Consider the following 66288-nt stretch of genomic DNA (forward strand, 5'->3'; position numbering starts at 1 on the left):
AGTCGCCGCTGCCGATGAGGACGAACGTGCCGTTGCTCGGGATGCCAGACATGGTGACAAACAGCATGGCAGGGCCGGGCTGGAAGAGGTTGGCATTGGGAGGGAGCTGAGAAACATGCAAGGAGATGGACCCGTTGCTGTTCACAGTGTACGTGTTGTTCAACTGCATGGAGCGCTGACCCATGTTCATAGCGTGCGTGGTCCAGCCCGTGCGGATGACCCACACAGTCGTGTTCGCGGCGGCATCGTTCGCAGAGCCGGAGTACGACGAAGGGGGGATCAAGACATCGAAGTAAGCGCCACCGTAGCTGAGCGTACTCGGTACGTTCTGAGGAGTGGGGCGAGTGGACGCAGAGAAGTATGGCGGGTAGAAGAGCTCGGCCTTGTACGTTGTGGGATAGACGGTGCTCATATTGACATCAAGGTTGGGGTTAGAGCCCGCGATGAGCACTGAGGCGTCGGGCAGCAATATAGCCGAGGAGTGATACAAACGCGCGATGTTCGAGGTGTCCAAACCTTCCGTTGACCAGTAGGAACCGGAGGAAGCAGTTGGGTCGTATATAGCAGGTTGACCGACAGGGTCTGCAGCAAGGGACTCTCCGAACGTCATTTGGGAAAGGGTGGTCGCGTAGAGAGTCTGCTTCGAGAATCCGGCAGTGCCCATAGCGCCGCCGTTCACGACGAGCATCTTACCATCGGGCAGGTGGATGAACTGACCCATGGTCCGGCCTTCGGCATATCGTCGGTTTCCACATACTTTGGAGTGGAACCGTCCGTCGGCTCAGGTGTAATGTAATGACACTTCGCCGATGCGCCGTACGTCCAGGTGTTGTAGAACGGCACGAGTAGTTGCCCCAGTAGTAGTCGGGCATGTCCGAGCCACCGCAGAAGAGCACGCTCGGCGTGTAGTCGTTCGCAGGTGTCAGCGGCATCATTCGCCGTAGCGCCCGAAGCGGGATACACGCGGACAATACCGTCCGGCATGGGAGGCAAGTCCGTCTCCACGTTGTTCTCAGGATCCCAGAGCACTGACCATCCACATTTAGCACCAAAATCCTGTCAGCACTCGCACAGCACTCACTCGTCGACAGATTCGCCTGTACGAACATCTTCCCAGACGGCATCAGATACGTGTGCGCGTACGAGTTGAGGCCCGACGTCTTGACCATGAAGTTCATCAATGTCGCATCGCCCTTGCTCGGATAGAACTCGTACGTCGGCTCCGCCGCACCGCCCTCCGTCGCCGGGTCAACATTCGGATAGTTCCTGTTGATGTAGCCACCCTCGACGAACCCACCAATGAGGGCGATAGACCCGTCCCCGAGCGGCTCAGCTGCGGAGTACCACCGCTGCTTCTGCATGTGTAGCTGCGTCGCGTTGTCAAACCATTGGCACTCAGCGCCCGACAGGTCGTCCCACTTGCACGGATTCAGGATGCGAATCGACTTCGACCCAGAGTAGTCTTGGTACGTCGTGTCATACGTCGCCGAGTAGCCGCCTGGCGCGAGCACGTCGCCCATATTGCCTCCGGGGCCCGCGGCGCCATTGCCGCCAAACGTAGCGTACGACCCGTTCGGTAGATGCATGCCGGACGCACAAAACGTGTTCGTAACGACGTCCATCGTCTGCGAGGTGCGGCCCGCAATGTTGTACGCAGAACCCCACGCAGCGTGTCCGTTAATCTGAGCAGCGTTGCCCTCAGCCTTGTCGAGGACGTAGACGACTTCGTCGTTGCCCAAGAACATCTGATGCGCCGCCATCAATGCACGTTCCCCAAGTCGCAAGCAGAAGAGTCCCTCACCATCATCGCGCTGACGAGCGTATCCCCTCCATCCTCGAACGAACCGGGTGTGTGTGTCTGAGCGAAGGCGGCCGGTGCGGCCGCCGCGAGAGCCAGCAGCGAGAGCTGGCGAGCGAGCATCTTGAAAAGATTCCAATCGTCCGCGTCACCGTTGAGCTGGCGAATAAAGCAGTATTTGGGCTAATAATGGACTAGAGAAGGGGAAGGGCGTCCGGATAGCGAGGAGAAAGGAGTGTGGAGGACGCGAGGGGGGGCTTCAGCCTCGGGGAGGTGGTTGAGAAGGGGAAGTGGCTGCGTGACTTATTGATTTGCCGCCTGTCGCCTGCCAAAAAAGTACCGCCCATGCGGTGTCTCCCGGTCGCGCAGTTTCCTGATCGGGCGTTGTTCTTGGACCTCCTGTTCCGCCGTGGCGGTGAGGCCTCGCCGACGCCTCAGCCTTCCGAGAGCTGCCTCGACATCTCTCGACTGCCTTTTCGACGCATCGCGCCCGTCGCTTCCGCATAGCGAATATCTGAGACGACCCTCTTCTTCTGGCTCATTCGGTTCTGCCTCTCGCCGGCGCCCGGCGCCGGCAGTCTTTGCCAGTGTCACCTGTGAAGATCATATCAAACCACCCAAGCTATTCTTGGACAATCAACACTCCGCTGCCAGGCACAAAGAGACCGACACGGGCTTTGTGGCGACTGACCAGCGGTTGCACGTACCTGGTGCGTACATACGTGTATGTTCAGCGTATGTATAACTCCCTCGACGGCCTTGTGCGAGTTCTGATACGCGTCGCCTTTATCCAGTCTGTAGCGCATGAAAAGACACTCACCGCAGATCTAGACGAGCAAAATCCAGACATGGAATCTTCATTAACTGGTGCCGATCGGCATGCCAGAAGCTTGCTGTCCTAGGTTGAAGTTCTATTCGTGAGTCGCGTTCTGCATGACGACTCAGCGTGTAATGCACGCGCCAGTTTTATTTTTGGTCTTCTGCCAGCTCGTGAGCCTTGCGAAGGTCGCACGTCGATGGGAGAACTGCAATTTAGGGGGAACTATATCGGGCGCCCTTCGGCTTTGCGCATGCCGCTTGACACTCGTTGATCTCGATTGTTCCGCCTGTCGGAACCATGGCCTTACTTGAAACAAACTTGAAAGGTATATGGGATGCACCTCCGGTGGACGATCATGAATTTCTGACCATGTGCACCCGCACCGTCCGCCTTGTGAGTCGTTGCAGTTTTGCAATCTCCTCGGGGTTGCTCCATAAATTTCGTGATTAGGTTCGACGCCTATCCGCCAGCTGGCCCTGGCCTTGCGCGTGCTAGTCCTTTGCCAGCACATATCGCGAGTACGCTCTTGATGGTTCGCCAGTGTTAGGCTGAGTTGTTGATTTCGTTGATGTCCACTTCTGAGGTTGATGAGAGTTGAATTCCATAGTAGTGTCGAAGTATTCCAGATGTTTTCCTAATGACATCATGCTATACACCCCCAACTGCAGACGTGCGCACAGGCGGAATGTGGCGGCCTTAGTATCGCTGGGGCGTCCCGTAAGGAGGAATGTCGAGGGCGAGCTAGACCGAGTCTCTTGGCCGAGATCTGACGGCGGGTGCGGATCGTTCGACCTCAGCCGCCCACCGTAGTCTAGTTCGCCCTCGACACTGCCGGTTATAATCCGATTTCGATGGGAACAGCAAGACTCCACCTGAGTGCGCCGTTTGAAGGCGAGGCCTATCATCTTGGAACTGACTGCCATGTGGCAGTACTGCCAAGTGGGCGGAGGCGCAGATCCAACCAGTGGTGACTGCTCAAAGCCCTCTGCACGAGCAGCAAGTGTGCGCAATGCGCTCCTCGTTGTCATACTTGTGGCAAGACAGCTTGTAGCCGGAGGTAAGTCCTGCATCAAGTAGGAGTGACAGCGGGAGGCTTACGCTCGCCTATGGTTCCTCACGGTCTTGTCCAGGATGGGTAGGACTGCACACTCCAGAAGCGTCGGACATACCGAACACGGAACGTAAACGATGACGAGAGGGGTAGTCTGAACCCAGGATACTCAGCTGGATATTGTGGACAGCAGCGCCGACGTATGCGAGCATGCTGTGCGCAAGCTCGGCCGTCGCGGCGTTGGGGTGCAGGCCGGCGAGGGAGATGAGCTAGAGGGCGCGGGACGAGCTAGAGGGCTGACCCATCCGTGATGACGTCCTCCTGTGCGCAATGAATGTACGAATGCGCAAGAGGCAGGGGAAGCGACGCGCTGCATAACGGGCGCATATAGTCACTGTCAGCTACCGTTGTCAATAGAAGAGACGGCGCGGGGCCTGGAGCTACATGGTGGTTGTAGGAGAAGATGTACGACAGTGGGTACCTCGACGAGAGTCTTATATATGCGCGCAGACTGTCGGAGATTGAAGTCAAGCCATAACGTGAGGATGAAGTTGTAGCGAGCTTGAGGGCGGGCGCATGCACAGAACGCGATCTGAGATCGATCGAGTGGCCACCGACGCGTCGGGCGCGCGTCGCGTAGCCTTATTTGGAAGTGCTAAGTCGACCACTACGTCACCTGTAACCAAGATGACCGCATCATTGCCGCATCATCTACTTGAGCAGTACATATTAATAGAACGCAGGTTGCGCCTCGATTCATTCATTATACGATCAAATGCTACTACGATGGGCTGTACAGCTAGTAAGTACTGCTACTGAGCACAAGTCTAAGATCCAAGCAACACCCGACCAGGATCGCCGCCTGTTTGAAGTCTTTGTCACGCAATCGACACACTGAAAGGTCGCGCTTGCCCAAGCTTGAGCGCTTGAGCCTGGCATATACCACCTACTTACATAGATTTCATCGCAAACACGTTATCAGTACTTTGTTGACAGCATGTGTGTGCCGAGTTCTTGAGTGTGGCCGTAAACATGTAAATTGCCATCTACCTCTAGGAAATAACATCCACATATCAAGCGGGTATATGTACACAGGCTCCATTAGAAGGTCACGATTGGACGTTCGACAGTGGTTTTCGGCGACGGGTATGGGTATAAGAGCTGATTGTGCCACCAGCAGCTCTGATGTTAGTCGACGCGGCCGCTGCATCGACATGGCCAGCTGCCGCCTCCGATTGCAGCCTTCGCCGCTTTTGTAGTCGCGTGTTTTTCGCGGGAGGCGATGGGCTGACCGGCTCGGGGTCTGCAGGGGCGGGACGCTTCAAGGAGGAACGCCGAGTTGTGCGGGTTGTGCGATCTTGAGCATCGCCTCTTTGTCCCAATCGTAGTGGTGATGGGCGGGATCGTCTGGTCAAGCTGCATATCAGCAATTAGAATCCGAAGATACATGAAGGTGCTGAGAACCGACGTGGAGGATAGCCATACTATCGGTACTCAACACCTCTGTGTGACACTCACTTTGATTGTGTAGGCCTTTTCTCGGGTTGAGGAGACAGACGCGGACTCTGAACTATCGGCCGATCTGCGTCTACCGCGACCTCAGGGATAGCATCCACCCCGGATCGAGACACCTGTTGAGGAGACAAGACTAATGGTCGAGCATCGTTTTGACCCCTTAGAACAATACGTGAATGATTATCAGCCATGACCGTAGGTACACTATGGCCTTCCACTCACCCTATCGGCGAGGCCACCTTGTCAGTCTCCTGTGTCGCAGAACTCGAGCTGCTGGCCCCTTCAGACGCTGCAGGGGCTGGCGACCTTTGTCGTTCTCTTTTAGGGCCACATTGGGAGCCCAAGTTCGGAAACACGTCTTGCCTACGCATGGGAGTGGTCAACATACGCGTCTCTGGAACCCATCGGCCATAGACGTACCATCTGCCTTGAGCCAACCGATTCGCGTGGCCATACCGCCGGGATTGCACAGTGGGATCGAGACTGAAATAAGGGCGCGTCAGAACATCGCGTGGTTCGGCGGAGGGCGGTCAACGTACGTGTAAAAGGTCGTGGCCGAGAAGGCCCCGGACAAAGTTGCGTGTGGCCGGCGGCTGGACGCTGGAGACAAACGGGAGCCGTTGGTAGTCGGCAAGTTGAGGGGTGACTCGGCGAGGGTGGCGAACATGTCGATGTCTTGTTGTGTAAGGTGAAGGCTCGTCGAAAGGAGTAAGGAGGCGCGTGAGTGATAGGGAGAGAGCAAGAGCGTTATGAGGGGCCTGAGGGGCGGCGCAGCCACTTATGAAAGAGTCGAACCGGGACCAAACAAACCAACCTGCTAGTTCCGGCCGGAGTGGCGACAAACAAACCGCCACGGACGGCTTGAAAACAATGACTTGCCAAATGAACCCGGACGTGCTCTTACGGCTCAGGGGTTGATTACCTTTGACCCCCGCAAACGCCACCGCACGAAACGTCTACCACCCGGCTTTACATGAACATCTCGCAAATGAACCGCAGGCGGCGAGGGTACTCACCTCCTCGTCATCCTACTTCTTGGGCCACCCCACAGACGCCAGGCTTTCGGGCGCGCAGACAATTCCGAGATGAACTCCAGTCATGAGCCAGTAAATCGTCCCAGACACACAGGCTACGAAAGTCAGTCTCATTTCGCCACGTACTGTACAAGTCCGTCTTGCACTGTCTCATATTCACAGGTCATCATAACCGGGCATTCCCGACTTTCTCTTCTCAACACCACGGCTCGGTACGCCGAGCCTCACGAGCACCTCCGCCCACGCACAGCACATCCCCGCGACGCCTTCATACAGGCTGTACGGCTCGTCGGGCACATACATCTCGCCCTTCCGTTCCAGCGCGCCGTACTCCGTGGCCAGGTGCGCGAGGTGCACCGCACGCACGAGCCAATACGTGCCCTCCCCCGAGTCGAGCGCGTCAGAGACGGCGAGTGCGCGTAGACGCTGCCACCGACCCCGTGGCAGAGTCCGACGCCCTTGCGGAGTAGGCCGTGAGTGTAGACGAGCTCGCCCCCGCGCTGCAAGGCTGCGATGATCCGATCGCGGAGGGACGATGAGATGGTGAGTGAGGATGACTGCGCGGTTCGATTGAGGAACATGGTGCCGCCGGCGACGTGATACAAGTGCCTTCCAGCTTTTGAAGGCCAATTCCCAAGCGGCTCCTGGATCGCCAGCAGCCATTCGATCATTTCGACGATGTCCGACCAGTGCGGTTGAATGATGCTTGACGGCGTTAGGACGAGCATATGCAGAATCCCAGCTATGGCAAGTCGAGTCAGTGTCAATACTCCTGACTTGATCACCATAACTAACCGACACCGTGCGCGCCTCCAAGGTAGCGGGAGCTGTGCCATCTCCACATGAGGGGAGGCACCTTGTCGCGCTCGTCTCTGAGACTTGCAAGCTCCTCTTTGTATTCGCGAGCACCAATTTTGCCTCGCTTCATGATGTCCTCAACGAGCGCTTGTACGTTGGCATTGGCGCAGAGCGATGCAACAGCACGAATGGCGGGATCCTCGGTCTGGCTGATCGACACACCGCCGTCGCGAAGAGACGCGAGTTCCGTCCGAAGGAAATGCAAGGAGTATAGCAGCCCTGCGCGGCCATACAGGACTTCGCAACCGTCATCGTCCATCTCTTCATTGGCCGACACTTGGAGGGCAGTTTCGAGTAGTTGAACGCAGGGCGTCCACAACTCGTCAATCTTCTGCAGATCGCTCCCGCCGACGCTGGCCCTGCGCAGACCAGAGCTAACCCAGAGCTTCTCCTTCAGTATGAGGGTTGCTGATCCGACGCTGGTTTCGAGAAACGAAGCGCGGGAGCCTGAATGTGGGACCGTCAACTGCTGGGACGTAAGGGGAGCGATGGTCGATTTCGCCGGGTCCGATGGCACGGATCCTGCCACGCTCTTGTCCATGCCAGACCGTCTGTTAGGCGGCCTCCGGGATTTCTATCCTTATAAGTACATGCCTGCAGAACCGATGTATACACCAGTTCGGGTAGCCGAATGCCTGTGAACACGCCTCACGTAGGAGACCAGTGCTGAGTGCATCTTGGATGCAGAGACCGCAGGTCGGAAGGCGGCTTGTTGGTGTGAGCAATATATCGAGAAGTGAACATCTCTAGCTGCCACTGTGGGCTACCAGCAACAGTCGATGGCTGCTTAAGCTCAGTGGTGGTGTCACTGGTAAGAGTAAGAATGAGTCAACGTACCCGGTTGGGATGAAACTGAGCTCACGCTGACGTCAGGCGGGGCCTTTGCCCCGAGTTTCCGCAGTTTCCGCCTGGATTGTTCCTCGAGCCCTACAGCTTGCATGCATGTTAGTGAGTCCGCATCGGCCTTGGGTTGCATACGGTGTTGATCGAAGTCTGAATTCAGCTTCGGTGTACAAAACTTCAAGTGAAGGTCAGCTTGTCCAAGATTTTTCTGGAGTCTGCCGCATATTTTGTGCGTCTTCAATTCGGTGATAGGGGAGCTCGCACATGGTGAAGTCTGTACAAGGATGCACTGCAACGTTTATGAGCTCAAAGCCGTAATATGGTACGGTCTGTACTTACGCTTAGTCTCCCGTAGGCAGACCCTAAACACGACCTTGTTGAGTGGGGAGGGCGGTCGTATATGGACTTACGCTGGGCCGAGCGAGAACGAGAACGGGAACCCGAGATTCAAGGGCACGTGTTTGATGCCATTGCCATATTCGGAGACAACACCACTTAACTTCGAAAGCTCACCTCCGCCCACTATAGCCACCCCAGAGTGCTCCTGCGTGGCACGTCTTACTTAGCTCTATGAGTTTGCGATTTCAAGCCCAGGCAACCACTTATTGCCAGGTACTGCGGGTCAGTATTGGCCGCACAGCGGTGTACTATGATCAGAATTTGGAAAGGTGCTGTAGAGCGCCTATTGCGGAATGCACAAACTCATGTTCAGTTCAATTTGCTTCTGATGACAAGACGCGTCTAGATGACAGATATTGCTACATTCCGTTGCTGACTTAGACAAAAAGAACTCAACGTTGCGGCTTCTGAGTCGCTTGGAGATGTCGAACAAAGTTCTCTCAGGCAATGAAAAGAACTTTATTACTAAGTACGAACGCCGTGATATTGATTGGTAAGTAGTACTTAACTTGAAGAACGTCAGGTACTGAATCTTACTCAGACTCGTCCCTGGCTAGCCATGCGGGGCGCAGGTACATATCTAAAGGAACGGCCTGTTCGCAGACATAGATGTCGACATAAGGTGTGCGGCGGTCGGCGATGCGATGATTACTCAGCCCGGCCATCCTCCGTCGGGACATGAGATTCTGGGCGAAGCAGCCGGTGTACGCGCGGAGATACCATTCTGGCCGGGACACATAAATATGAAGTGTCGCTGCTACTCATCGATCATCATCGAGGAATTCACGCCATGTCTACATCAGCCATACCCAAACTCTTCCAGCCTACGGTAGTCGGCAAACACGCTTTGTCGCATCGTATTGTACTCGCGCCGCTGACGCGCTTTCGCGCGAACAAGGAACACGTACCGAGCGAGCATGCCCTAGAGTATTACGCTCAACGTGGGACTGTGCCGGGGACACTCCTCATCACAGAAGGCACGTTCATCTCTGCCTCTGCGGGTGGATTCAACAATGTACCTGGCATCTGGAACGACGAGCAAGTCGATGCATGGAAACTGGTAGGTTCAGCTGGTGTACATACGTCATCTGAGTGACTCTGCTCACTCGCATGAATGTCAGATTACAAGCGCCGTACACGAGAAGGGTTCCCGGATTTTCTGCCAGCTTTGGGCGTTAGGTCGTGGCGCAAACCCTGAAGTCCTGGATGCAGAAGGCTTGCCTTACGTCAGTGCATCCGATATCAAATTGACCAGCAGCAATAGAACACCGCGGGCGTTGACCATCGAGGGTAAGTCAATGACTGGCTACTTATTTCTGTCTGTCTGACTGAGGCCTTTTACATAGAAATCAAGGAATACATCGGGGCGTATACAAGTGCTGCAGTCAACGCCATTCGCGCTGGCTTCGACGGTGTCGAGCTTCATGGTGCCAATGGCTATCTCATCGACCAGTTTCTGCAAGACACCAGTAACAAGCGGACAGATGAGTACGGGGGCTCCATCGAGAACCGTTCACGCTTTCCGCTGGAAGTTATTGAGAGCGTCGCGAAGGCCATTGGGGCGGACAAGACCGCCATCCGCCTGAGCCCTTGGGGCTTCATTCAAGGTGAGCTCCAGTCATGCATCACTTCGAACTAGACTTGCCAACGAATTTTCCGCCGCCAGATATGCGTATGGACGATCCGATACCCACCTTTGCGTATTTTGTGTCTGAGCTTGCTCAGAAGTACTCCGACCTCGCCTACATCCATGTGGTCGAGCCACGAGTAAACGGAGTGACAACGCGCGAAGTCCAGCCTGGAGAGGTGCGTTCAATTGAGAAGATGTAGCTGCATTTCCTCTGACCGGCACATGACGTACAGACAAATGACTTCCTCCGGTCAATCTGGACGCCCCGCCCATTCATCAGCGCAGGTGGTCATACAAGAGACAGTGCCTTTGATTTCGCAGAGCGCAATGACGACCTCGTCGCCTTCGGTAGATTGTACATCTCGAACGTGAGCCTTTCATATACGTCTTACGAGTGAGGAACGCTGACAGAACGCTCGGCGTGCAGCCCGACTTACCAATTCGCATCGCAAGGAATCTGCCGCTTAACAAGGGTAATCGCGACACGTATTATGCACCGGGCCCCGTTGGCTATATTGACTACCCTTTCGCGGAGGATGCCTTTGCCAAGCTGTAATCGGATGTATGCACCCGGTGTCCAATAGATGTGATAATCAGCCTGAGTCATTGCACCTCGGCCTGAGATGCGCATATGCCCAGTTGTACCCGGAATCATATCATGGGAGACGGATTCATAACAGATGCTTTCCAGGTTTCATGGTCTTAGTAGAACGAGGGCTGGGGGATGCAGTCGCTCTTCCGTTGTCAAGGTGCCGAATGGTCTGGTGCGTTCAATGTCTACTCGTGTGTTCAGTGTATCAATGTTAAGCGTCCCGCCATAACAGCACTCAAAGCAACGAAGATGCGCAGGCTGCTATCCAAAGGTGTTCCGTACTTGTGCATAGTGACTAGATGCAAAATTGACCCTTCCTGCAGGTGCGTAGTCACGGACGCACAGGCCGACCAGACTGCACTCAGAACGGCTGGTATATTGTATGAATGCACGGGTGCTATACTACCTGTAGTGCTCCCCGGTATCACTGACAAACTTCCATCTCTTTATGGCTCGCGAACCCGAGCCTTGGCACCGTTCAGGTTAGAGCCCCATATGGCATTTCGAACTGTGCTATTCTCACCGGTTACTTCCACTGGGTTGTCATCCATTGGCACATGTCTGAGGCCTAATCCTTCTGACTGACCGGCTACTTTACAGCGATCGACATAACCGTTTTCGAATTCATTTCATGCGACTTTCGGTTCCGTTTCGCGGTTCTGGTGCTTGTGTAGGCCTACGAATGCGGAATGGGATCTCAGGACGGTGAGATCTGCCACGTAATACATGAGATTGCTTATGGACGTATGCAGTCTTTTAGAATGTCCTAGATGTACGGAAGGGCTCCAGATAGACCCCCAAATACCCGTATTTTCCACGTTTTCTCCGCAGATACTGCACCCTGTGAACGGACCATGAGGTTTGCCTCGTACTGTCCAAACGCGTCGCTCCCACTGGTCGAGGGTTCTCTCCGGAGGCAGTAACTCTGAACGCCGCAGGGCTACCGCACACTGGTTGCTACGCTTCGATCTGAGCGGTTTGGAAGCGACTGTTGTGAGTAGAGCGCTCATATCCTTGCAGTACACTCTGATTGGAGATCATGATAGTCTTGCTCCATGGGTCGCACAGGAGACCTACTTGGGAAACGTCTCCCAAACTGCACCTTGAACACGTCATCTAGGCTATATGGTCGAGTGTGCGGATTCTCACATGCATCAGCCGCCCATTCAGATTTCGGTCTGTCGGAGTATCGCCCTACTTGCGACGTCTGCGCTGCTGAGGTGTTCCGGAAACGATGGCGGTGTGCTCATCTGCGCCCCGGTGCTTCTCGTGTGACCGCGTACGGACGTCCTATATGAGGGTGCTCTCGTCTGCGCAGCATCCACTATGTGCGAGTTGCTCTGGCACCTACCCCTTCCTGACGGCCCGCCATGGCAGCAGGCATACCAATGTTGTCCGTCATCCTGGTGACGATCTGCATCGAGAGTCTCTTGTATGGCATCTTCTTCGTACTCTCTGTCATCTCGCTGTACATCTTGGCACGTCGGCGGGAGGACATGGTTAACGCCGCACTTCATGTCAGAGGTAAACGACGCGCAGCTTACATGACGCCGATGTCAGTGGCCGCGGTATTCCTCTTCATCACCAACACAGCCGTAGGTAGCTCTCCTTTCATCTGTTGGAGAACCTGGTATGAATGATGCATGGTTTTCTTAGCACTGGATTGTGGCCGTCTATAGGCTCTTCGCGGGATTTATGCTCCACGAAGATGGAACGCAAGCAATAGTCTACTACACCAACCCATCTCAGCCGACTGAGGTGACACAGAATACATTGCTCATGTTCTCACTAATCATCGGTGATGCAATGATCGTGAGCATGCGACATCTTCCTCTATGACCAAACCTATTACTGATCCAACATCGAACGTCAGATATATCGGCTTTGGCTCGTTTGGGCATACTACTTCCCCGTCACTGTCTTTCCGATCTCCACACTTATTGGGTTAGTAGGTGCGCTCGTCAGTTTTGACTCTCGTGCTATCCGTATTGATGTTCCATGCCAGTCTGCGCCGTCGGGTCAATTTATCGGTCTGCTATGTCGAAGCCTGGTGAGAATATCTTCGCGACGGCGACTGGTCGCTGGATCACAGCGAACTGTGTCTTCACATTATGGTATGTTTGCGCTTTATGTATCGAAACCAATTTCATGTAACAAGGTTTTGTTCAGTACGAATGTGTACAGCACAGGTGAAGTTCCTTGCCATTTCCTCCAGCTGAATTCTCGCGAATTGAAGACACCTCTCTTCAGCTACAATTGCTTGGCGTATCTTGGACGCCAATAGCCGAGTGAGGAAATTCGGTGGCTCCAGTCTCATGGTGCGTAGGGCGTCGGCCATATGCACCACCATGTTCACACTCAAACTGGCATGTCACAGGGCGTCGTTGGAATACTGATAGAGAGTGCCGCTCTCTATACGTGCGTACTTCATGCACACCTCTCATACAGAACATTGATCAACCGCCGGCCGTAGCGTCTGGACAATCCTCTTCTTCATAACCTATCGTGTTCGGTCCAATCTGCAGTACTTCGCCAGCGAGACGTACTGCGTGATAGCCGGCATTACGTTCATGCTCATTCACGTCCGGGTGGGTTTGGGATGGGAACAGCGAGCGCAGAGTAGCCACGACGGATCCGTGGACTTGGTCGCCACGCGAGATAGCAGACAGAACTCTTACGGACCACCAAGCAGGGTCGCGGTGAACATCACACGTATAGTTCAGCGCGACAACGAGTACGAATCCAATGCCTCAATTAAATTCGCACCGAACAGCAGTGATATCGAACTGTCTGGTCATCCTTAGTTATTCACCATTTAATATTCATATACCCTGTCGTGATTTAATAGTGGGGTTTGCTACTTACTGCGAGTCTGCGACCTCAAGACCTTATGCATCATGCCGCCCTACACACGGCCGCCCTTGGGACGTGGTTGGGATCTGCATAAGTAACAGTGAATACAGGAGATTACATACTGCTCAGGCTCCCTCCAAGATGTCACATCGGATCGATTATGAGCTACTGACGGAGTAGTTGCAGCTAGATAGCTGAGACAGTCTATTCGTGCATGTATCGAGAAGGGGACGAGAGACAAGAGATTTAGTCCGTTAAGTACACGACTTGTAAACGCACTACTCGAGACAATATGCCGAGGGTGCACTAAAATGTGCTAGATAATAAGCAATTGATGCGGAGACAAACACTGTACTGCAGACAACAAACTGGCGAGAGCGAGCACCGTGGTCTGCGATGCGAACGCGGACACACGACCGAGACGAGCAAAAGAGCGGACGGTACGACATCAACGTACACAAAACGAGCGGGGACGATAAGCCACGATGTCAGGCAAGTGTCCGTGTCCAACGCGGTATCATGGCCGGTGGTATATCGAACAGCGAAAAGCGTCGCGAGAGCACAGGCGGAGGCATGAGGGGACGTGAGCGTGTATACAGACCATCAGTACGAGAACACCATCAGCCACGGGTTCAGCACGACCTGCAGAAACGCAATGAGCATCGCACGCAAGCTGGCAGGGCAACAGCGACTCACCGGGTACAGCAAGTGGCATCCGATCTGGATCGACAACGGGAAGATGACGGCCCATGCTGACCCGTCGATGCGCCATTGCACGGGCACTAATGACGTCGACAGGATGATCAGGGCCGCCGTGAGCAGAATGCAAATCAGCCACGGCACCCAGAACCTCTTGAGGATCTTCGGGATCTCCTCGAAGAAGTTCGACCGCTCGACCTCCTTCTTCGTCGCACCCCACGAGATGTTGTATGAGAACAGGTGGGCGAGAATCGCCTGGCTGACGGGGATCGACAGACCACCGAAGAAGAAGAAGCTGCGCAATACGTCAGTCCTCAGCCGCGACACAACCATCCGCGATGGACTCACAAGTATGGAATCCACATAACGTTGATGAGGAAGGACTTGATCAGCGGCTCCTCGCCGAGACGGTACTGGAGCAGGGTGTAGCCGACGTTCCCGGAGCCGATGAACACGACCGTCGTCGCCAGCCAAATCTCGAACGAGTGCATGTAGTAGCCGTCGACGGGAAGCTCGAAGCCGAGGAGGATGTAGTTGATGACACCGATCGTGATCGAACACGCGATACCGTAGTACGAGAACATGTACGACATCATCGAGAACTTGTAGTGCAAAGGCGCGGACGACCAGAGGAACGAGTGGATCTCCCTCGCGATCGGGCCCTTGCGCCACCACTGAGCGATCGGGTTGAACAGCAGTTCGTTACAGCCGTACGCGTACTTCTGCCACCGGTTCAGCTCGTCGTCGCACGTCAGAGACACACCCTCCTTGAAGCCGCCGAGTGAGTACGTCGCCCACCGGATGATGAACCCGCGCTTCTGGAGCCGCATCGCCATGTCGAAGTCCTCCGACACGTTGCTCTCGGACCAGATCTTCTCCTGGCCGTCCGCGCGGTCGATGAACGCGGCGTCCTGGACGGCCCTCCAGCGGAGGAACGCGTTGTGCCCGACGAACGGCGCGACCTCGCCGTTCGCGCACGCGTACGAGATACATTTGTTGATACGCCGGGTGAAGTACGCGATGCCGTTCTCGAAGTAGTGATGCGCGACCTGCATGACGTCCGACTCGTGCTGGATGACGCCGACATCGGGGCACTCCGCCATCTCGCGCGCCGCGTCCCGGAAGCAGTCCTCCGGCACGATGGTGTCCGAGTCGACGATCAGGATGATCTCGCCCACACGGCACGCACGTCCGTTGGCGGCCCAGGGGCGGAACTTGCGGCCGCTCGACTCGTACACCTCGTCGATGGCCAATTGCAGCGCGCGCTCCTCGAGCTCCCAGTCTTCCGAGTTCACCTTCTCGTCGTCCTCGCCGCCGAAGCCGACGACGCTGGCGTTGCCGCCGTCCCGGTGCTGGTACTGCATGCCGTAGCGCTGCTCCGCGTCAGGTCCGAGTGAGTCGCTCTTCCGGGGGCCGCGCTCCTTCTCCTCCGCGAGCAGCTTCTCGAGGTGCGTCTCGGCGATCAGCGAGAGCCTCAAACCGTAGTTCATGTTCGAGGCCTTCTTGAACCGACCCGCACGCTGGAACCCGTCCGGCGCATCATCGTGCTTCGGCCGCGCGACCCAGCCAATGCCGTGGTTGGCGTAGAACGCTATGCGTGTGTCACGCTCCTCGACCGAGAGCAACTGTCACGCACGCATCAGCGACCCGCACAGCAAGCGTACGTCGGAACTCACCCTGAGACCATCGTCGTTGACGAATATCGTGGACGTACCACCTTGCCGGGCATACGTCTGCATCGCCTTTTTGATTGACTCGATAGATGGCGCCCTGACATCTCCGGTCAACACTCGCACAGCTCATAAGCCCAAATGGGAACTCACAAGACGGTTTCCAGAGACTCCTTGTACACCGGCATCTGAATCGTGATGTGCGGCAGGTCGTTATCCACGATCTTGTTCGGCCGGGGCTTGATGGCGGAATAGTACTTTGAGTTTTCGTGGTACTGCGCGATGGGACCGATGGCCATGGACACGTTCTGGATGATCTGGAGGGCGAAGAAGAGCGAGACGCAGTACAGGAATGGCATCGTCGCCACGAGTGCAAACCGAACGAAGTTGTTGTCGAGCCGCCACTCGGCGAGCAGCGTCTTGAAACCGTTGCCGATGAAGTCTGTGCACGCGCCATTAGCCTCCCAAACAAATCCACAAAGCGTCCACTCACAGACAGAGAGACCCGCTGCAAGCCCATTGTAAATAGGCGCATACAACAACGCGGGTCGCTTCTGGGGGAGCGCGTTGTCCAACTCGCTCATGTCGGGGCCCTCGATGATGATCGTCTTCTTCTTGCCGTACCATGTCCGTATGGTCTTCGTCTTGACAACAGTCTCCTCGACGCCAGCCCCTTTCTCGATGTCGTCCTTGCCCATGAGCAGGCTCATGCGGCCCATGCCGCGAGGGGTGCCGGGGACGCCCGGTGTGCCCGGTGCTGGTGGCAGTTGACTGCTTGATCGACCTGAACGGTAGAGTGAGTTACCAGATCCGGAACCTATATCAAAGAAACGATATCAGCACCGGCACCGAACCAACCCAGCCACGAAGATACGCAAGAAGGGCCCACGAAGGAGAACGGGCCCTCCAAAGTACAGTAGCACTTCATCAAAGGAAAGAAAGCAACTACTACCTACCAAATGTCCTGAAGAGAGATGCACGAGACACCATCCTACGGGAACTAACTAGCTCTCACGTGGTAAAGGGGGTTTTCACTCACCACTGATGCTCGCAGGGTGACTGCTTGAGCTCGCGCCGTGGCTGCCCACTGCGTTTGGTCTTGATCGCCAGAGCAGCTTGATAAGGCGTTCCTCGAAATCGTGGCATGTCGGGATAATGTCGTCGATCGAGTCTGACCAAACGACAAGGACACGCTCGTCACGCTGAGGACAAAACACTGGTAAGCCTCCGTCCCAGATATGCGGTCCAAGCAAACAGAAGCGAATCAGGCAGACAGTCACGAAGGAGATGAGTATCGAAGATTCGAGTCCGAATCAAACGGAATTGGGCGACGAACGCATAGTAAGATGGAAATGAAAACGGCTGGTCCATCCTTGACCTGAGCCGGGAACTGGTCGCTATAAACAAGCTCTCCACACCGCACTAGCATGCAGCCTGGTCTGAGGAAATGCCGCGTTCGGCATTTCATCCGGGCCATCATCTCGATAGAGGACTTGGCTCCTTCATCTCATCCTCCTGGAAGCTCCCACAAAAGCGCCCTATCTGAACACCCGACGACAGAAGGTGCACATACACGCTATGCACCGGAGAATGCGGTGGACAGTTAGAGTCCCTCCACCAGGCAGCATAGCACAGCTTAACCAAGCTTGCACGTCCGGAGGATAGAAGTCCGCAGGGCGGCTCCGGCCGTTTTGGGTATACACCCCGGCCCCCATGATCGACGATCGTAGCAGCGATCACATCCGCGTCGCGGTCACCACCAAAACGCCCCACGACAGTGAGCGACGCGTCGTCCTCGGTCAAGCCATAGACAGAGTGTTGGCCCATAAGCTCCACTTACTCGTCATCACAGCTAACTCTGTATCGTCGGGCCCCACGCCTTTCAAACGCACTTGTACAGCTTTGATATGGACCTTGGCTACGTAGCCCAGGTTGAGCGGCAGTGTCGGGATCATTGTATAACAACGTCCGACGACCTCCGCTCGTATACGCACAAATTTTGTGCAGGGCCCAACAACGTGGATTTAGCTGCAAGAGACGGAATGACAGGCACCCATCTGTGCACCTGACAACTAGCGACACCATCCGCATGTAGAAGAGCCTGTGGCAAGGCAAGTACAGCGGATGCGGCTGTTTCCATGTACCCATCGAACTCTATTTGACGGGGAGCGTCGTTTTCCATCCTACACTGATGCAGCACGAATAAAACGCGCATATATGCATGCAAGAAGCACGAGGAGAAAGAAGAGGGAAAAAAGAAAGAAGAGGAAACGGAGAAAGAGGATACGGAGAGCTAGGCCTGATGAGACTCACCACGAAGGCCGCGTTCTGCTCCTTGTCCGCCGTGGGGAGGTCCATCATCGTCTCAATGATTTGAATACGCGTATTTGCGTCGACGTAGATTGACCTGTCATCGGGGCCACTATAGGACAAAGATACGGTTAGTGCGACTGCTCAACACCACGAGGGCGCTCATGCTGCGGCGGGTTGGCGCGTAGGCATCGGCACGATAAGTCTTGCAAGCATGCACCCGCTGCACACCGACCTCGCCACGCAAGCACGGAAGGCGCGAATGAGCTGCTCACACTTCTGCCAAAGCTGCGTGCACGGATGCGCTGCGGACCTTGATGGCGACGGCCGGGTTCAGCGCAGAGACCGCTGCCTCGAACGGCTCGAGAGCGAGGTTCTCATAAGGGAAGACACGGAATTCGGGGCCATTGTCGACACGGAGCGCGACACCGGCGGAGAGGTTGTCCTCGTTGGGGCGGAACCACGCGTCGCCCTGAGTTTGCTTGAAGATGTGGTGGAGGAAGGCGTCGTAGCGGTCGTAATCCATCGCGGCGGGCTGCGAAGCGATGGTACAGGCTAACGACGAGGTCGGATAAAGAGGGCGGGTCGCCGGGCGCGAGGGCGGGGAGAGGGGAGACGACGGCGGAGGAGAAGAGCAAGCGAATGAAAGGAAAGAAAGGCAGGTGTTCGCACGTCCGGCGAACGGTCGGTGGGGCTCTCCCGCATGTCACCCTTCCCTTATTTCCAGGCGCCAATCTCGGACCCTTCAGGCGCCCCCATTGGTCTTTCCTATTTTTGGGCCGGAGACGCCGCCCGCCGGCCACCAGGCCGCCCTTATCGTCCGCTAGCCGGCCTATGCCGGGTCGAGGCGCCGTGCCACAGCCCCGCGCCCGCCCTCCGTCCGAGCCGCCCCGCCTGCAGACGTCGGCGAGGCGGACGGCGAGCGACGGGCGGACGGCAACCGCCGGCCGCATGAGCAGACGAGCAGGGCTTAACCATCGAAAGTTGTTGCCTTGGAAGATTCGCAGCATTGCGCAGCCTCTCTATCTCGCCTCCCGTAATTTATTTCTCACATCACCTCGTCGCTCGGATACGATGCGAAATCCGTCACGTACTGGCAGCCACATTCAGGTACGGGTCCGCCGTGCGACTGTCGCCGACGTAGCTCGGCCTCCATGTGCGGGATGCATTGCCTGTGTTGGTCTATCGCAGGTTGTATACTGCCTCAGGTCGTGTGAGGTGCTACTTCGCGATCCTCAAAGGCTACCTCCACTCTATCTGCACGCCAAGCAGGCTCTGTATGTAACCGTACCCACGCCCGCACGATAGACAACTTACAGGAAACGCTCTAGCTGTGCTAAGCTCTATCTTAATATGCCCGCTTCGAACTTCGAAGCTGGTCCGAAGCGCACGTCGACAACGTCAATGTCCTTCCACCGGTTCGCAACCATGTACAGTACATTCCAGAGTGCGAACTCGCCTTGGCTCTTGCATTCTTTCCAACCCGAACAGGGTCCCATTCCAAGATACGTACAGCCACTGGCCGGCTCAGAAGGAAATCTTCGCAAAGACGCGCCACACCTTGTCACGGTGTGAATTGACCTTGTTCGCCTCAGCGCTTCAATTCCTCCATCGAGCGACACCTCTCGGGCCCCCGTAAGCACTCCTCCATCCTCCAATCCTCGTGTCCCGGAAACCACACACGACCCTGCATCCCCATTCCAGCCACCGCCCACGAGCGCACCACGCCCGGCAGAAACCAGCCCCTGCGCCTTCGTCACGTTGGACGTCATCTCCTCCCGGGCTCGGACGTTTTTCGCAGCAGGCACTCGCGCCCGTTCAGGCAATGCAGGCGCCCGAGACCCCGGCGACCGCCCGCACTGCCCGGTGGCGAGCAACGGTACGGGACCGAGGAAGCACCGCAGCGGCGTTGGGATCACGGACGGACACACGCCTCGGCGGCCTGGCCGAAGTGATGGTGATCACCGATCAGCTTGATCTCCGCAAGATGAGATCGCATGGATGGCGTCTGGACTTGCACTCAGCGGGCTGCGCCTCGCCGCTCTGGACCAGACACGGCGCGAGATGCGGTGTGCACGACATTCGAACTACGGGGATCCGTCGAGGATGTTCTGGTCTGGAAACGACTGTTTGGATCTTCTGGTGGAGGAACTTTTGCGTTTCGCAGCGGCGAGCTTGAGCTTGAGGAACCGCAATTCATCTTGCAATTGTTCCACTCATTCTCCTCCGGGCCGCTTACGTCAGGCGCGCCGTAATGAAAGATCAGTAACGCAATGCATTACATACTGGTCCGCTGGCGAATGCTGTATGTGAGTAACGGCTGTCGATCAACCTCCCTAGAATGTAGTCTATTGCGTTCGACATACGTACGAAGGTGGAAATGAATGGCCCGACAGGGGCTGACAGAACACCGCGACCCTCCAGAATGGAATGCGCACAGAGTTCGTGAAGAGCGGAAATTAACATAGCTCCCCAAAGGGCAGCTTCCCATTTACAGTCGCACGAGCGACCTGGACCCGCACGGATATCGCACCCGCCTTCAAGTTTAATGAACGGTCGAAAGCCAAGCCGTGGTATGTGCACGGCGGAACAGCCACGCGGACGCGCAACGCCTACGTGCGTACCCTGGCACCTGCCGTGTGCACAGCCTCGAACAGAGGACCTCGGCTAGTAGTTAGCCTTTCAAGTGTGCTGCCGCGTGCCGTGCAAACATACCTTTGCAGTACGGGAATCGTGACTCGAGTCGGACAGTGCGCGATCACCTTCAAAATTCACAGTTCATGCAGAACGTTCATGATCGACAACTGGCGACATATACACGGCGCACGCCAGCCTGCTCGTGAACATACCTTTTACGCCCTCACTGCTCTGGAGCATACATGTCTGTCCCTCCTTCACGCGAGCGGCCCCGAGGCCTACCGGCAGGATTCCGACTGCCTGAGCATCCTGAGGCCACGACTAGCTGTTAGTTCGTTCACCGATCGAGGGCACTGGCAGAAGCCGATCGACGACTCACCTTTCACACTTGCAGATCCTCGTGAACCAGCTCGATGTCAACCCTATCTTGTGCTCCTGCTGGGAACCACCAAGACTTGGTGTCGAGCCGGTTAGTACTCCCGGGACTGGCGAAGTGAGCTGGAAGACGTCATAGCGTGGAAGTCGGGGGATGCGCCCGCGGCCGGTGCGCGAAGATGACTGGCTTGAGCAATGTATGTGTGTAGGTGTAGAGGTGAGAACGTTAGGCCCGGTTCGTTTGACACCGCGTGCCTGCGCTGGTGCAGTCCAGAATGGCATGGTACGGTTCGCTATCCCCTGGCTACCTTGTCTGCTGTTGCGGATTTGTTTGACACCGGGGGAGTATGTTGCCGTCGCGGTAGGTCCCTGTGCTCGTCGCAGATGCGGCCATTCGCGACATGAGAACGGCATTGATTGGGCTCTCAGGCTCGGCCTCCTCTTTGATAGTTGATATGTTTGATCTGGACCACCGCTACATGATAAGCAATTCAACAATTAAATCGACCGTTGCTCGATCCACAGTGTGACTTGCTGTGCGTGAAGGAGTTCAGATCCTTCATATGCCGCCGTATATGACTCTCGAATCTGGCTGTTCTGCACTGCAGAAACCGCGAACCTAGGTCGATGGAACATGGCAGTCTTAAGCTTGAATTAGTTGTCCTTCCGCAGAAACCCTCCTCCCCCCAGTGATGCGCCACGGTGTTCCTCGATCGATCGACGGCGCTCCACCTCCACCCTCCCCAGGTCCCCAGGCCTGGCCCGCCTCCGACCCCGGCCCCGGCACAACCTGTGCCGTTGACTGCTCCTAAATATTATTGGCGACCGCCTTATTGGTGGGGCAGAGTGACCAAGTGCGCAACTGGTGCGCCAGCATGGGAGCGGCGCGGGTACCATGGCAGCCAGGCCCAGCCCGGCGTGTTGCTGCCCGCAAATCCGCTTTTGGGTCGCCAGACTCTTGTTATTGATTGCAATCACGAGGCTGGGTGAGAATCGGAGAATCTGTCTCTGTTTGGCGCCACATCTGTGAAGACGCGACGGACCGGCGACGAACGCGTTTACTTGATAGTGAAGTGGCGAACTCAACGTTCAACCAGCGTAGTGTATGATGGACAAGTCCACGACACTAGCACAATACTATCGCGGATGAGGACGGTATGGCTGGGGAGGCGCGGCGATAAGTCGCCTTGCCAGAGACGAGTTGTTAGCGCGCGCCTCTATTGATGGAGATAACAAGATGGTACATGCCGATCAGTGACTAAAGAAGATATATCAAATGTCTGCGGTCTGACACCGTGCCGCAAATATTCTCATTTTTGCACCGTATCGCGAGGGACAGGTACTGTCGTCTTGGTGTCGCCGGATGTGTGTGGCGAGACCGACACTGTACTGATGGAAGTATGCAACAGCGTCGACGTCATCGCAGAGGTCATTGCACCCGCGACGCGCTCCCGAAAACACGCTAAATCGGGATCGGGCGCATAGCGACGCCCACGCGAGAAAGGCTATTTACGTAGGGACCCCGGAAGTCCCTCGCGTACCTCGGTGTCCGATTCATAATTGACGTCACTCCCAAATTGGACGCAGCGGGCTGATACGGGCGCGTCTGGCCCAGATTGGACAGCTGCACAAGCAACGCGTGCGAATCGCATGCAGCAGGCGAAACCGCACGAGCAAGCACGTCGCCGTGGCCGACGACTACGACGGCGAGCGGGGAATGGAGACTAAGGGCAGCAAGGCGGAGGCGAGGGCGAGAGCATAATTTGAACTCGGGCAACGTGGTGTCGGGCAGGAGCCCTTTTCGCCAGTGGCGACAGCGTGCGGAGCAGCCTGCAAGAAAGGTCCGGGGGCTGTAAGATAGGCCGGAACCGCACATATCGAGGAAGCGATGATTAGGGTCCGTGTGACTGCAGTCTTATAAGTTACATTCGTCGAGTGCTGAGCGCGACGCAGAGCCTGCAAAGTAGTGGCAAAGCACACCGACGAAGTGGCAGAATGACCAGTCGATGGGGAATACGCTATGGACACCGGTTGGATGCCGCAAAAGGAAGATGTTTAATCGAGCTGATCGGGCTCGACTGGATGGCGTGGGATACTCAGTCGAAGTTCAGAATCGGTCTCTTCCGGTGGTTGCGCTCGATCTCCACCTGAGTGTATTCTTTGTCGAGACTGAGGGCATTCATACTGATTCTCAGCAGGTGTTAGAGTCAATGAGACGTGTGAAGTACAGTGAAGACCTCCAGCTTGCTTGAACTGGGCTTGAAACTGCGATTTCTGTTGTGAGTGACACGCCACTTGGGCCGAGGAGCCGGCGGTACAGCGGGACCCCAGATAGCGGGCGTGCGAGTCGATGGAGCGGGAGAATTGATGGAGGCCTGGGCAGCAGCGCCTCGCTCAAGTCGACATCCTCGCTCGTCGCTTTTCGCGTCCATATCCTCCGCAAAGGCCTGTGAGTCGTCCCGCTCCCGCCCTGCGTCCGCAGACTTAGACCACCCAACTTGCACTCACACTCTTTCTTTCTCCCAGCCACCATGTCCGCCTACCGCAGACGGGACAATGCGGCCTCCGGCTACTCGAGCGCGGACGCCTATCGCGCCGTCCCCAGCACCTCTCCGTCCCTCCAACATGCACGCGCCGTGAACAGCAATGGCGCCGCATCGTCCTCGGAAGAAGACCACCTCACGTCCCAGGCCACATCGCCAGCACCAGTCGCGAATGTGTTCGTGCGCACCCGCGCAGGCTCTCGCTCTCGCCCGCGCCGCGATTCCCAAGAACAGGGCGGCGAGCCGCTTAGCCCCCCACGCCCCGGGTTCCTCGCCGGCGACCGACGGTCGTGGTCCGCATCAAGCGGGGCTAGCGAAGCCGAAGGCAACAGCGACTCTGATGTCCCCGCGGCAGGCCTGGCCGGGGTAGGCGCCGGGGCTTCGCAGTCCGCGCGCCCACCGGCTGGTACAAATGCAGGACGTGTTCCCGTCCGCGGTCACGATCGTGTCCGCAGCAATAGCAACAGTCAACAAGCTGGTCGCTCTCCCGCCGTCGCCCCCCAGACCCGTGCCCGCAACCACCGCCGACGCTCAAGCATGGCCAACGAGTACGCCTATGCCGGGTCTGCAGGCGAGGAGGAGCCCCAGTCGCCATCGTCGCAGGGCCACTCGTCGTTCGGTATCAGCAACCCCTTTGGCACACCGAACGACACCCCGCGCAACTCCTTCTACGGCGCACAAGGTGCACCAGCCGTGCCCGAGAAGATCAACCGCTCGCCCCCTTCGGCGTTCCCCTCCTTCCCCTTCCAAAGCCATGCAGGCAACCCCGACCCCGGCACCGTCATTCCCGGCATTGGGCGGCGTGAGTCGCTAGACTCTCTCGCTGCCCTCGCGCAGAACGGCCAGATCCTACACACTCCTGCCAATCTCAACAACCACCCACTTTCCCCGCCCGGAAGCGGCACCGCCTACCCCACTGGCGCTGCCCCGGGCGGCTACGGCCTCGTTGAGGAGAGTGAGGACCTCGGTCGTCCCTTCGCTCCTTTCATGGGCGACGTCCCCGAGCGCGCGCAGACGCCATCCAGTGCCGGCAGTCAGCTCTATCGCAACTCTGCCGCCGCGGCCGTATCAGGCAAGGGCGAATACGGTCAGTAGCCGCTGTTCCCCCTACTGCTACTCGCAGTCGACCCAAAAGTAAGCTGACTCTTTGTATTATTCATCTGAAATAGGCAGCGACAACGGCCATGGGCTTCCACGGACCGGCAGCGGGCAGCAGATCAGCATGCGCGCGCCGTTCCTCAGCCCTGCAAGCCGTCCGACGAGCAGCCTATGGGCACCTCCGAGCTTCCCGTATGCGTACCCGCCTGGTAGTGGGAGCAGCACGGCTTTGGGCGGCTACGCGGGCAGTGGTATTTTGGGCCAGTACTCCAGCTACGCCGACATCCAAGCGCAGCTCCGCAAGAGCAAGCCAATAATGCCATCGTCGAAGTGAGCGACACTCACCTTTGTCCATCGCCCATACTCATTCTCCTCAGGATCTCGCAGAAGCTGACGAAGGAGGACAAACCGTGGTTGTTGCAGAAGGACAGCAGGTCGCGCGCGAGCTACTGGCTGACCCTCGCCGGTGTCTTCGCGGGCATTGCGGGCGCGGCGGTCCTGTGCTACTTCACCTGGGTCGACACGTACTTCCTCGCGGATAGCCAGGTGTGCTCGTACTTCTACGACGACTTCAGTGGTGGCCTGGATACGACGAACAATTGGAACACGGATAACGAGCTGGGTGGTTTCGGGTGAGTAGTCGCTTTTTGGACGCATATAGTCGAGTGCGGTTCCGCATCGAGGGCATAGAGCCTGGTGTGGGCCTTTGTTGGGACGCATATAGTCGGGTGGGGTTGTCGGAGCGCATACAGTCCAGTGTGTGGGTGGCGGGAGCAGGATGCGTTCGCGACGAGCCGCTGCAGTGGGCGTACGATTGCTTTTTTAGGCAGCCGCTGGTATGCGACAAATTTGGGTTGCTATCGGACGAAACCGGTGTACATCCAGGTCATGGTCCGGATGGAATCCACATCAGGCCTCTCTGCCTGGTTTGAATCTTGTCACTAGACGGGGTTTGTGAGCGTGCACTCGGGTGGGCACAGGAATGTCCATACTTTGCTCACCAGCCTTTGGGGCGTTGAATCTTCCTCATTTCGCGGATGGCATACTGGTCATAAGATCTGCCTTGCGTTGAACTCGTCCGCATCATGCTGACGATATTATTTCTGGCAGCAATGGCGAGTTCCAAATCACGACTGACGACTCTACGAACTTGCACGTCACGAATGGCCAACTATACATCACCCCGACGCTCACCAGCGACAATCTCGACGGTGGCTATCCGGCGATCTTCGACGGCGGTTCATTCGATTTGGGTGACAGTTGCTCGACAGATAACACGGTCCGTACACTTTTTACCACTCTCGCGTGTGCCAGTACGTTGACATACTCTCTTCGCAGACTGCGTGTTCGATCAAGTCGTCCAACGACACCGGTACCGTCATCAACCCCGTCACCTCGGCTCGTATCAACACGAAGGGCCACTACCAGCTCAAGTATGGCAAGGTCGAGGTCGTGGCCAAACTTCCTCAGGGTGACTGGCTTTGGCCTGCCATCTGGATGCTGCCCAACAGCACCGACGTGTACGGACAGTGGCCGATGTCTGGCGAGATCGATGTACGTAGACATGCTGGGGACTTGTCCCACGACCAGTACTGACTTCCAAACGTCGTAGATCATGGAGGCTCGTGGCAATGCAGCGTCCTATGCCGGCCAGGGAGTGAACTACGTGCGCTCGTCGCTGAACTACGGCCCGCTGGCAGCGTTGTACACCACGCTGTACGGATGGTGGAGCGAGAAGCAGTCTACGTTCGCCGACGACTTCCACACGTACACACTCGAGTGGACGGAGGACTTCATGCGGCTCTACGTCGACACGCGCCTCGACGCCATGCTCACGGTCAAGCTCCAGGGCAAGAGCGGCAAGAGCTTCTTCAACCGCGGTGGTTACCCCAGCACCACGCAGAACGGCTCTAGTGAGGCCGTCGTCTCTAACATATGGGAGCAGGCAGGCGGAGGCCCGAATGCGCCGTTCGACCAGGAGTTCTACCTGCTTATTGACTTGGCCGCTGGAGGTACGAGCGGGTGGTTCCCTGACAACGTCGGTGGCAAGCCGTGGTATGATGGCTCGGACTCGGCTATGCGCGAGTTCGCGGAGGCGCAGGCGACATGGTCGGGCACTTGGCCGTCGAGCACCGACGACCGGTCCTTCAGGATGTGAGTGTTACGTGCGCTTGCCTATGATAATCGATGCTGACGTTGTGTCCTAGCAAATCGGTCAAGATGTCGAAGCTGTGCTGATTGTGTTTACGGGCCCTCTCGAATCCTCTCCGCTTGCTCTACCATTGCTCTCGAACATCACCATGCTTCCGCTCCCAGCATCCAACATCTGTCTCATTGTTCGCCAACTTGTGTGTATACCCTGCGGGGGCCTACTGCTATACATCGCCACGGACATCGACGATCGCGAGGCGAAACGAAATTCGGACTTTTTCCTTGCCGTTGCTACTCTACCGCTCGTACCTACTTACACGTCTGCATACGCGGCCAGACACGGACTCTCCTCTCCTCTCTTCTCTCCTTGCGCACCTAGACTGTCATACTAGTGTAGCAGCCAGCGCGCTCGTCGTGTGACGATGCCGCTGGCTTCAGTAAACTCCCCGCATCCTCGCTCGTGTCTCGTAACCTCCTCCTCGTATGTCTGTTGTCTATTACATATCTCCTGTTGTCCATGCCGTTGGGGTATGTACGACGTTTTGGGTTCCTTGTGCTCGGGGCAGGGCCTGTCCATTCGTTATTTATCACGATCGTCAATTCATGCGGTGCATACAAGACCGATTTCTTGTTCGCTTCGCTTGCGAACCGTTCTTGCTACAGTTGTTATTCGAGTGGTATTGTTGGTAAATAGAGTCTGTTGTTGTTTATGGTGTCGTATTAGGTGCCATTGGCGTCACTTGCGACCTCTTGCGACGCTTTGCGCTGGAGTAGTGGTGGATGTCCGATTGTGTTCGTGTAACGATCAATCTCGCTTCGAGCCTTGAGGTACGCCGGTGCGTAGGCCTAGGCCTGGACAGTTAGCGTAGCGCCTCGAGTATTCAACTCAGTGAAGCTTTGAAGCTTGCCAGTGGAGCGTTGCAGCACACATACGACTACCATCGTACGTGACAGCCGAGATGCGACGTAGTCCTTAGCTACCAGAAAACTAGTTCATATACAACGAATTGCCTACGGGCGAAGGCTCAAAATCTGCCCATCGCCCATGTACTATAGCTATTGTACAGTACCGAGCCTGAGCCAGTCACTGAGGCACTCATATTGCCAAGCTGGTGGGAGACAATCGGCAAATTTTTGAGCCTGACCCGCAGCCAGGCAGTGGGGATAGTCCCCTTCCGGCCTTTGAGTCCAGGTATAGACGCATCTCCGAGATGTGCCCAGTCCCCTCGAGCGCGCACAATTTACTAGAAAGCGCTCAGATGTGTGGAAGACGGACGCATTTCAACGAAAGTGGACGCCGTTCTGATGTGCTCGTCCCACCCATATGCTCGCCTAGCGTCAGGAACCGGGGTAAGCGAGGCCCATACCGTATGGGCGGTTACACACTCGGGGCGGTGGATAATCGTGATGAGTAACGCTGGGAATTTCGGTGAGGGTGCATAACATAAGTTACTTATGACGAGATGTCTAGGGCGGTTTGGACATATTCAGAGTACTAACTTAGTGTCCGTGGGCGTTCGGTTCACGTTCATCCTCGACGGACTGATTTGCGAATGCAAGTGGAGCACATCTGACTTTAGACGAGTCATGGAGCGTGAACTTACATGAGTTACACATGACGCAGGGTCTGTATGTAGTCAGTCTTATTGCTGCCAGCGGAGCCCCGAACAGGAGCGGGTGAGCGGGATACCTTGGCTACGACATCGGTGTGTATGTCATCATAGAGCGAACCATCCATCTCGAGGATGCGAAGATGCAGCATAGGTTCCACAGTCCATACCTTGTTACTATGGCATGTATGGCACGAACGAAGCTGTGGACTCGGTGTTTCGTTTCCCAGGGACCCTCCAGCCAGTGTCGTCACGGTGTGAAGATTTGAACGTATGATGAAGCACTGGTTTTGCATGACGGGACGTGGTAATCCTCATACCAAGACATCCACGTGAGGGGTCTTTGTCGAACCTAGGTCGAGATGTCAATTGATCTGAACGCGACTAGTACCCGGACCTACTGAACGTAGATGCAGGACATCTGCAACCATGTTGGCACTCGCACTGATGCACTAACTCTTTGCTCTTTGCTACAGCTTGATATAGTAGTCTTGCGCGTACTACGTGCCCGCCTACCGAACCTGTTTGACTGGCGGTCAAGCTTTCAAGTTGTCGGTCGGTGGTGATCATGGGGGCGACAACATATGTACCTGCTATGTAGTAGCGATTGCGCCCGTTGAAAAGTCGCTCCCAACGGTGATCATCGTCGTCGGCAATACTGGCAATCTAATACAATGAGCTTCTGAGTAATGCCGTCTTCCCCAAGACGTGCCGTAAACACCGCTACTACCGATGAACGCACTGGTACTTTCTGGAAGGCTGGTGTAGGCCGCGATGTGCTCGGCCTACTACGCCGGGTATCCAGGGTACGTACCTGAGAAATGAACGTGGGGTAACATAATCTTGTCCGCATACGTATATCCTCGTACTCGCATTTATTGCACCCTTGGAGCGGAACCGAACCTAGAAGGCATGTCGTGGGACAGAGAAGTATCACCCTCGGATGATCTACGTTCCGCAGACGATGACTTGGCAGTGAATACAACAATTCTTCTGAGGGTGTTCGAAACCGGTCAACCATAGGTAGCAACATTACTACTGCCGTACCTTGGAAGATGAGGTTACAACAGTGTGAGTAGATCTGGAAGCTAGCGGACCTGGTGCGTTCGGAAGGCGGCTGTTAGGTAGGCGCCCCAAAGCTGTATCCAGGTATGGTTTTAAATGAGAAGAACCGCGATTTTGGATATCTACTTACCTATGGAGAGCAATCTATTACCACCGTCCTGCCAAAATGCAGGATGAGCGACTCCGTATCGTGCGTAGTCTGCATACACTCAAGTACTGTGGCGACCGACAGCAATTTAGTCACAAGCGCCGTGCTTTCAGGTCTGATGTCCTTCGCTGCATGAAAAAAAATGTAGACGTATATGCCGAGCACAGCTTACCAACCTGACCTGGAGGATGCTGATATCAGAACGACCTTGCTGGTAAGGGAGGAGAGTCCACGCAAGGAGTAAGACGAAGGAAAGTCCTCTGACGATCACAGAGGTAGGAGAGGAGAACCTGAGCCTCGCGGAGTTGTTGCTAGCGTCATTGAGCCTCCTGCGATCGGACAAGGACATCGCACCGTGGCTTCTCATCCAACGACGTGAGCCGCTAAGTGTACGCAGAGTCCGCCTTTATGTAACTGAGTACATCGAGCATAATCCGACCCACTTCCTCATGGACAATGACGCCATGTGCAGGCCGTCATCCTGCCGCAGATGGCCCCGGCTCCGTCGAGACGCAGGAGCGGGCATTACTCATGGTCCTAGCCCCCACACTTGCTGAATTCCAATGTCTGCTTAAGTGGGAAAATATGGTCAGAGTGGCGTCGATGCGAGGACTTGCTGGCTCGTCACGCACCGGTTACAAAGGCCTGTTGCCAAATTGCAGACCACCTCCCCACTGGCACGACGCTTGTGTAGCGCTTCGGCGTCGACCACCCTGCGACTCACTTGCATTTCCGGAGACAGAAGCACTGTGCTAGTCCTTCGTAAACCGCAGGAATACCAGTGTGACTCAAGCTAGCCTATGTACTTGACCACCGGACTCAGTGAGGAGTGGAGTCCGAAGCGGAGACCGTGGATGCGGAGGCTGGAGCGCAACTTCGAGGGTAAAGGTTTGCCGCGGTTCGAGGGATGAGTTCGTCGGTTCTCAACAGCTTGAACGAACTGGCTCACCTGTTCACAAATATTTGACTGGATACCTCTTGATTTGTCGCCACGAAACTGTTGTCAAACCATAGCTACAGTCTCTAAAAAGCTGGGCTGCATGAAAGGCGGCTCGTGGCCGTGAATCAGAGGGTTGTGGTACCGACAACTTGAAGGGAGTGGGGATCATATGTTGCGAGAGGGCACGGGCCATGTGGCGGACAGGCCAACCTACTACTACGTGGTCAACGAGACTGCTCCCACGACCGGACCCGAAGTGATGGCACAGAAGGCAATCAGTCTATTCCTAGCAATTATCCATCAGGCAAGCGTGACGGAACCGAGAGAAGGTCCACACAAGGGAAGTTCGGCAACTTGAATAACGACGACGCCTTCAAGTTATAAACGTGACTTTGCTGACGGCAAAAAAGACTTCTGCAATGGTTTCGAGAGTGCGTCGATGACTGTCTTCGTGCCACGTACGGCTCATTCTCTATCGAGACCTGTTTTCGGCCTTGCACTGCCTAGTATTCTGTAGGTGCACGTCTGTCCCAGTAGCGCGACGCACGAATCTGAGCAAATGATACTTACATTTTCAAAAATTCTGCCTATCTCAATCTCAAGCAGCGCTGCCTGGCTCTGACGTCAAATTGCTGCTATGCTCACCACGTTTATTGAGGATTATAGTCATGACGAGCCTGGCCAAGCTCTATCCGAGTCGGCGCTCTGCCGTGTGGCGGATGCCCGCGGCGCCGGTCACGATGACCCTTTATCTCTGCTTCCTTCGACTCGCTATGCGGCGAGACTCGGACGCACTTACAAAAATCCTTTCCTCGCGCCGTAATGAATCTCTGTATGAAAAATATCAGGGCCAAAGCCGCGACTCCCGCAAAAGTATGCCGAGCGTAAAACATACCAGAGTATGCTCTGACGGTGGTTAGTGGGGGGCCTGCGTCCTGGCATCTCCATCGAACATGACTTTGACCTCCCGTGTCTTGCCTTGAATTGTGGTCAACTCAATACCCCGCCCACATGCAGGGCGATGCCTAGGTTCGATGCGACCTTCGGAGCTCAGCAGGTAGATCATCACCTCAGGGACGTCCGTCACGAAGCTGTCATATACCCGGTCAGCGATTTGCCGACGGGCGGTTCAGTCTTCCGGACGTCGGCCGCGGCCACCGGGGCCATTCATTCCCTTGTGCGATGGTTGTGAGAGTGGCATCATACGTGACAGCAGGGTCTTCTATCAGGGATCGTATACAACTGATATCAGGACGTAGACGTACGAACGGAGGCCTGAGGGAAGCAAGTTCGAGCGACTTTCTTCTGGCGCTCGGAACCTAGCGCCTTGGGTACAGGCGGTGCAGAAAGAAGTCAGGCTACTTAGGAAATCCCGACGAGTGATTCTTAACACTCGCCTACGTTCTTCAGTGCTGATACACCCTCGGAGGCAAGGCTGCGGACTGCCCAATCATGGGCTTTCTTTTTTCCCAACAGTGACATTCGGGGAAGTCGTGAGGCCTAGTCTGGGCGCGATCATGATGACAGAATGAACAATCAAGCAGGTGTGACGTAACTGCAGAACAAGCCGTACATCGCGAAACGAGCTGAGTAGAAAAGGGAGGGTCTGCGGTGATACACGATTTTTTATGGTTACAATTGCTCACGGAAGGCAGTTGAATGCCATCGATACAAGTGAACGACTGAGACGAAAGCACGATAGCAGATGAAGGGAGGGGATGGTCGTCTAGCCAAGCCGTAAACCAAGGATGTCGTCATGGGCTCGCAGGATCCTAAGCGTTTATGAGACACAGACTCATCCGAAAGGAATTGAACATACTGTGTCCCCGTCCGCAGGCAACTGGCGTGAGGGGTGGTTGGAATCGGTGGCCATGTAAGCGAAAATTGGCGACAGACCCACTCTGCGGAACCCGGCCTGAAAATAGTCATGGTCAATACGAACCCAAGAATGAAATAGGAAAGACACAATTGGAGTGGCGGAAAACCTACCTTACGGGCGAATCTAAGGTTACGTCTCAGATACAGCGTTTCAACAGGCGTCCCCTTGTACTCCGGCTCAAGGCGAGGAGCGGTAGGCCGCGTTAGCACTACCTTCACGCCCTATAGAAATCCGGGACTGAGAAAGGGCCGTCACGCAGCTGTGTGATCGGACGGATTGACTCACCTCGTCACGGAGCACTTGTAGGAGCGCCTGAAGTGCCCATTGACCAATTCCGTGTCGGCGAAAATCCTCGTGTACCATGAGAAAGTCGCCGCGTGGGTCCTTGTCGACGCAGGAAAGTACTGCGACCTTCGTAGCCTTGGCACTCAGCTCTGGTCCGAAGATCTTTGTGCCGGCGTCTCGGCCGGTCATCCACCTGTCGCGCAAGCGGCCATCGTTTTCGTACAGGAGAGCAAATATTTCTTCTAATTCCTAGCACCCAAGGAAGTGTCAATACCTGTCGATTTCACCGCTCGATGAAGCAGTGCCTTTACCTGGCCGCCATACTCGGACATTTGAAGATCCTCATGGAAATCTTCGAGATAATTTCCATTCACGACTCGGTAGGTGAGTTGGGCGACCTGTCGGCCGTCTGCCGTCTCTATTTTAGCCTTATAGTACTGGGCAAGTAGCGTGAGTTTCGGATCGATACAGTCAAATGGAGGTGGCGGTACTCTGAGCCATGGTTCGAATTGATTGCGCAGCTCACGCTGAACCTGGAAACCGACGCGATAGGTGACACCCTTCAGCCTGCCAAGCCCATTGAAGTTTAGCTGAGGATCAGACGATATCTCGCGTTCGGGGACCCCCTTAGCATCGGGAAAGGAAGTGAGTCCTGCCTGTTCTTGCATTATCTGTGAAGTGTCAGTGAGATCAGTAGCGGATATGCAGGGAGACAACGCACATGTAAGTTTAGAACGCTGAGGGAGGATACAGCACGGCGGGCTCTTCAGGACCAAGTCTGACGATGCATGCTGCTTTAAATACAAGTGTCCGAAAAGAAGCACCAGGATTTGTTGGTGCGTGTTGTATGATTCTGTGTAGCCATGCTGCAAAATTGCCCGCAGCGCATACTAACCCGACCGCTAGGATTGTGCGGTGCCGCGGGAACAAACACCCGTATCTCCACGTCGTACATCCAATCAGACCCATCGACGAGCGGCTGTGATTGACGGATCTCCCCTGCCAGTTGTGCATCCCCTGTATACTTCCGCTTGCTGCCATACTCAGGAAAGGCTCGTCTGGTGCACGAGTCGCTTAGCTCGATGCTCGGACCAAGTCGGCTACCACGCCGATTCCGTCTGCATGTCCGAGGGAACCGGCTCTCTATGTTTCAATTCTCCCGCGAAGCTGTTGATAATTAAGCAGGACTGTCTGTACGTACGCTGAGACCGGCACGGTCCGACTCTTGCATCTGGACCAACTTGTCTACCTAGTCACTTAGCTCAACGACCATACCCTGCATGAGAGGACACGGGTGACTTACATCAGGCCGAATGGGCCTCAGGCTCATGGGAGCCATATGAGGAACCGGCGGTGGGAGACACCGCGGCAGCGGCGACGTGACCGTGTGTTCTTATTTGATTACGTAAGAGCGGTTCGAGAGCGCCACAAAGCGCTCACACCCGCATCCTCGCCTTCCTTCTTGCCTCGTGCAGTCGCGTGAGGTCCATTCTGCCAACGCACCGGAAGCACCGTAAGTGCGCTCGGTACAGCCATTCGCGATAAGAACCGCATCTGGCGCCCCCAGCTTGGCCTCTCATTTGTAACATTGAAGCCTACGGGCCCGGCCCCGGAGCGAAGCAAGAACATGTGAGTCCCATGTGAGGTTGTGCAGTGTGACGATGGAAATCAGTTGACGTCTTTTCGTCCAGCATTGCATGTGGCAAAACGGCCATTGTGAAATTTTGTCGATATACATAGCCCGAAGCCAACTGTAAACTTTGTTCTCGTCCAGTCCGTCGCGGCATCATCTACGGCATTGCTCGAAAGTAGCGTCTCATTGCCATATCTGATCGCCGCAAACCTACGGGGCCTGTGCTTCAATCCGCAACGGCGCGGGTGACATAGTCATGTGAGACTTTGTGTTGACACACAGTATGCCGTTGGGAACTCACTGCCCGGTCGCCGTGGGCCGTGGAAGCCGCAGGATACAGCTAAGTAGCATGCAGTACGCACCCTTGCAAGCGGTGCTTGCCCCCACTCTGCTACAGTCTGGGCTGCAAGGTGCTTCTTACCATGTTTCGTGTAAGGCGCGGCACGTTTCTAACTGCGGCGCTTTTCACGCTTCTGGCCGAAGCAGCCCCTCCAGCCTTTCCCTCATCTGGTAACGGTTTGTGGTACACCGCTCCTGGTGACGTGGACGCCTGGTCATCGGAATGGCTCCCCATCGGCAATGGGTACATCGCGGGCGAGTGGCTCAAGGGCTTTGGAGTCGTGTTAGGTCTAGAACTGAGTCATCCGTCTAGCTACGCTCCCTGGAGGCACCATTCAGGAAACTATGCTCGTGAACATCGAATCCCTGTGGTCTGGTGGTCCTATGCAAGATCCGGTATGTCCGTGCTACTACTCGTGATAATATATGAATCCCGGAAAGCTCGATCGCGTTCGGACTTTTGTTTTTGTGATAGTCGTGTCGCGGACTTGACATCCCACTCCGGTCGAGCTATCTGGGCGTTGTGGATCAATTGATCGGGAGTCCGTGCAACTAACCGGTTATATAGACATACAATGGAGGGAACAAATTACCCTCTCAGCAGGCCGCGATGGCTGAAGACATGCAGACGTACCGCCAAGCTATATTTGGTAGCTCTACCGGAACCATCCAGAGTAGGTGTTGTAGACGTCCATGTATTGCCTCCTGACCTGGGCAATGATTAGACATTGATAATTTGATGACGGATGCTGGCGCTTACGGTATGTCGAGTACTACCTTCAAGATGATTATGCAGTCGAACGTGTTCATGCAGGTTCCTATGCCGCCGCTGGCGCACTTTTGACGACCATGAACTCAACTGACGCTGGGTCGGACTACTTTCGTTGGTTGGATCTGGACGCAGCTGTAGCACGTACTCAGTGGACCGACGAGAGTGGCAAATCCTATTTCCGGTAAGTTGGCATATTCAAGTTTGACTTGCGTCACTCCGACCATCTCATTGACACCAAACCTTGTTCTTCGCAGCGAGCAATTCTGCTCCCACCCCGCAGAGGCTTGTGTGCAATACGTGAACAGTACTGGGACTCTCCCGTCACTCACTTATGCTCTGTCGGTCACCCTCGAGACCAGTCTCCCGGTTCCCAATGTGACTTGCCTCGATAATGCAACCCTCATGGTCCAGGGCCTCGTGAACAACCCCGGCATGTCTTACGAAGTCCTTGCACGGGTCCGTGCGTCTCCCAACGCGATCATCGCATGTACGCCCTCCGGATCCAATGCGACTCTCAGCGTGGATGGCGCAGACGAGGCCTGGATTACGTGGGTCGGCGGGACAGAATACGACATGCACGCAGGCAGCGCCACAAGCAGTTTCTCCTTTGCGGGCGCGGATCCTCACAACGCGCTCAATGGCTCGCTGGACGCGGCAACGGCTCAGACCTACAATGACTTGCTTGAGGCTCATATCTCTGATTATACTTCTGTCACCTCTCCGTTCTCCCTAGACCTGGGCCAGACGCCTGATCTGTCGACGCCCACGGATCAACTTAAAGCGGCGTACCAGACGAATATAGGAAATCCTTATTTCGAGTGGCTCTTGTTCAATTATGGAAGGTATCTGCTGGTGTCCAGCGCACGAGGGGTGTTGCCCCCGAACTTGCAAGGCAAGTGGGTAGAATCATGGACGAATGCTTGGGGCTCCGGTATGTAGCTCTAATCCTGGCTTCTGAGTATTTAACACTAATCTCTATCGTACCAACAGATTATCGTAAGTGTATGGCTCAGCTGCTCTGGATTTGGGAGCTTCACGCGGTGTTCCTGCAGACTCCAACATCAACATACAAATGAACCATTGGTTCGCAGAGACGACCAATATGGACGTGGTTCTGCCATTGTTCAACTATATAGAGGTTAGAACCGCATACGCGCAGGGCTGAATACTAGAACTGAGCCCTGCGCAGAATACCTGGGCCCCGCGTGGGGTATCTACGGCGCAAATCCTATACAACATCTCGCGAGGCTGGGTTACCCACGACGAGGTACGTGCCTTGCGCAATTCTGAGCGGACTCGTGTGTTCAAGCGCATCAATTCGAACAGATGAATGTACGTTAGTCTGATACTTCTCTACATCGCCGATCAGTTCACGACACCTAGATCTTCGGGCACACTGGGATGAAGCTCGAAGGTAATTCGGCGCAATGGGCCGACTATCCAGGTATGTTCTCCATACAATTGAGAAGTATCCCAAACCAGTAGTCTAACACGCACACAGAGTCTGCGGTCTGGATGGTGCGTCATATACTGTTGTGACTCTCCTAGAACTGACGTGTCGTAGATGTTCCACGTCTGGGATCATTATGATTACACGGGAAACAAAACTTGGTTCCAACAACAGGGATGGCCCTTGCTCAAGGTTCGTCGGTCGCGCTCTGAATATTTCTACGTCAATTAACTCGTGATCGGCAAAAGGGCGTCGCACAATTCCATCTAGATAAACTTATTCCTGACTTGTATTTCAACGACTCTACGCTGGTCACGGCTCCGTGTAACTCTCCGGAGCAAGTACCGATCACATTTGGTTAGTCCATGTTCGCAGTGCGATTGCAGAAGAAAATCTGATGGCTTCGTACAGGCTGCGCTCACGCCCAGCAGGTAATCTGGCAACTCTTCAACGCTATTGAGAAGGGTTACCAGGTCTCAGGGGATACTGATACATCTTTCTTGGAAGGTATGCCATGCTACGTGTGAATCTATTTGCAACTGATGTGAATGCCCTCGAAGAGATCCGGTCGAAACGGGCTCAAATGGACAACGGCATTCATATCGGCTCATGGGGTCAGCTACAAGGTAGGCTTCGCTTCTTCTCGTAACGTAATGGCAATAGCCACTAATCACTACCCTCAGAATGGAAGGTCGATATGGACTCACCTACCGATACGCATCGTCATCTATCGCATCTCATCGGACTGTACCCTGGCTACGCTATAGCTTCATACGACCCATCGATTCAGAACAGTAGCACCACCTACACCAAGAGTGATGTGCTCGCAGCGGCGGAGACAAGTCTATATCATCGTGGAAATGGCACTGGCCCAGACGCGGACGCCGGATGGGAGAAAGCATGGCGAGCTGCGTGCTGGGCCCAGCTCGGGAATGCGAGCGAATTCTACTTCGAACTCTCGGTAGGTTCTGGAGTCGCATCGATTGCGGCACGAGGTTGACCAGGCTTCGTGCATGCAGTACACCATTGAACGAAATATCGCGCCCAACCTGTTCAGCATTTACACTCCGACCGGTGGACCAGACGGAATCTTCCAGATTGATGCAAATTTCGGATATCCCGCCGCGCTCCTCGTGCGTTTGTGGCCCTTTTTTTACTCAGGCGTGGAGATTGACGTAACACAGAATGGACTGCTGCAAGCCCCGGACGTGGCGTCTTACTCGACGCCCCTCGTCATAACCATACTCCCAGCACTGCCTAATGTCTGGCCCACTGGTTCCATCAAAGGGGCCAGGGTCCGAGGAGGGATGACGCTGGATTTGGAGTGGGCTGAAGGAAAGCCCACTTCGGTGAACGTCACGGTCGACGAGGGCATCACCGCGAGGCCGGTCGAGGTCGTCTATGGGGGAAACGTAGTGACATCCTTCACAACCTTCGGTGGTCTGACGAGGTCCATTGGCTTCTCATAACGTGGTCGGACGTTTCTTGGTAAGTATGACAGACTTTAACTCCCAACCTCTTGTGGCAACGATTGTTGAGTGGGACTTATATAGTGTGCTACGGACCCTCGGTATCGTGTAGACGATGTTGTCCTGAATTCGGAACAAATACTTAAAGACATTCACCAGCTGAGATTGTTCGTTCATGGAGTACCTTACGCACTCCGTCTATGTCTTCTATGGCACGTAGTTGCGCTTCATACCACGCGTTGCCTTCGAATGTCTCTTAGTCTAGATGATCGGGCTCACTGACAAGCATCCCGCGGCCGACACTAGCGAAAAAGGTTCACTGAGCCTTCAACGACTGACTAGTGTGGTGCATGCCTTCTGCATCAAACGGCTTTCCCCTCCTACACAAGCCATGCCTTTCAGAAGATCATCTCCTATTCAATACCATCCGGACTGCTAGTCCGAACCATCGCATTCGGGATACCCTTGGTAGCGCTACCGCCCGACTCGGCATGACCAGCTGTGGTGTGTGTCTTTCATTCCACTTCCTTCGTCTTCTCATCGCCGGCATTTTTGACCAGAGAGGACAGAAGAAGTATCTGAGCTGACAAGCAAGAGAAGCAGATACGCTGCTACCGTCAGATTGCATGAGGAACCACGCTACGATGGTTGCCAGGCGAGTTATGGTTCATGTCGTGGCATATACCTTTAACCTGGTCAAAGTAGTGCACGTAAATGTCACCAGCATATCGATGCCAACAGCTAAATGGTAGAATTGGCTTGGAATTGGCCGATGTTGCTGACGAGCTCGGTAGATGACGGATCGACGAGAAGACGGAACGTGTCTACTCGAATGCCGGGTCCGTGTTCTTCGTACCGAAATGTGGCGATAGCCATCCGCGTCTTGACCGGTACCCGGTAGTGGCTAACAAACCACTTATGACAGAACAATCCGATAGGCCTGGCACTCGGTGGTCATACGATATCTATGTAGGACGATCGGCTGGCTCGATTCCGAATCCTCAAGCTGGGCAGCGATTATGAACGTTCATGGGACGTCAAGTCTAGACTTCATGCACTACTCACCAAAGGAGATTTGGTCCGCGGGTGGGAGAGCGGTGATCATCCCTTGTCCCTAGCATCGTCGCGTGAGTCCCGTGATTGCGTGGCTTGAGCTTCAGTGTTGTCGCAGGTCTCCGACACCCACTCCGGTATCCACGTCGTGAACTGCGGCGCTCTGTCCCAAATACCCTGCCGCCGTTCGTTCTTCAGTAATTGATCAAGTCCGATACGAACGTTGATGAGCGTGCAAGCGATTCCAGCTGCAGCGGGCAAACACGCGGTGCCAATGTACCTCGCGGTGCTCTGGGCTCCATAAGATATGGTGTAGAAGAGTGACCATGCCGTATAGAAAGCCGCGCTCTCAATGAGTATTGGGAGCCAATTCTACATGGTCGTGAGGGCGTCATGTATTGCAGTCATTGTCAGAACAGACAGACTCACCAGAATAACTGCACAGGACGCACCTGCGCGCTTAGTGCGGTGATGTGTGCGAAGGAGCTTCCCTGCAATCATACCTGCAGTACTTCAGTGATGCGCGAGTTGGAGTAAGGCGAAGCTCACATGAACAGTACAGGTTCGTGCAGAGCGTGCAGATCAAACCACTCATAGTCCACTTGCCGACTTCGCTCGTCAACCCATCCGTTTCAGGCTCTGTGTGTCCCACTACCGTGGAAGCATATGTGCCACCTACGCCACAAGCTGAGACACGCTTAGAGACACCCACGATTGACAACGCATGTGAGTTACTAACCCACGAGTCCAGCCAAAATAGCAAGGGGAGGTACAACCACAGCCCTATTGCAGGACCAGACGACCCAGAGACGGAAGACCTGAAAGCGGTATAGCACGCAATCAACACACGATCATGTCTATACTTACCACAAGATGCAGTTTACTCACCAAAATCGCGTCTGCTATGACTATGCATAGAAACACTATGACGACTTGCGCCACATAAAGTGGCTGGCCACATTCGGCCAAGTACGCCACAGCTGCTTGTGGTCCATGGCCTCCCAGACCTATGAATAAGCGACAAATGCTCAGAATCCAATGCTGACTGGTATAAGCGTCTAACGAGGCGTTGCAAGATAAGATGGCGTACCGTCGTGACTGCTACCAGCAGAGTGCCAGAAACGACGAGTATCGGTAATGTCAAAGGCGGTCTTCCGTCACGTCTTGCCTCCGTTCGGATGTGCAACAGATAGATGGACGCAACGGTGAGGAAGTCAAACATGCCGCAAAGGAGACTCTCAATGCAGATACTGGCGAGATTGACAGAGAGAACCGCGTTCACGTTCACGGACGCGGCGTTAGCCATAGGCGCAAAGCGGCTACGCGTCCAGTCGCTGGCTGGTTGGATGTACACTCATGAGAGTGAGAGACGAGCTGACCGGGGGAAGAAGCGAAGAAGCGAAGCCTGAGGTCGAATAATGCGCTCAAATCGCCGACATGAGACCAGAACTGAGTGCATCCTAACTTACGTTATGTCGGCCACGGCGTCAGCTATAGGCTCCATCCTCTTTGGGTGGCAACGGTATCAGCCAAACGCCGGATCGGATGCCTGAAACGCCGCTGAAAGTGAAACATCGTTCTTTCGCAGACACAGAACCGCTAGGGCGGGGCAGCTCAAATGGTGTGTACTACAACGAATTCTTCAAAAAGATTCCACTCTGAAGCCGATCTTTTTGAGGTGAATACGCACGAGTGTGGCCACGAAAACAGTGGGCGGCGTGGGTGTAATGCAGGACTGACGGGGAGCGCTCCCAAATCCAGCTCGGGAAGAATCCAGCAGACGAGACTTGCTATGCACACTCTAGAGATAGAAACATGGCAATTCGCCCAAAGACGGGATGAGGAGGAGGAGGAGGAGGAGGATCCATTTAGCCACAGTATCGCGGAGTTGAGAACTTATCTGCGGTGGCCGCGCCACCGCGCAGGCGCTTGTTATTCAACCCGTTGTTCGTAACGATCTGATTTTTGGCCGCCATAAAGCAGAATTGAGAACGTCAGCTGCAGACAGAGGAACGACGGTCGACAAGCATTGCAATGAATAGAGACGTGTAGAGCAAATGAATCTTACAGTGACGAGAGGAGAGTTGAAGCAGAAGCTTCCTGAGCCATGGCACACAAGATTTCCTGCGTCACGGCAGGCTGGCCCGGCTACGTCCTATTAGGAGATCCCAAGTCATACTTTCATGCACTTACCGCACACATTCAGTGCATGCGAACGTCATTAGTTCATGTGGTGAACGGCATACCGTATAGTGAGTCTCAACTGGGAGCACCCAGGCTCAGCGGACCCACAGGCTACGACCGTGACAGACAACTGAAGCAGTCGTCTGGGGAAGACCGGGCCTCTTGTGCGGGAAAGAACTTGCTCAGACGTTCTGTTGATTGAGCACATTAGCCGTAGATTGGGCTGACCAAAGATACGGATACATACCCCACAACTGTGGCACTCGCTTAATTCTGCGAGAGTAAGTTGATTCGTGACTGCGAAACTTGCAACAAACCGTATCATGAAATCATACACAGAGCCGTGATCCAACGACACCTCTGCGTATCAAGCCCAAATACAGAGCGAGAGATAGTAGATCATGACGATTCCGCGGTTGAAGTTGAAGTACATTCCGATTGGCGTCATACGGCGGTGATACAGATAGAGATGTGAGCGTCATCCTGGGTTATACCCTCAGTATTTCTGTGTATGGATGAGTGAGGTGTCAAGCGAAGAATGGATCATTACGCACGGAATCGTGTCCAGAACACCATGCAAGTGTGCTAATCTTTCCTGGAGTATCTTCGCCTCCGCCAGACCTCGCGGCCAGCCCTCGGTGCAGGCCGCGACACAGGCATCCAGCTTCGCGAGATCAGAGACCGTGAGGAACCGGGCTTGCCTCCGAGCCATGGCCCCATATACTGAGAGGATCCCTCGCAAGTAATCGAACATGCCGTATCGGTCCAAGTAGCTGATCGAATCGAGGAATTCGTGAAGAGCAGAACGCAAAGGGTCGGATACGTCTGCAAGCCCATCGTCTGACCCAATGTTGTCGAGAGATGTCTCGATAGCAGTACAGAGGCATAAAGTGTTCTGTGAGCGTATGTCGTTGTGAGGCTCTTGAGAAAGCATTCGCAGGCAAGCTACAAGATCAATGACAGCTACTTTGATGATCAGCACATTGTCACGCGTCTCACGGTAGTGACTCACATTTTGCTTCCAAGGGTAGATCTGCCGCAACTCTTGCAGCCAGCCATATTAAGGTAGTGCGAGTGCCTGGCGGGATTGGTTTGTCACCTCCCAGCAAGTGGCAGAGACGCGACACGACAAGGGCAGACTCTTCTGTCACCGGGGATTGTCGATTATCGAGTACGACGCCTATCAGTCTCAGCAGCCCCCGTTCTGCCTGACGATGTTGGAAACTCCCAGACGCGGAATCATGCAACAGCTGTTCGAGTCGATCCATGGCCTTTGAACCCAAGGCGGCTTGCTGACGAACTGTACATGCGATTAGCACGAGACAGACAGCAAGGGATGGGACGAACCAGGCATTGCCTTGATCTTAGACCGGTACCGGACTGCATGCTGGGAGATCGCCTCCACCGGGTCATCTTCGCCAGCATGGGAAGGTCGGTAGGTCGTAGCCTCGTCGCAATACCAGTCGATAAGACGAACGAGGGCACGGGATTGGGATCGAGGGAGTGCAGCAAGGAGCGCTTGTAGTATCGCGAGCATCTGTGATACCTCTCGCGCTTGTTTTGCCCGGTTGGGTCTCAGCTCCCCAGCTACTTTGATGAGCATATCCAAGGTCAAATCGGCCATGGCAGCTACCGATCCGCTGTCCATTTCGTCCTTGAACCAAGACATGATCGGGAGGGCCAACGAATCGCCCGTGCTGTGGGCGGATGGCAGCGCGACGTGCGCCCTGGACTGTACTAGTTGATAGAATGCTCGAAGAGACTCGTCGAAATCTCTGCGTGACGAGTCCACTAATTGGAATGCAGGAACGATGACATCCTGGAGAAATTCGTCGTCGCGGACCAGCTGATCTGCCGCCACGAGTACGGCTACCGTATCCAGGACGGACTCGGACGTCTGCTCCCGTGCCTCCGAGCGAAGCAGGCCGTTTTCGCGGTCCAGCCAGTCTCGTGTCGTCACGACGGTTCTCCAGAGGCGCAGCAGAAAGTGTCGGCGTGTTTCAAATAGCCGTCTTTTGAGCGTCCCGTCGAAACGAGTGAGTCGATGGATGAGCAGGTAGATCCACCACGCTTGTGGTGACTTGTACGGACAGTCGGGTGCGAAAGTCGGGATGATGGCGACGAGGCCGGAGAGCAGGATAAGCACAGCCACTGGGACCATGACGACAATAGCGACGATCATGTTCAACGTCCACAGGAGCACGACAACGCCAGCCAAGAATGATAGCAGGGAAAGCTGGAGGAGGATCGGGAGCATAGCCACGATGGCGGGTACCCGCCATTTACGCAAACCGCGATGTCGCAGGTGCCATATTCGAGCGCGCTGGCGCGCGGTAGTGCTTTCCGGAGGGATGTACGCTACGAGCCATTGCTTCACGCTGATGCCGACGGATGCCGCAGCCAGGCTCAGGACAAGAGCGAGGAACCAGAGTGTGTTGATGACGATTGCTGATATGGCAACGGGGGAATTCGAAGTGGTCGCCAGGGTGGATAGAAGGACGGGGGCGGCAATGTCTGCGGGGAGTTGTAACATTACTTGAGTGCTCTGCAGCGCTGCGTAGTATTGCACGTTGAAAGCAGTTAAGACCGCCGAGAAAAGACCTGCCTGTAGATTATATGAGCATGCGTGAATACTAATGTTTCGAGGCGAGAGATAGGCATCTGCGGTGAGTGTGCATCACGGTAGAAAGCGACTAACAAAGACGAGGAGCGTATCAATCTGCCCATTCCATCCCGCTATCGTTGTTTGCTCATGCTTCCAGACCTTCTCTGCGCACGTCCTCCAAGCGCCATCACCTGTGAAGGTCTGCTCTTCCACGGACTCATACGAGGGCACAGTATCTTCTCTCTACAGCGTTCATGAGCAAATGAGACAGGCAAACCACAAGAGTCACTAGCCTCGGGTTCTCTCGTCAAGACGGGGTCTTGTCGAGATTCCTTTTCCGTGATATCATGACCGCCAGTCATCATGTCTTCACGAGTAGACCCGGGAGCTGCGCGCTGTCACTACACGTACTCCGCGTAAGCCTCCTGTTGGGCGACCGATCCACTGTTCGGGGGATTGGAAGAGTGCGAGTTTGAACTGCAATGATTGAGCAGGTCAAGCCCTATCAACGCTACTGCATGAGAACCATGCTGTAGACCCTTCATAACGCTGGTCGCGCTGATATGGCAACACTGCATTCAGATCCGCTCTCGAGCACGTCGTTTTGCGCATTGATCATCAATAATCTCAGGCTGTCAACGGCGACTCAACGTGGTCCAGTCCGCAGCGTAAACGGCGCAAAGCTGTCCTTGACACGAAGTCGGTTTAAAGTCGGGTTGGCCATACTCGAGCTTTGCCTCAGCCTCTAGATGGATTCTCATGAAGCTTAAGCTAGTTTGTGACTGGCAGGACGACTTGTTGATCTCAGACTCAGAGCAAAGGGCCGCGCGCCAGGCGGTCGTTTGGGAGCAAACCAGTGACCGAATAAGGCATGTACGCTCATGTACGCTTCCCACGGATGACGGTCCTCGCAGCTTGTTACCCGGACACCGATCTCACATTAAGTTGTTGACCTGCATGCTGCCGACCTCATTCTCATTCTGTGCAGGCGACATGAACTAGTACTTGATCCTGGGTTTGCAGAGAATCATCAACAATACTTCACAAATATGGGTCTGACTCAATGTCACACCGGCTCGCAGTCGACGTCCCTCCTCCTCCCCCTCCGAGTCGTCTTATAACTTATTGGGATCGCGATACAAGGTCATTTTTAGACATGCAGGTCTGTTTTCTATCCAATTGGAGACTCCAGGGAGCATTTCAGGTGGAAACTCGGGGCAAGGGCCTGCCTGACGTCAGCGGCATGAACTTGAACTCAGTTCTATGATTCTGGGTAAGTTGGCTCGTTCTGCAGCTGACTAGTAATCATTTTCCTTGAACTGAAGCAGCCATCAGCAGTTTCTCGCAATTCACAGTGACAGCTGGCAATGTCTACCTCTCGATACATCCCTCACTCTAACAAGCCGCCTGCCGACCTGCGGGTTTTGCAAGAGGACATTCAAGACGCACTCATGTCTAACGTGAGGCGTATTCACAGGCACTCGGCTACCCGAGCTGGCGTATACATTGGTTCTGCAGGTATGTATCCCAAGGATCGGATCCAGAAGGCTGCCTAACAGATGGACTCGCAGGAGTTTATCTCATGGACAAGAGCGTGGCAGGATTCGTGCCATCGGACCCGGCGAAATCGACCATCGCTCCCCTTACGTCCCAGCAGTTGACGGTCCCACATTCAGGCTCCCGCGCTTCGTTTCTCGAAACCAGCGTCGGATCAGCAACCCTCATCCTGAAGGAGAAGCTCTGGGTTAGCTCTGGTCTGCGCAAGGCCAACGTCGGCGGGAGCGATCTGCAGAAGATTGACGAGTTGTGGACGCCCTGCGTTCAACTACTCGAAACTGCCCTCCAAGTGTCGGCCAGTGAAGAGATGGACGACGACGGTTGCGATGTCCTATATGGCCGCGCAGGGCTGTTGTACTCCCTGCATTGTCTTCGGACGGAACTCGCGTCTCTTCGCGACGGCGGTGTGTCGATCAGCCAGACCGAGGATCCCGCCATTCGTGTTGTTGCATCGCTCTGCGCCAATGCCAACGTACAAGCGCTGGTTGAGGACATCATGGAGCGAGGCAAGATCGGTGCTCGCGAATACAAAGAGGAGCTCGCAAGTCTTAGAGACGAGCGCGACAAGGTCCCTCCCCTCATGTGGAGATGGCACAGCACCCGCTATCTTGGAGGCGCGCACGGTGTCGGTTAGTTATGGTGATCAAGTCAGGAGTATTGACACTGACTCGACTCACCACAGCTGGGATTCTGCATATGCTCGTCCTAACGCCGTCAAGTATCATTCAACCGCACTGGTCGGACATCGTCGAGATGATCGAATGGCTGCTGGCGATCCAGGAGCCGCTTGGGAATTGGCCTTCAAAAGCTGGAAGGCACTTGTATCACGTCGCTGGTGGCACAGCGACGAGCGCAGAGGCGAAGCGCGTGAGCATCGGCGAGGATGACCGGCACGAGCTTTTGCAGTGAGTCTTCAACTCCCGGGCCTCTGGAAGACTTACCAAAGGCCGCTTTCAGGTGGTGCCACGGCGCTCCCGGCGTGCTCATGCTGCTGTCCATGTTCCTCAATCGAACCGCGCAGTCATCTTCACTCACCATCTCATCGTCCCTCCGGGATCGGACCATCGCGGCCGTGCAGCGCGGCGGCGAGCTCGTCTACACTCACGGCCTACTCCGCAAGGGCGTCGGACTCTGCCATGGCGTTGGTGGCAGCGTGTATGCGCTCCTCGCCGTCTCCGACGCGCTCGACTCGGGGGAGGACACTTATTGGCTCGTGCGCGCGGTGCACCTCGCGCACCTGGCCACGGAGTACGGCGCGCTGGAACGGAAGGGCGAGATGTATGTGCCCGACGAGCCGTACAGCCTGTATGAAGGCGTCGCGGGGATGTGCTGTGCGTGGGCGGAGGTGCTCGTGAGGCTCGGCGTACCGAGCCGTGGTGTTGAGAAGAGGAAGTTGGGGATGCCCGGTTATGATGACCTGTGAATATGAGCAAGTGCACGACGGAGTTGTACAGTACGTGGTTAAATGAGACTGACTTTCGTAGCTTTTGATCTTTGGCACAATACACTGGCTCATGACTGGAGTCCATCTCGGCATTGTCTGTGCGCCCGAAAGTCTGGCGTCTTTGGGGTGGCACATAAAGGAAGATGACGAGGAGGTGAGTAGCCTCGCCGCCTGTGGTTCATTTGCGAGATGTTCATGTCAAGCCGAGTGGTAGATGTTGCGTGCGGCCGCGTTTGCGGCCAAAGGTATTCAACCCCTCAGCCGGGTCTGCGCAAATTGCAAGGGAACATTCAGTATCCAGGTTCGTTTGGGCAAGCATTGTTCACGGGCCGTTCGTGGCGGGCCTTCGTTTGTAGCCACTCGGCCGGAACTGATGGGTTGCTTTGTTTGGTCTCGATTCAACACCTTTATAAGTGGCTGCGCCGCCTTTAGGCTCCCAAAACGCTCCTGCTCTCTTCCCATCATCTACGCATCTCTTTACTCCTTTCGAAGACCCTTCGCCTAGAGCAAGACGACATCACCAACATGCTCACCATACTCGCCGAGTTGCCACTCAACTTGCCGACTATCAACCACTCCTCTTTATCTCCAGCGTCCAGCCGCCGGCCACATGCAACTTTGTCCGGGGCCTTCTCAACGGCGACCTTCTACACGTACGTTGAACGCCCTTCGTCGAACCACGCAATGTTCTGACGCGCCGTTGTTTTAGTCTCGATCCTACGGTACACTCCCGGCGGTATGGCTACGCGAACCGTGTGGCTCAAGGTAGATGGTACGTCTGTAGCCGGTAGGTTCCAGAGACGCGTATGTTGACCACTCTGATGCGTAGGCAAGACGTGTTTCCAAACTTAGGCTTCCAATATGACCTCAAAAGACAACGACAAAACTCGCCAACCCCTGCGGTGTCCCAAGGCGCCAGCAGCTCGAGTTCAGCGACAAAGGAAACTGACAAGGTGGCCTCGCCGACAGGGTGAGTGGAAGGTCACAGTATACCTACGGTCATGGCTGATAATCACTCACGTATTGTTCTAAGGGGTCGAAACGATGTACGATCACTGGTCTTGTCTCCTCAACGGGTGTCTGGATTCGGGGTGGGCCTGCCAGTGAGGTCGCGGTAGACGCAGGCATACCTCGTTCAGATGAAGATCGGCCGTTAGCTCGGGGTTCGCCGCTGTCTCCTCAACTCGAGACAAGACCAGCACAATCAAAGTGAGTGGTACAACGGAAGTGTTGACTACCGATAGTGTGGCTATCCGCCACGTCGGTTCTCGGTACCTTCATGTATCATCGGATTCTAATTGCTAGTTGCTAACATACAGCTTGAGCAGACGATCCCACCCATCGCCACTGCGATTGGAACAAAGAGGCGACACTAAAGATCGCAAGACTCGCACGACTCGGCGTTTCTCAAAGCGTCCCGCATCCGAAGATCGCACACCGCTGAGCCCACAGTTTCCCGCGAACAATACCCGACTACAGAAGCAGCGAAGGCTGAGCGCTGAACTCCGAGGCCGAAGTCGATGCAGCGGTAGCGTCGACGAGCATTAGAGCTGGTGGCACTACCAGCTCTAATACTCATCGTCGAAAACCATTGTCGAACGTCCAATCGTAAGTACTTATGTGATGAAGCTTCTGTACTTGATACCCAGACGTCGTCGATCTTGGATAATCAGACATTAGTTTGTGTGTTTGTCAGTAGAGCATGCTGTACATACCGGCCAGGTACTCAGTCAGATTGTCTTTGGATATGATGGATCCTACATAGATGATGAGTGGAGACTCGGGAAGGGGCATTTTTCAAGCGTATAGCTCGCGACAACGGGAGGTTGGCCTGTGGCGCGCGAACGTCCGGACTAGGGCTTGCGCTCGCTTCTTTATACGCTGACATCCGTATCGATTAAGTATGTCGTCACTGCTGCTTAGGAGTGCTTAGGTCACAGACAATCAGTAATGCACTTGGCGATCGATGATGCGAGGAACACTGGGGGGAGGGGGTGCAGTGGGGCGAGTGGACAATGTACACGAGAAGTCTGATCTTGGTCTGATCAGCGGCACTGACAGCTAAGGCCGGGACACGAAGGATCCAAACGGCACGCGATGTCGGTCATTATGGAAGCGCATGCTCCTGGAGGTTCCCGACAGTGCCACGCTTGCCGGCTATTATCATGATGGTCTGCAACGGAGACTCACAGTCGTCGATGCACACGAGACCTTCACTCAGGCTGGAAGAGTTGTTCGTACTACATGTGGCAAACGGTATATATACAAACCGAGCCCCGATTCGGCACATTGGGCCATGATACCAGGCTAAGACAAAGAACGGATGCAGTCCGAACGGTCGTCTGGAAACATCCGACCTATTTCGTAGCAGCACATTCGTTATGAAGACCATGTGGCTACTTGAGTACATCAGCAGTAGGTCGGGCTGACCAATGAAGCGATACACATACTCGACGATGTCACCCACTCAGGTCCGAGTTTGAAGAGGAACGTAGCGTTTCATGGCTCCCTTGTCCGACCCGTTTTCATCCGATCTGTCGCTGGCTTGCGATATGTGCACCTCCACAGGGCGTGTGGACAGCTCCCGACTGCAGAACTCCCGCCGGGACGGTACGACGAAAGACAAGGTGGTGTCGGTGCGCGCAGGGGAGTGTGGTGCGGACCCGAAGGCCCACCCGAGTCCTACACGCACGTTGATGAGCGTCGCAGCGATGCCGGCCATAGCGGGACATGTTGCATTGGCGATATTCTGCAGGTTTGACCCGGCTTCGTACGTTGCGAAGAAAAAGATGGTCCAGGTCCTGTAAGGAACGTCCGAATGAAGCATCCAATGTGAAGCAGTGCTGTTTGACTTACGCATAGAGTGCTGCGCTCTCGGAGAAGACTGCAATAGCGCGCTGTGGAGCGATAGGTCAGTAGATACACAGCATCCGAGTATCAATTGCGGACCATTATTGGATCGTCCCCGAATATCTCGAGACGGTGGCTTGTCTGCCATATGCGCAACGTGATCATGACTGAATCAATTCAGACCTCGATACCTCATCTTCACCATAGTGACTTACACGTGCTGTAGACACTGGTGCTGCACTCATCGTTGTGAGCAAATTCAATAACGTGCGAGGCTTACAACGAACGAACCATATTGTTAGTATACAGAGAGCCGTGACCCATTGGCCCGTCGGCGTGTCAAAGACGTCGGTCCCCAGCTTATAGAGCGAGAAGCGGTATATCATTATGATACCGCAGACTGTGCGTTGAGTTGAGAAAGGTCTGACAATCATACTCGTTGCCTCACTCACCCGCATATGCTATCCAGCATAGCGTCGGGAGTATGACAACATATTTGGTGTGGGCCCAGACCACCCAGACACGATAGATCTAAGGTTGTTAGTTCGTCGGCTTATATTGACGGATCGAGACCATACGGTAGCTCACCATCATTGCGTCAAAGATGGAGCCAGAGAGAATCAATGTGGCCGTCTGTGCGATGTTCGTTGCTTGAGAGAGATCGCCTAGAAATAGGGCAGGCTTCGCTCCCCCTTGAAAGAATATCAACGCTTGAAACAAGCGTATGTTGGTCAAGAGCCAATGCTGTAGTTACATGGGCTCATTGAACAAAGTAGGATTGATCAGGTTCCAGACGTTCTTACCGCCGTGATGCTCAAGAAGAGAAAGATGGTGCCGACAAAGAGGGGGTTGATGGCAGATTGAACATCGCGTGAAGGCAGGCGTCGACGCCTTCCCAGTAGAAGGATGGTCGACGTAAGGCAGAGTACAAAGAATATCCCATACAGGAAGTTCTCCAGACATACTAGGGCCAGATTCGCGGCAAGATGAGACACGCCCGCCATAGCGTAGAGGAAGGCTGGAGCAGAGTATTGGTGTGCAACACATGCTTATATACACTGCATTGGCAGAACTCTGGCGTTTCGGCAAGTTGCGCAATGGTAATTCCTGCATAATGGCCGCTGTGACGAGGATCTGTCCGCGAAGCAGACGCCACAACGGCTCAGCATCAAATGAGGATATTCGCGTGGGCAACGGAGGCCATCCGGTGCTCAGTATGTTCGGGACGAATGGTTCACCTGAAAGTGCGATATAAGTCAGGGGTTTCTCATGACATGTAAAGCCATAGCAAGACACGACAAACCGTGCTAGCACCGTACTTATTGTACATTTCTGTAGGCAGACATCGAATCAACCTCCAAGCAAGCTCAAGCTTCAGTCTTTGCACAGCAACGTCGAGAGATAGGGAGTAGCTTACCATACTTAGACAATAGTACCGGACGTTCCATTGACACGTCCCCTGACCTGCATACCGCCGCGGACCGCGCTCTGCGGATTGACTGGATGCAGTCAAAGTCAGTCTGAGCGGCTGACGTGAATGTAATGGCAACCTGCATCGCCATTGGTCGGAGGTTCCTAAGTCGAGGTCGAGATTAATAGTCAGCTAGTGTTCCCCCCTGGGCAACATAGTTATTATTAGTGTGCGTTCGCATTATCAATGTCCTTTGGGAAAACAGATACAGAGGTACATAAAATGCTCGCAGTCATATAGAAATGTGGTTTGTTGCTGAGCATAGGATCGGGCTACCCACAGTCATACTAGACCGACCCACCTATGACCCGTGCTGCATTCCATGAAGAGGATCCAGCTTCAACAGCTTCACTTGAGGCAATGAGTCGTGCTGGTCATCCGCAACCATGTCCTCGGGCTCCCGTGCGATATCGGGCACGTTCACCACGATGGATGTGAGCATGTGTGACGTGTGTTGCGAGGCAAACCGCAGCTCGTCTGTGGTGTTTTCGGTTCGCCTTTCGGCTACGCCCTGCGGGAAGGCCAGGCGGGCTTGAACGATGATGAGCCCGAACGTGAGCCCCGCGATAGCAGGCGAACAGTCGCGCGCCACGAAACGCGCGTTGCTCCGAGTCTCGTAGGACACACAGTAAAAGACAGCCCATCCTCTGTCGAACTGTTGTCTGCATGAACTACCTCATCCGTCGAGGGTACGCACGTGTAGATGCTTGCGCTCTCAATGAAGATGACGAGGGCCTTCTGTTTGCGGGTCAAGTGAATCAGCCGGCGGGTGCGACCACTAGTACACTGCTTCTCACCGTGATGACACTGGTGGCGGCAGGTTGGAGGCCAGCTTTGATGAGATTACATTCTGAGACAACAAGTCTGCCTGCGATGAGTGCTGTTGTGATAGCGAACGGGTTCAGTGTAGGTGTAACACAGGGAATGAGCGGTCGACTGAACTCATACAATATATGTCGAGACTAAGAGACGAGGTCAGTCGTCGGAATAAACTTTAGAAATTTAGACCTCCACGTGCAGTACTTACCAGAGGTGACTGGCGAAAGCAGCCGAGAGCCACTTCCATTGTGAGGACTCTGGTTCACTGGAAGCATTTCGCAGTTGTGCCGTCTCGTAAGCGGCATACACGCTGGATCCTACTTCACGAGTCAGTAATGCGCCGAAGGTCCACAGTGTCTTGAGCCTCACCAATTGTGGCAAGTAGAGCACATATTGGAATGACGATGGTAGCCCTACGGAAGGCCCAGATGATCCAGAGACGGTACACCTTTCAGAAGCAAAGGATGTCAGTGCCGATTACCGCCATACGCGAGATACGCGACAAGACGACTTACACAGACAGCATCGGTTATGATGATGCAGAAAAGCATGAGTATGGCGTTCGCTACTATGAATGTTCTGTCGAAATAGTCGTCGAGATACTCCTCGGGCGCTGAGCCTCCCTTGTACGTCACCACCGCTTGGAACAAGTGTACAACATCAATGATCCAATGCTGTTGAGTGCGAGCTTTGCATCAGCCACGCAATATTACTGCGAACGGCACAAATTTACAGCAGTTGTACCCACTAGCAGACAGAGTCCTGCCATGATCAAAGGGATTTCTTGCGCAAATGAGGGCTGTCTGGTTGTTATCCTTCCGGCGCGTGTGCGGTTTTGATCCCAGAGCAACCATATCGAGGTTGTGCATATAAGAAGGAATGGACCATATAATAGGGTTTCGATGATCGCACTTGTGAGTGTGGGGGGAGGTTCCTCGATGAACTCATCGAGATGGCGTGTTGAGTGAGGTCGTGCTCAAATGGTGTCAGCAGGGAGCAAAAACGCGCTGCATGCCCCCTTTATGTATCCGACTGACAGAAAGATTAGTTCGCAGTGCATGATATTATTGACATCGGATACTAGGATAGATCGTTGCATCTAGGCTTACCTGACACGAGAAGCACTGCAGAGGCAGAGTAGTCACTTGATGAGCGCCTGAGCCGTCACACACTTAGCACATGTGTGATAAATTATAATCACCGTGAATTGCACGTGTATAAAAATACATACCTATCTGGTCACTGCGCACGGGAGACAGGTTGAAAATGCAAGAAGACGCACTACTTGGATGATCATGTCGAATAAGAGGTATATCGTCGGAGATACTGCGATAGCCTCAAGAAAGGATGACCTAGATCCAGTGCATCAATCACTACTAGTAAAGACGAGGTAATGAGCTTGGATAGTTTGAGCAGAGGGCAACATGATCAGCGTACTCACAGTGACCGCTTGTGCAGGGACGATGGGAGACGAGCAACGCACTGTTACAGCCTTAAGAAAACACCGGTGAAGGCACAACGAGAAGAACCGGACAACCTTATTTTTCGTCTGTGCGCACAGCGAGGCTGCAGCGCACCACGTGCACGGCGAAGACAGCCCGATATGCCTCCACAGAAAGCAACGAGTCGCTTCCAATTAATGCAAATTAGAGGTATACCCTGGGCTTGTATCACTTGGAAAATCGATGGAACTCACCAACCTAGCCGCGAAGCGTCAGAGGGCGTCAGAGGTACTGCATCGACGCATTTGCGACGCACCACTCGTCGCCAGAAACGTGAGAGTAGGGAAGACTCATGTCAATGTGCAACGCAGAAATGCTTCAGACTCTCGGGATCACATTCCGTCCCACCTACGTCTATACCTATATCCTTCTCGCTATACCTAAGTAGAATCACAGTCTAGCGTTGGGGTCATCCGAGAAGGGGTAGTCGATGTAACCATGCGGCTCCTCCGGCACATAGTATAAGTCGCGGCTGCCCTTCGCAATAGGGAGGTCCTTCGCAAGCCGCAGGGGTAGGTCGGGCTACAACATAGACTGAGCGAATATTCTCGCGAACTCAAAGAGAAGACACCGACGTTGGGTATGAACAAGCGGCCGAACGCAATAAGGTCGCCATACTTGTCTGCATCCTCGAAAGCCGTCTCGCGCGTGTAGTTGCCTGCAGCGATGTACGGGCGCGGCTTCCAGATATCACGCAGGAAGACGTTACTCTGCAAGTGGCAAGTCAGCTTATAGGGATGGTTAGCGGCATGGTCCATGAACTGACCTCGCCCGGTTGCACGTCCCGGTCGAGGTCCCCGTGCGCGCGCGGCTCTACGACGTGGATGTATGCGAGGTCCGGGTGCCGTTTGGCGAGCTCAGACACAAGATACCCAAAGGTCGGCTTGGGATCATCCATTAGCATATCTGACGGGAAAGATGTGTACTCAATGCGTATGTGCAGTGTCCCTAGTATATGCGCGTTGACGTACCTCCAAATTGGCCCCATGGACTGAAACGGATAGCGGTCTTGTCCGCCCCAATCGCGCTCGCGATGGCATCGACCACCTCGAGCGCAAACCTGCAGCGATTCTCGATCGAGCCGCCATACTCGTCCGTCCGGTTGTTCGACACGTCCTGCGTAAATTGGTCGACTAGGTATCCGTTGGCACCGTGGACCTCAACCCCATCGAAGCCCGCGCGCACGGCACAACGAGCAGCATCGCGATACATGCCTATGTACTCTTTGATCTCTAGCGGGCCGGTCAGTTTCATGAATGCGGCGAGAAAGGGCGGGAGCCATTCACCAGGAATAGTCAAGGGCCTTGGGGTGCGTGGTTCACGCATTAGACGCTTGTCCCCGGAACTGACGTATGGGAGGCCTTCTCTGTCCAGGACTTCTGGGATTGCTCCGCGTCCAAGCGCCCAGAGTTGGCAGAATATACGCGACCCTTTTTCGTGGACCACGTCGGTGATCTAAATGGGATACGACGGCGTGGTTAGAGCAAAGCCCTTTCACAGAAGATATTGACAGACAATGAAAATGAAAATGAAAGTGGTGGTTTCCCCAGGCTGATCCATACTTCAACGACTCTGTCGTCACAGCGCCTCCCCATGATGAATTGAAGTCAATAGCGGACACTTTGACTACCTGACTATCGTTCACTGGTTGCTGCCACGGCGCACTGGCATGACTAAACCAAGAAACTGACGGCTATCACCTATCTTCAGATGGACCCGGATGCACGCGACGTGGGGGGACGCGGCAACATTGTTCTAAGACGTCGAAAAATACTCACCGACTTCCATCCAGCCACCTGCTCGTCATTCCATATTCCCGGAACGTTGTCGAATCCTCCCGCCTTCGGCGAGATGAATGCCGCTTCCGAGATCAGCAGAGTTCCTGGCATGATCGCACGTTGGCTATAGTAGGTGACCGCAAGGTCGCCATGGACGTGTGCCTTGTTTGCACGGTACCGCGTGAGGGGGGCCATGACGACTCGGTGCCCAAGCCAGTGCTGTCCAACCTTCACAGGCTGGAAGAGCTTGGGGACAGCGGGCTGAGACATAATTCTATGGGGTGCTCTGGGCTTCGGAGGTGTTAGATTCGGGGGAAGGATTATTCAGTCGAAGGCTGCATGCCGGCGTGCACATATCGTCCGCCGATAGCGCATAACTTGACGGCGCTGCTCGTTCCACATTCGCTGAGTAAGAGCGTGGAGCCTGTAAGGACACGGGTTATGGCTATTGAATAGAATCACGATGACTTATCTGCGGAGAAAGTCCATCTGACCGGAACCAGTCATAGGCACTTACGTTCGTCAACTCCAGGCCGCACCTGTGTTCCTGCGCTTAGTCTTTGTGGTATCAGTAAAAGTACTGACGATAGTGGTGGCACTTACTGTAAGTAATGGAGCCAAGGCTCTTTCGAATGGCTCCAAGATGGCTTCGGTTGACAGTGGACAAGCTCCTTGTGCAGCCCAGGTAGAGTGAAGTCCAGTTCCTGCTGCGCGCCTGGCCTGGACATCATCAGTAGCACCGGCGGGAAAGGACCTCCCACGGCGTACGCCAATAATCGCGGAAGTCCACGGGCTGGGCCTCCATGAACGGATGGACTCAAGGCGCGCACGCGGTGGGGCTTCCCACCTGTGGAGGATACTCATCTCAGGGGCGGTTCACTATATCACCTGGAGCCTCTACCCCCAGCGAGTGACAGAACACGCGGAAGACCCTACCTAGACATAACTCCTTCGCGATCACAGACTGTCCTTGTCCGCGGCCGCTTTCAACAGCTGCCTGACGCTGGATGTCATAATGACGCGCAAAGAACACAGGAGACAGCGCTCAGACGAGATGTAGTAACATACTTACTTGCGACCTGGACCGGAGTTCTTCATGAGGGTTGGCCCTTCGCATGACTTGGACGGCGGTTTGTGGGTTTTGAGTGGGCGTTGTACAAGTGATATGTATTGCCGTGGATCATGGTCCAGGCTGATGAGTCCCACACTACTTGAGAAGTCGTGTCTGAGCTGCATTTGTGTCCCACCGTGCACAGATGGGCGAACCTACTTGCTCGCTAGGTCCAAATCGCCAGGGCCAACCAATTGTCACTTGCGCACAGAGCCCTCCAGAGTTGTAACAGAGTCCAGTACTTCATCCAGTCTGATAGGACAGGCTGTGGCCGGTGGCAAGGCGGTGACCAGCTGTGATTTGATTGTGAGAGGACGCGAGGCCTGAAGTCGATTGGCGCGTCATCGGCCGGGACCTTCCAGGAGCCTCTCTACCTCCTGCTCTCCATGCCGCAGCGCGCCTTGCGTATCAGTTCTCCGACTCCAAGCGCACGTCACCAGCGAAGACCAGAATGAGCCTCAACAGCGCGCCTTGCTGAGCAGACTGTCGTTCCCACTCCATTGTCTCCTTGTTGATGCACTGCATGTCGATGAATGCACGTCACAAACCAAGTCACTGGAGCGTACGTGCCATATGTAGTACACGAGTTGGTCATTCGCAGATAACGGTGAGAGGCAACACCATGACTTACCACTGACATGCCTATTAAGAGGAACAGCGTTGGAAATACTGGTTCCTCCGAGAACGCCATGAACGATAGCATCAGAGAAGGATGTCATCGATTCATCAGACTGCTAGAAAGAAAGTAGGAGCGCGTACCAGCGAGGACGGCGTCAAATAGACACATTGTGCCTGTGGGTGCGAGCGGAAGTGACGTGACACAGCAACATGACGTTTCAAAGAGGAGACGCACCAGAGTGAGAAGGCGATGTACAGAAGTAGATTTCGCTGTCCGCCTTCAAGCTTCATGCACGAGTGCCTTGAGCACTGGCCAAACACATAATTGCAGAATATTCAATGCAACGTGCTTTCGCGGAAGCTACCGAGTGCTTTGCGCTTGACGCGAACCCTTGCATCGGATTCGCGGCGTAGCAGTCAGAAGGGTTGCTCTGGCGCGTATGTGACGCGCCGTGATAGGGTTGAGAGGATAAGGGTCCCAGACGTTCGGCGGAATCCTAGCGCTGCGCTGGTATCGGTACAACCGCGGAAGTATGCGGTTTCCTTGTCGAGGTGCAAGAAAGCCCTTATTCTGAGTAGTTCCTGTTTCGTATACATCTATTTCCACAGCCGTATGTCTATACCTAGGTAGATCACAGGTTAGCCTTGGGGTCATCCGAGAAGGGATAGTCAATGTAGCCATGCGGCTCCTCCGGCACGTAGTACAAGTCGCGGCTGCCCTTCTCGATCGGTAGATCCTTTGCAATGCGCAGAGGCAGGTCGGGCTGTGACACATTACATGAGCACACATCAAGCAAGGGCAAGGGAAGATACCGACATTGGGAATGAACAAACGGCCGAACGCGATGAGGTCACCGTACTTGTCCGCATCCTCGAAGGCCGTCTCGCGCGAGTAGCCGCCCGCGGAGATGTACGGGCGTGGCGTCCAGATGTCGCGCAGGAAGGCGTTGCTCTGTATGCCGTAGGTCAGCTATCGTTCGCGTTGGCCAGGGATAGTGGATGATGGACTGACCTCGCCGGGCAGCACCTCGCGGTCGACGTTCCCTTGTGCGCGCGGCTCCACAACGTGTATGTATGCGAAGTCCGGGTGCCGTTTTGCGAGCTCGGACACGAGGTAAGCGAACGTCGGCTTGGGATCATCCATGAGCATATCTAGCATCATTGGTGCAGTCGGTGAACATCCGCTCTATACCCCGGATGTGCGCATAGACGCACCCTGGAACTGGCCCCATGGACTCAGGCGGATGCCTGTCTTGTCGGCACCAATCGTACTCGTGACCGCGTCAATCGCCTCGAGCGCGAACCGGCACCGGTTCTCAATCGAGCCACCATACTCGTCCGTCCGGTTGTTCGACACGTCTTGCGTGAACTGGTCGATCAGGTATCCGTTCGCACCGTGAATCTCGACCCCGTCGAAGCCTGCGCGCACAGCACAGCGAGCGGCATTGCGGTACATGTCCATGTACTCCTTGATCTCTGCGAGGCTCGGTGAGTCATGAATGCGGCAAGGAAAGGGGGGGCGCACTGACCAGGGATAGTCAAGGGTCTTGGGGCGCGCGCTGCACCGGTCAGAGTCTTGTCACCGGAACTCACGTATGGAAAGCCTTCTCTGTCCAGCACTTTGGGGTTGGCCGCGCGTCCGAGAGCCCAGAGCTGACAATAGATGCGTGACCCTTTCTCATGAACTGCATCGGTGACCTGATTGGAACACAACCATGTTAGACAACGCCCAGCTACTGAAGCAACGAGGGCGCATATTGTGATGTTTCAAAGCATGCGCAAGGTGGCAATACTGTCCAATAAATTGAGAGGCGCTCACCCGTTTCCACCCAGCAACTTGCTCGTCATTCCAAATCCCTGGAACGTTGTCGTATCCTCCTGCCTTCGCCGAGATGAAGGTGGCCTCCGTTATCAACAGTGTTCCCGGTGTGGTCGCGCGCTGGCCATAATACGTGATCGCAAGGTCGCCATGGACGTGCGCCTTGTTAGCCCGGTAACGCGTGAGAGGTGCGAGGACCACTCTGTGGCCAAGCCAGTGTTGTCCGACCTTTACGGGTTGGAAAAGCTTTGGTACAGCAGCTTGAGACATAGCGCTATGGGACCCTCTGCGTCTCGAAGGTGGTGGTTCGGAAAGAAAGTAGTTGGGTCGAAGGGCGCATGCCTCTGTCAGCCTCTGTACACATGGTGCTGCTCAATGCACATCCGCTGAGTAAGTGTAGCCTACGCCCTACTTACTTATTAGTATAATAATACTCCTCCGGACACGGCACGACGACTTACATATCTTCGGATGAGGTTCTACCGGTGCCAGTTTGGTCCCAGTCACTCTAATTATTAGATACTCACATCTACCGCGCCTGAGTCGCCGATCAACGTGTTCTTATGTCTGGCATTGGCTCATCGATACCAGTACTGAGCGATAGAGTGGTCATCAAGCACGGAGTGAGCGATGTGATTGACTTAGGACAGAGGAAACGGGACGATTTCAGTCTTTCACAACGGTGTTGGCATCCACGTGGGAACACGCTCGTGACTATGTGACTCGAAGTGTGACAGGACGCGTTTTGGACGCGTCGCTGACCCAGGTCGCTTGTTCCACCTACCCGTCTACCATCTACTTATGTTGTACGGGAATGTCGCAGAAATCATTGAAGTTGCAGAAACGTTCTCAGCAAACGGCAGCCCTCCGTAGTACCTTACGCCTGGATGCTCCAGTGTCAAGCGGTCCGCCGCCAGCGAAGAAACAGAAGACCAGGACGGTCTCATCGGTGTGTATAGTTGTTCAGAGCGCCTGCGATCATGTTGAAGATAATGATTGCTTCAGCATATAGATTACTAGGCCGCCAGTCTTTGACCTGACTAGCAGCCAACCAGATGCCTCACAAGACAGGGCCGCGACAAAGAACAAAGGCAAAGGAAAGGCGAGATTGGACGTGATTTTGCATAATAAGTCCACTGTATGCGGTTCTGGTGAGTAGAAGCGGTCATCCATCGGTCATGACTAACCAGCCATCGACTGCCGGTAAGACGACCGTTTGTGGGTGGACCGATACGAACCCACCACTGAGGTGAATCAGCGCCGTCCACTCGATTATGCATACGCAGCGTATGAACGCACGCTGATCCTTGACATAGGACGAACTAGCCGTCAACAAGCGGAAAATACAAGACACTCGCCAATGGCTCCTAGAAGCCCTCAACGGCGGACCTGCTGGAAAGCTCACCAAGTATCGCGTACGCATTCTCAAGCTACACTCCACACATCTACTCAGCTACCACCCTGGTATATTACAGCGCATCTTGGCCCTGACGGGTCCGGCAGGCACAGGCAAGACCGCGACATTGCGCGTCCTGTCGCGAGAGCTTGGTTTTGAGATCATCGAGTGGCGAAATAGCATGGACGAGCGATTCACGCGCGAAGACTCCGACGACGCTGAATACAATATCGATGGCGACTGGGAACCATACGAGGGCCTCTCCGATAAGTTCCGCAACTTCCTCGCACGCGCATCGAGTTGCCGCTCTGTGTTCAGTGCGCCGGCGTCCAGCATTCCGCCCACGTCGTCACAAGCACAGTCACAACCTCTATCACAGCTGCAGTCGCGTTCGAAGTCATTCACACAAAGCCAAAGCCAGCCACGCTCGTTCGTGCCCATATCTGCGTCCCAGTCCTTCACAACATCCATCCCTCCTGCGAGGCCCGCCCCACAAGGGAGGCGAGTCATTCTCCTCGAGGACCTCCCCAATATTCTGCATCCTGGCACACAATCCGCCTTCCACGTAGCACTCGACGCATTCGTCGCGCTGCCGGATACGGGCTCGGCGCCGCTTGTGCTAATCGTCAGCGATGCGGGGCTGCGCGGAGAGGACACTGGCGCAGATGGTACTGGCGGGAGCACGACCTGGAGGCGCACAAAGGAGGCTGTGGACATCCGGAGTGTGCTGCCGCCGCACCTATTGAGCTCCCCATATGTCACGCAGATTGGGTAAGCTGTGCTCCATGCGGGCCGTTGCAAGGTTATACTGACGTCTGTTCTCTAACCCCGGCGAATACAGCTTCCGCCCAATCGCGCCTACCTATCTTCGCCCCGCGCTGCAGTCCCTTCTCAACAAGCACTTCACTGGAGGCGGGAGCCCAATCTCCAAGGACGTCCTAAACCTCATTGTCGACTCGGCAAACGGCGACATCCGCAGTGCGATCATGGCGCTGCAATTCGCTTGTAGCGCAAGCGGTAGCTCGACAGGAAAGAAGAAGAAAGGCGGGGACGCGGGTGCCAGGGCAGTGATAGAGTCGGTGACGCGGCGGGAGCAGAGCCTCATGCTGTTCCACTTGTTGGGCAAGCTATTCTATAACAAGCGTGAGTGCTGCACTGCATCGAAGGTGGAACGGGATGGCAAGGGCTCATGCCATGGACGTAGGGAAGGGCGATCCGCCAAATCCGAATGCATCTGCGAAGGACCTCCAGCGCGACCGCGATATCGACTCGAAATTGAAGAAACAACCACCGTTGCCCACCCACCTCAAAGAGCACGCACGGCGGACGTCAAGAGTAGACGTCGAGGTACGTGCTCGACCCTGTTGTCCTACCAACGTTGATCCGACTACGTGGTATGTAGATGTTGTACGCAGACTCGCCGATCGACGCGTCCCTCCTGTCCCTCTACGTACACCAGAACTACACGCAATACTCCAACGACCTCAGCGAGTGCGACACGCTCGCAGATTGGCTGAGCTGGATCGACGCGAACGGGGCGGAGAGTGTGGGTACTTTCATCCTTTCTCCACTGTGGTAGTGCTCATGAGACCATATCTTCAGTGGCACCAAGCGAACCCTCATCGCTTCCACCTCCTCGCACTCAGCACCCTACATTCTCTGCCTTCCCCTGTGCAGCGTCGGAATCAGAAGTCGTACAAGCCCGTGTTCTTCGAGACGCTGCAGCGCGAGCGGGACGCAGAGGATGGGCTGCGGGATGTACAAGACTGGCTCCTGCGTGTATGTCATTTATTTTCGTGTCAGAAATGCGCTCGGAGTGCTCACGCTGCGGACTATGCTTTAGGACGCGGAGTTGGGTGCTGGGGCTTGGAGCAGACGAAACATCGCGCTCGAAATCGGAGGTGTCCTGAAGGCGAGAGATCTCGCTGGTACGCTTCTCCCGTTTTCTCTTCCACGTCATCGTTAACAGCTTTTCGCACAGGTCGCCGTCCAAATTCTGCTCCGCCCACCCACCGGATGTTCTCGAGGCTTGAGTTCAGTCAGGGCTCCGCCGGTCCTGTGCAGCTGTCGGAGGAGGGAGGCGATACTCCGGAGGACGACCCTGACGTGGACGAGGGACCAGTCTCTGGGACCCGAGTTGCAGAGGCCGAAGAAGAGTCGCGGGCGCATGGATGGCTTGAGGACGACGATATCGAGGAGTTCTAGGTCGATGATGCCCGTTGTAACACTACGCTCTATGGTGCTGTGGTTCATCTTTCTACGATCCTAATGCTATTGAGATCTTGGCGTTCGTGCACCCACCTGGACATCAGTCACGCCGGTACATGGCTCAGGCCTTACTGCCAGCCATCCGACGTCCTTCAGGCCATGTTTTCCAACATCTGGCCGTGCTTCGTCTTCACCACCGCGCTCGCATCCGGTTCGGGCGGAGCCTGAGGGAGTGCGGCGCGTCGTGCGGAACCCTCCGGGCTCGACGACGCATGGCGGGAAAAGGCACTTGTCTTGATGTGTCAGCTAGGATTGAGTAGTGCCTCGGTAAAAGCAGAGTCAAACCCACTGCGCCGCACCTGGAGGGTCCTTGCATGAGACCACTTGCATAGGCAGAACCCCACGCCACAGACGCGTCGCGACGCGTCAAGGGTGCACGTGGCCGGCGGGGCTTGCTATCGTCATGCTCGCACATCCCGATCAACGACGTTCGCAGGACGCCTCTGAGTCTTAGTCACTGTCCGAATGGCTCAGCCACTTCTCACCGTATCTCTCTCTCCGCATCCTCCTCGACGCAGTCGCGCGGCGAGGATCATTGCAGCAGTACACCGCAGCTCACAACCGCATTGAAAGAACTCAGTACACAACGATGCCGATCGCACCGCCAATCAACTTCCCCAAGTGGCTCGCGGAGAACGGGCACCTGCTCAAGCCGCCGGTGAACAACTTCTGCTTGTACTCGGGCAAGGACTACGTGATCATGGTCGTCGGCGGGCCCAACGAGCGCAACGACTACCACGTCAACGAGACCGAGGTGCGTGCGCCGCAGGCCATCACACGAGCTGGGGTCGGCGCTGACCCGGCGACGTAGGAGTGGTTCTACCAGCACAAGGGCGGGATGCTCCTGCGCGTGGTGGACGACGGCGAGTTTAGGGACATCAGGATTGAGGAGGGCGAGATGTTCCTGCTTCCGGGTGCGTCCCTCTGCGCGCGATGAGCAGGAGTTCCGTCCGCTGACGGCTGTATGCGGCAGCGAACACCCCGCACAACCCCGTGCGCTTCGCGAACACCATCGGGCTCGTCGTCGAGCGCGTGCGCCCGGCCGACGCGACTGGTGAGTCTGCGATTCACGCGCCCCCCTGAGAGCGTGCGTTGATATGCTGTCGACGCAGACCGTCTGCGCTGGTACTGCAAGGCACCGGCACACACGACCCCCACGGTCATCCGCGAGGATTCGTTCTACTGCAGCGACCTCGGCACGCAGCTGAAGCCGCTCATCCAGAACTGGATGAACAACGACGCGGTCCGGAAGTGCCCCGAGTGCGGGACCGTCGCCGAGGCGAAGTAGGCTGGAGGGATGAGGATTGTTTATGCGTAACGTTATCGTGTTCGAAGGTCAAGGTGGAACATGAGCGATGGTGATGTTCTGTACGTTATTAGTTTTGACGATGCAGAGTCGAGTGATCTTCCTGTGCACAGCTCATGTCCTGGTCTAAGAAAGCCGACAATTCCGAGTGCTCTATCACAGCCACCGGCGAGTGCTATACACTGCTTTTATACGGCGGCCCCACAGCCTAGGCGTCAACTATCTTCCGACGACATACCGGCACCGTCATGCCCCATACGACGTCATGGGGCGCAGGTCTGCGCGCACTGCGCAGCGCAAGTGTGCGCCAGTCGGCCAGGGGCGTCCGACCGGCGAGGGCGTTCCCCGATATGGCAAGCCACTTGCCTAGTACGGCCCATAACCTGCTCCCCTGGCCCGCCCTGACATCTCCACAAGTATGATGTAACCACCACATCCAACGCGTATATAAGTCGCCGCTGCCAGTGCAGACTCCCAATTACCCACCTCTTCACCCCCACCAAACCTACGACCCCCACCCACGCACATCACCCCCACCACCACCATGGACAACTCGAACTGGCAACAGTCCCAGAACACCGACAACTACAGCGACCAGGGCACGGGCCAGGGCAGCACGTACGACAGCATGCAGGGCGGCGGCGGCCAGCAGCAGCAGCCGCAGCGCGGCATGGGCGGCGGACAGGGCGCGTTCGGCTCGGGCGTCTCGGGCGGCTACGGCGGGAACGACGACCAGAGCCAGCAGAACTCGCAGGGCCAGGGCCAGGGTCAGCAGTACTCGCAAGGGCAGGGTCAGCAGCAGGGCCAGGGCCAGCAGCAAGGCCAGACCCAGGGCGAGAAGCAGGACTGGCTCGATAAGGGCATCGAGTCGATCGGGTCCAAGGTCGGCTACAATGTAGTGAGTACTGTCTTGTGTGGCGACGAGGTGACGGGTGCTGACGAAGTTGCGGGGAATAGAAAGACACCCAGGCCGACAGCGCGGGCGACTTTATCAACAAGCAGTTCAACAAGCATACTGGTGCGTATGGCGGGCTGTTTCGGATATCGGCGAATGCTGATGCGTGTCTCGTCCATTGTATAGGTCGCAAGCTTCCTGGTGTTCAGTGAGAATGTACGCATCGACGTCGCAGCTGAGGAAGGAGGGATGGACTCTACACATGTTGTATCATTACCAGTTCTGAAGACACAGAAATATCACTCGCCGCATGAATAGGGCGTGTTGCCATTGCGCCAGGTGTAACTTGCGAACCGACTGTCGGTGAAAGCAGAGTGAGTCGATTTCCGATGAACGAGAACAAAGGTTGGTTGGCGTCGTGAGACCAACCTCCGCCATCGGAGGTCCTCAAAGTCAGTGCGCCGAGCGTGACCACATCAGGGACGGAAGGAGCTGGTGATGGTTGATCGCTCCGAAGGCAAGCGCAAGGATGTCAGAGCAGGATGGCGCGCCCAGGAGGTACTATGTAAGTGACCCGCGTCAAGCCATTTCTGGACGAAGATGCCATTGACCACGGATGACGTCGACAGCGTGCAGCGCCTCCGTCAGTAGCTCTCGGTGCGATAGAACTCACATGTAGGATGCGAAGCAGCGATGTTCGGCGCGTGTCGAACATAAGTACGTCGTACGGATAGCAGCCGCCGAATGCTCTGGCTGTCGATCACGTCAAAAGATATGCCAAACACTGTTGAGCCACCCTGGTGATTAACGTGTGCGACGTCTCTAGTCGGCCGTCCTCTTGCGCAACGTCTGTGTCGTCCTCGTCGCGCGTGGCACACGGCGCGTTTGCATTTCGACGATTGTAACAGTTGTTTGCACGCGTGCAAACCAGCACGAAGGCACAGCAAGACACACACCATTCACTTCGAGAACAGGATCCGCGCGAGTTACAGACACTACACGACGTCCGCCGAGTCGTTGGCCAGTTTGACAGGCGGGCACGCGTGCACGAAGCGGCCCACGTGTGCTCCGATGGCGTCCCCGCCGAGGACGGTCATGATGTCGACGAGGGCCTGGAGAGCGTGCGGGTCCGAAGCGTCGACGGCG

The 66288-nt window shown here is 55.3% G+C and overlaps 12 protein-coding genes across 12 annotated transcripts; 7 read left to right on the forward strand and 5 right to left on the reverse strand.

The window, feature by feature from the left end:
• Positions 1-8883: 8883 nt before the first annotated feature.
• On the forward strand, positions 8884-10043 carry B0H18DRAFT_110380 (uncharacterized protein). Its single transcript, XM_048032593.1, has 3 exons — positions 8884-9378; positions 9440-9608; positions 9665-10043. Exons 1-3 carry the CDS (start codon positions 9109-9111, stop codon positions 9955-9957), a joined length of 732 nt encoding a protein of 243 aa, XP_047886913.1. The 5' UTR covers positions 8884-9108; the 3' UTR covers positions 9958-10043.
• B0H18DRAFT_1042977 (uncharacterized protein) lies at positions 9511-10548 on the forward strand. Its single transcript, XM_048030647.1, has 6 exons — positions 9511-9533; positions 9583-9608; positions 9665-9925; positions 9985-10124; positions 10182-10316; positions 10376-10548. The coding sequence occupies exons 4-6, from the start codon at positions 9987-9989 to the stop codon at positions 10502-10504; spliced, it is 402 nt and encodes a 133-aa protein (XP_047886914.1). The 5' UTR covers positions 9511-9533; positions 9583-9608; positions 9665-9925; positions 9985-9986; the 3' UTR covers positions 10505-10548.
• A 1366-nt stretch (positions 10549-11914) lies between these two features.
• B0H18DRAFT_1042979 (uncharacterized protein) lies at positions 11915-13391 on the forward strand. Its single transcript, XM_048030648.1, has 9 exons — positions 11915-12135; positions 12197-12352; positions 12414-12492; positions 12546-12654; positions 12710-12729; positions 12791-12858; positions 12918-12958; positions 13014-13344; positions 13365-13391. The coding sequence occupies exons 1-8, from the start codon at positions 11929-11931 to the stop codon at positions 13342-13344; spliced, it is 1011 nt and encodes a 336-aa protein (XP_047886915.1). The 5' UTR covers positions 11915-11928; the 3' UTR covers positions 13365-13391.
• A 605-nt stretch (positions 13392-13996) lies between these two features.
• B0H18DRAFT_886314 (glycosyl transferase family group 2-domain-containing protein) lies at positions 13997-18598 on the reverse strand (the record flags this gene model as incomplete). The annotated part of the gene is made up of 9 exons (XM_048041119.1): positions 13997-14035; positions 14090-14387; positions 14441-15717; positions 15769-15862; positions 15916-16204; positions 16256-16579; positions 16802-16964; positions 18076-18184; positions 18348-18598. 9 exons carry the CDS (start codon positions 18596-18598, stop codon positions 13997-13999), a joined length of 2844 nt encoding a protein of 947 aa, XP_047886916.1.
• A 2240-nt stretch (positions 18599-20838) lies between these two features.
• B0H18DRAFT_1042992 (uncharacterized protein) lies at positions 20839-21765 on the reverse strand. Its single transcript, XM_048030649.1, has 3 exons — positions 21620-21765; positions 21102-21559; positions 20839-21034 (listed from the first exon to the last, which is right to left on the reverse strand). Exons 1-3 carry the CDS (start codon positions 21718-21720, stop codon positions 20988-20990), a joined length of 606 nt encoding a protein of 201 aa, XP_047886917.1. The 5' UTR covers positions 21721-21765; the 3' UTR covers positions 20839-20987.
• Positions 21766-23490: 1725 nt separating this feature from the next.
• Positions 23491-25562, forward strand: B0H18DRAFT_110482 (uncharacterized protein). The gene is made up of 4 exons (XM_048032624.1): positions 23491-23533; positions 23611-24714; positions 24767-25055; positions 25103-25562. Exons 2-4 carry the CDS (start codon positions 23616-23618, stop codon positions 25359-25361), a joined length of 1647 nt encoding a protein of 548 aa, XP_047886918.1. The 5' UTR covers positions 23491-23533; positions 23611-23615; the 3' UTR covers positions 25362-25562.
• Positions 25563-27131, forward strand: B0H18DRAFT_110456 (concanavalin A-like lectin/glucanase domain-containing protein). Its single transcript, XM_048032613.1, has 5 exons — positions 25563-25773; positions 25836-26004; positions 26064-26279; positions 26338-26879; positions 26933-27131. The coding sequence occupies exons 1-5, from the start codon at positions 25763-25765 to the stop codon at positions 26961-26963; spliced, it is 969 nt and encodes a 322-aa protein (XP_047886919.1). The 5' UTR covers positions 25563-25762; the 3' UTR covers positions 26964-27131.
• Positions 27132-32066: 4935 nt separating this feature from the next.
• On the reverse strand, positions 32067-33471 carry B0H18DRAFT_1108118 (uncharacterized protein; the record flags this gene model as incomplete). Its single annotated transcript, XM_048032735.1, has 5 exons — positions 32067-32411; positions 32459-32554; positions 32629-32739; positions 32804-33052; positions 33115-33471. The coding sequence occupies 5 exons, from the start codon at positions 33469-33471 to the stop codon at positions 32394-32396; spliced, it is 831 nt and encodes a 276-aa protein (XP_047886920.1). The 3' UTR covers positions 32067-32393.
• Positions 33472-34532: 1061 nt separating this feature from the next.
• B0H18DRAFT_110501 (Six-hairpin glycosidase-like protein) lies at positions 34533-38641 on the forward strand. The gene is made up of 21 exons (XM_048032630.1): positions 34533-34694; positions 34764-34846; positions 34923-35030; positions 35089-35171; positions 35344-35449; positions 35501-35536; positions 35590-35728; positions 35802-36478; positions 36538-36543; positions 36600-36685; positions 36737-36814; positions 36874-36879; positions 36931-36991; positions 37049-37065; positions 37112-37189; positions 37246-37354; positions 37409-37504; positions 37558-37623; positions 37681-37958; positions 38017-38130; positions 38182-38641. The coding sequence occupies exons 2-21, from the start codon at positions 34786-34788 to the stop codon at positions 38464-38466; spliced, it is 2490 nt and encodes an 829-aa protein (XP_047886921.1). The 5' UTR covers positions 34533-34694; positions 34764-34785; the 3' UTR covers positions 38467-38641.
• A 796-nt stretch (positions 38642-39437) lies between these two features.
• Positions 39438-40973, reverse strand: B0H18DRAFT_110690 (uncharacterized protein). Its single transcript, XM_048032698.1, has 7 exons — positions 40610-40973; positions 40408-40560; positions 40259-40337; positions 40069-40206; positions 39949-40022; positions 39532-39891; positions 39438-39472 (listed from the first exon to the last, which is right to left on the reverse strand). Exons 1-6 carry the CDS (start codon positions 40823-40825, stop codon positions 39568-39570), a joined length of 984 nt encoding a protein of 327 aa, XP_047886922.1. The 5' UTR covers positions 40826-40973; the 3' UTR covers positions 39438-39472; positions 39532-39567.
• A 1005-nt stretch (positions 40974-41978) lies between these two features.
• Positions 41979-44871, reverse strand: B0H18DRAFT_940233 (uncharacterized protein). The gene is made up of 6 exons (XM_048041871.1): positions 44602-44871; positions 44402-44551; positions 43051-44308; positions 42716-43003; positions 42258-42666; positions 41979-42208 (listed from the first exon to the last, which is right to left on the reverse strand). The coding sequence occupies exons 1-6, from the start codon at positions 44671-44673 to the stop codon at positions 42148-42150; spliced, it is 2238 nt and encodes a 745-aa protein (XP_047886923.1). The 5' UTR covers positions 44674-44871; the 3' UTR covers positions 41979-42147.
• Positions 44872-45210: 339 nt separating this feature from the next.
• On the forward strand, positions 45211-47288 carry B0H18DRAFT_1215694 (uncharacterized protein; the record flags this gene model as incomplete). The annotated part of the gene is made up of 5 exons (XM_048036649.1): positions 45211-45581; positions 45637-45826; positions 45880-46494; positions 46548-46770; positions 46823-47288. Exons 2-5 carry the CDS (start codon positions 45676-45678, stop codon positions 47286-47288), a joined length of 1455 nt encoding a protein of 484 aa, XP_047886924.1. The 5' UTR covers positions 45211-45581; positions 45637-45675.
• Between the last annotated feature and the right edge of the window lie 19000 nt (positions 47289-66288).

This window comes from Fomitopsis serialis, assembly GCF_022376445.1.
Source record: "Fomitopsis serialis strain Sig1Antser10 chromosome Unknown B0H18scaffold_144, whole genome shotgun sequence".
Taxonomy (NCBI): Eukaryota; Fungi; Basidiomycota; class Agaricomycetes; order Polyporales; family Fomitopsidaceae; genus Fomitopsis; species Fomitopsis serialis.

Bases quoted from the DNA above. Each gene is read 5' to 3' on its own strand.
- B0H18DRAFT_110380 (XM_048032593.1), top strand. From the start codon at position 9,109: ATGTCTACATCAGCCATACCCAAACTCTTCCAGCCTACGGTAGTCGGC. The intron at 9,379-9,439 runs GTAGGTTCAGCT...CATGAATGTCAG, and splicing joins AAGTCGATGCATGGAAACTG to ATTACAAGCGCCGTACACGA. The intron at 9,609-9,664 runs GTAAGTCAATGA...CCTTTTACATAG, and splicing joins GCGGGCGTTGACCATCGAGG to AAATCAAGGAATACATCGGG.
- B0H18DRAFT_1042977 (XM_048030647.1), top strand. From the start codon at position 9,987: ATGCGTATGGACGATCCGATACCCACCTTTGCGTATTTTGTGTCTGAG. The intron at 10,125-10,181 runs GTGCGTTCAATT...CATGACGTACAG, and splicing joins GCGAAGTCCAGCCTGGAGAG to ACAAATGACTTCCTCCGGTC. The intron at 10,317-10,375 runs GTGAGCCTTTCA...CTCGGCGTGCAG, and splicing joins GTAGATTGTACATCTCGAAC to CCCGACTTACCAATTCGCAT.
- B0H18DRAFT_1042979 (XM_048030648.1), top strand. From the start codon at position 11,929: ATGTTGTCCGTCATCCTGGTGACGATCTGCATCGAGAGTCTCTTGTAT. The intron at 12,136-12,196 runs GTAGGTAGCTCT...TGGTTTTCTTAG, and splicing joins TCTTCATCACCAACACAGCC to CACTGGATTGTGGCCGTCTA. The intron at 12,353-12,413 runs GTGAGCATGCGA...ATCGAACGTCAG, and splicing joins TCATCGGTGATGCAATGATC to ATATATCGGCTTTGGCTCGT.
- B0H18DRAFT_1042992 (XM_048030649.1), bottom strand. From the start codon at position 21,720: ATGTTCCATCGACCTAGGTTCGCGGTTTCTGCAGTGCAGAACAGCCAG. The intron at 21,560-21,619 runs GCAAGTCACACT...CTTATCATGTAG, and splicing joins TCTGAACTCCTTCACGCACA to CGGTGGTCCAGATCAAACAT. The intron at 21,035-21,101 runs GCAAGTGTGAAA...ACGAACTAACAG, and splicing joins GAGCTGGTTCACGAGGATCT to CTAGTCGTGGCCTCAGGATG.
- B0H18DRAFT_110482 (XM_048032624.1), top strand. From the start codon at position 23,616: ATGTCCGCCTACCGCAGACGGGACAATGCGGCCTCCGGCTACTCGAGC. The intron at 24,715-24,766 runs GTCAGTAGCCGC...CCCAAAAGTAAG, and splicing joins ATCAGGCAAGGGCGAATACG to CTGACTCTTTGTATTATTCA. The intron at 25,056-25,102 runs GTGAGCGACACT...CATTCTCCTCAG, and splicing joins CCAATAATGCCATCGTCGAA to GATCTCGCAGAAGCTGACGA.
- B0H18DRAFT_110456 (XM_048032613.1), top strand. The intron at 26,005-26,063 runs GTCCGTACACTT...CTCTCTTCGCAG, and splicing joins GTTGCTCGACAGATAACACG to ACTGCGTGTTCGATCAAGTC. The intron at 26,280-26,337 runs GTACGTAGACAT...CAAACGTCGTAG, and splicing joins CGATGTCTGGCGAGATCGAT to ATCATGGAGGCTCGTGGCAA.
- B0H18DRAFT_110501 (XM_048032630.1), top strand. From the start codon at position 34,786: ATGCAGTACGCACCCTTGCAAGCGGTGCTTGCCCCCACTCTGCTACAG. The intron at 35,537-35,589 runs GTATGTCGAGTA...GTGTTCATGCAG, and splicing joins GACGGATGCTGGCGCTTACG to GTTCCTATGCCGCCGCTGGC. The intron at 35,729-35,801 runs GTAAGTTGGCAT...TGTTCTTCGCAG, and splicing joins AGTGGCAAATCCTATTTCCG to CGAGCAATTCTGCTCCCACC.
- B0H18DRAFT_110690 (XM_048032698.1), bottom strand. From the start codon at position 40,825: ATGGCTAACGCCGCGTCCGTGAACGTGAACGCGGTTCTCTCTGTCAAT. The intron at 40,561-40,609 runs GTACGCCATCTT...TATACCAGTCAG, and splicing joins TGCTGGTAGCAGTCACGACG to CATTGGATTCTGAGCATTTG. The intron at 40,338-40,407 runs GTGAGTAAACTG...TACCGCTTTCAG, and splicing joins TCATAGCAGACGCGATTTTG to GTCTTCCGTCTCTGGGTCGT.
- B0H18DRAFT_940233 (XM_048041871.1), bottom strand. From the start codon at position 44,673: ATGATGACTGGCGGTCATGATATCACGGAAAAGGAATCTCGACAAGAC. The intron at 44,309-44,401 runs GTTAGTCGCTTT...TATAATCTACAG, and splicing joins TTGATACGCTCCTCGTCTTT to GCAGGTCTTTTCTCGGCGGT. The intron at 43,004-43,050 runs GTTCGTCCCATC...TCGCATGTACAG, and splicing joins TAAGATCAAGGCAATGCCTG to TTCGTCAGCAAGCCGCCTTG.